The sequence below is a fragment of the Gossypium arboreum genome, chromosome 2, assembly GCF_025698485.1.
Source record: "Gossypium arboreum isolate Shixiya-1 chromosome 2, ASM2569848v2, whole genome shotgun sequence".
Taxonomy (NCBI): Eukaryota; Viridiplantae; Streptophyta; class Magnoliopsida; order Malvales; family Malvaceae; genus Gossypium; species Gossypium arboreum.
In genome coordinates this window covers 111,261,013-111,333,101 of record NC_069071.1, presented here as the reverse complement: position 1 = coordinate 111,333,101, position 72,089 = coordinate 111,261,013, and the positions used below count along the sequence as shown (strand labels likewise).

The 72,089-nt window shown below is 29.2% G+C and overlaps 6 protein-coding genes across 6 annotated transcripts; 1 reads left to right on the top strand and 5 right to left on the bottom strand.

Annotated features, from left to right (window-relative positions):
* Positions 1-7,642: 7,642 nt before the first annotated feature.
* On the bottom strand, positions 7,643-10,778 carry LOC108463350 (cytokinin riboside 5'-monophosphate phosphoribohydrolase LOG7). The gene is made up of 7 exons (XM_017763297.2): positions 10,538-10,778; positions 9,710-9,807; positions 9,327-9,357; positions 9,136-9,235; positions 8,959-9,029; positions 8,223-8,366; positions 7,643-8,024 (listed from the first exon to the last, which is right to left on the bottom strand). The coding sequence occupies exons 1-7, from the start codon at positions 10,643-10,645 to the stop codon at positions 7,929-7,931; spliced, it is 648 nt and encodes a 215-aa protein (XP_017618786.1). The 5' UTR covers positions 10,646-10,778; the 3' UTR covers positions 7,643-7,928.
* An 8,113-nt stretch (positions 10,779-18,891) lies between these two features.
* Positions 18,892-20,536, top strand: LOC108463065 (probable aspartyl protease At4g16563). The gene has a single exon (XM_017763003.2). The coding sequence runs from the start codon at positions 19,046-19,048 to the stop codon at positions 20,450-20,452; it is 1,407 nt and encodes a 468-aa protein (XP_017618492.1). The 5' UTR covers positions 18,892-19,045; the 3' UTR covers positions 20,453-20,536.
* Positions 20,537-26,648: 6,112 nt separating this feature from the next.
* On the bottom strand, positions 26,649-27,855 carry LOC108462891 (NDR1/HIN1-like protein 3). The gene has a single exon (XM_017762803.2). The coding sequence runs from the start codon at positions 27,545-27,547 to the stop codon at positions 26,867-26,869; it is 681 nt and encodes a 226-aa protein (XP_017618292.1). The 5' UTR covers positions 27,548-27,855; the 3' UTR covers positions 26,649-26,866.
* Positions 27,856-38,168: 10,313 nt separating this feature from the next.
* Positions 38,169-39,280, bottom strand: LOC108461416 (NDR1/HIN1-like protein 1). Its single transcript, XM_017761261.2, has one exon. The coding sequence runs from the start codon at positions 39,003-39,005 to the stop codon at positions 38,376-38,378; it is 630 nt and encodes a 209-aa protein (XP_017616750.1). The 5' UTR covers positions 39,006-39,280; the 3' UTR covers positions 38,169-38,375.
* A 20,275-nt stretch (positions 39,281-59,555) lies between these two features.
* Positions 59,556-60,185, bottom strand: LOC108462761 (uncharacterized). The gene has a single exon (XM_017762671.1). It carries the CDS (start codon positions 60,183-60,185, stop codon positions 59,556-59,558), a length of 630 nt encoding a protein of 209 aa, XP_017618160.1.
* A 1,840-nt stretch (positions 60,186-62,025) lies between these two features.
* LOC108463157 (uncharacterized) lies at positions 62,026-63,752 on the bottom strand. Its single transcript, XM_017763103.2, has 4 exons — positions 63,388-63,752; positions 63,153-63,293; positions 62,783-62,990; positions 62,026-62,407 (listed from the first exon to the last, which is right to left on the bottom strand). The coding sequence occupies exons 1-4, from the start codon at positions 63,745-63,747 to the stop codon at positions 62,283-62,285; spliced, it is 834 nt and encodes a 277-aa protein (XP_017618592.2). The 5' UTR covers positions 63,748-63,752; the 3' UTR covers positions 62,026-62,282.
* Positions 63,753-72,089: the final 8,337 nt, after the last annotated feature.

Sequence of the window (72,089 nt, the reverse complement as noted above, 5' to 3'; positions counted from 1 at the left end):
TCCCCAAAACACATATTAGGCAAAAAGGGAGTCCTCAAGAAGTTCGTATAGAGAAGCTAATGCTGCGATATCTGGGGCACCTATTTTCTTTTGTGATTAATCTATTCCCTTCAAATTCTGTTTCTGACAAATTTCAGTTCGGTCATTGTTATGATCTTTTTCAAGCATTTTGCATCGAAATGATGATTAATGAACTAATGACACTTTCACAAAAGAAGTTCTGCATATTACTCTGAAAGTTTCTAAATAGTACAGAAACCTGAAACAGGACTGTTATTTAGAACTAACCAAACTTAAGAATTGGAAAAATTTGAGAAAGAAGAGTTTAAATGGGGGCTACCTTTTTCGGTTTTTTGTTCAAATATTTAAGCTGAACAACAAGACAGGGTACTGTTTCAGTGATATAACCTTGATAAACAAATAGCAATGGCAACCCAAACATTAAAAAAGGATCATTCACATAACATGTTACACTCATGCATTTATAGATCATTCATATCACATCTAGTCAGGAGTATTTGATTCATTTCGATCATAGCATCCTAATCATTTGACATAATCATAGATACATAGAACCGATTCTACAGGTCAAGAATCAGTAAATTCACAGGCCTTAAACCCCTAAGCAATAAGGTAACAGGTTAAATTTACAGATCTTAACCCCCTAAGCAGTAGGGAAACAGATCGAAGGTGATGGGACTTAAACCCCTAAGCAGTAGGGTAACAGACTGAATTTACAGATCTTAACCCCTAAGCAGTAGTGGAGCAGATCAACGACAATGGGCTTCAAACCCCTAAGCAGTAGGATAACAGGCTGAATTTACAGATCTAAACCCCTAAACAATAGGGTAACAGGCTGAATTTACAGATTTTAACCCCCTAAGTAGTAGTGGAGCAGATCGACGATGAAGGGCCTTAAACCCCTAAGCAGTCGGGTAACAAGCTAAATTTACAGATCTTATCACCCTAAGCAGTAGGGAAACAGATCGAAGACGAAGGGCCTTAAACCCCTAAGCAGTAGGGTAATAGGCTAAATTTACAGATCTTATCACCCTAAGCAGTAGGGAAACAGATCGAAGGTGATGGACCTTAAATCCCTAAAATAGTAGGGTAACAGGCTACAGATCTTAACCCCCTAAGCAGTAAGGAAACAGATCGAAGGCAATGGGCCTTAAACCCCTAAGTAGTAGGGTAACAGGCTGGAAATTACAAATCTTTTCTCCCTGAAATGGCATTGAAGCGGTTCGAAGCCACAGCAGATCTCTTTGAAGTTTTAGTGGAGAAGATTGAAGTCACAAGTCTTATCTCCCTGAAGTTGCAGTGGAGTAGATTGAAAATAACGAATCTTATTTCCCTGAATTTGTAGTGGAACAGATTAAAGCTATAAATAAACAGATTTTATCTCTTTGAAGTTGTAGTAGAGCAGATCAAAACGAATCTTATCTTTATGAAGTTACAGTAGAGCAGATCAAAACAAACTCCATCTCCTTGAAGTTGCAATAGAATTGGTTAAAGCTACAAGTAGTCGCAATGGAGTAGATCAAAGCAACAGTTCCTATACCCCTGAGGATGCAGTGGATTGGAATGAAGCTACTTGAAAGAAGAGGAGCTCCGAAGAAGTCAAGACCCAGTGAGACCGGGCAAATTTGGCTCTTTTTACGTCTTTACTCCATTCTCGTTACACGACGACGAGCAAAGAAACATAAAAAAAGAAAGAAAAAAATACCTTGTGACGGCGGACGGCGGTGGTCCAGCGACCGGGGCTCCGCCGGAGGGGAAAAGCTTGAGAGGATTTGGGGGGAGAGGTTTCAATTTTTTCTGTAAAGAATAAGAAAAATGAATTTTTTTAAAAAAACTTGGCTTTTATAGTAGGGCAAAATGACACCGTTTTGTGCCTAGGGTCTGAACGCCAAAATGGCGTCGTTTTGTCTGACCGACGTGCTACCCGACCCGACGCCTGAAGATCCGCCTGTTTTGCTGCGACTGGGATAATTGCACGCACAGTCCTTCCGCTTTCTAGGGATCTTTTAATATGGTCATTTTCATTTTTATAATTTTGGCCACAGTTTGTTTATCTATTTCAATTTAACCCTCAAACTTCTTAATATGCAAAACTACGAACGGCGTCATTTTGGAAGGTGGGAATATTTCCCCTCAAGGTCCTTGTCCCTTTGTGCGCGTTACATTTGGGCCCCATATTTTCGTTTCATTTCGATTTACCCCAAAAACTTCCATTTTAACTTCAATTCTGTCCTTTTCATTGCTTTGGTTGCTTTATCACATTATTATTATTATTATTATTATTATTATTATTATTATTATTATTATTATTATTATTATTATTATTATTATTATTTTTATTAATGTATTATTATTATTATTATTATTTTGTTAATATTACTATTATAATTATATTTTATTTTTGTGTTTATTTATTTATTCATTTTATTATTAATTTATTATTATTAACAAATTCTTATTATTTTTATTAATGTATTATTATTATTTGTTGTTCTATTTTTATTACTATTATTATTACTATATTTATTATTATTATTACTACTTTTATATTATTATATTTTTCCCCATTACTCTTTAAATACACTTATTTTATTTTTATTCCTCACTCACGTTATACATTATTTATTTATTTATATATACACAAACATATATACATTTTCATACATCATTCCAAACTTTAAAATACTTATTACTTGTATTATTACTATTAATATTATTATTATCATTGTTATACTATCATTTTTAGTTTTACATAATGACTGCTTATTTATTACTAGTTCCTTTTAATTTGAATATTTCCTAGCTTATTCATTATTTCCTTTTTATTCGTTTTATTCATGTATTTTATTTTTGCTCTTACCATTATCCTTCACATCCGCATCTATGTTTATTCTGTTATGCCTATCAATACCAAAATTTGTATTTGTTTATGCATTCTTTATTATCCCATTTTATTACAACTTATGTTATACTAACTTTTACCCAACCCAAAATAATTCTTTCACAAAAGTAATGTTCCGTATTTGGTAATTCGAGACAATCGTGCCCTAACTTACTGGGTTTCGATTTTTCTCATTTAACCTAAATAATGGAATGTTCTTTTAAATCACAATACGAGTTTTGAAATAAATGCTTACTCTCGATAATACGAGGTGTTGTGTCCTAACTTACTAAATATGACATCTTGTTACCTCGAGATAAGAGCTTTTGCAAATAAAGGCAATATTGGTTATTAAGAAATTCGAGAAAATGTGCCCTAACTTACTGGGTTTCGACTTTTCTCGTTTACCCTAAATAACCGAACATCCTTTTTAAAAAAGTTAAAATACATGAATTTTAAATAAAGGCAAGCTCATTCTCAAAGTTTGAGATGCCGTGTCCTAACTTACTGGGCGTGACATTTTATTACTTCGAGATGAGAGGGTCTTTAACATCCGTTTTAATTTATTCGATCATTTTTAAATCAGCATTAATACAAAGAGGGATCGTATTTTAAATTCTTTCAAGTCTTTAAATCCTCGACACTAAGACACTGATTACTCTACTAGGTACCAGTTTTGGGCGTATCGAGGGTGCTAATCCTTCCTCGTGCGTAACCAACTCCCGAACCTATTTTCTTGATTTGCGTGGACCAAAATCGTTATTTAAATAAATCAAACCATTTATTAAAAACAACCACTTTTATGAGGTGACCCGATCACACCTTATCAAAAAAGATTGGTGGCGACTCCTCTATTCGTTTTGATTTTCCAAATGAAAGTCGATTTCTGTTTTTTTTTTTAAAAATGGTTTCGACACCTATGAACTTACTAAGTATCGTATATGCTTACCTGTTTTTTTTTCCTAAAGATCACATTGCGGAACAAGTCAAGCAGGATTGATATTGAAGCTTGCACTATCCTACCATTGAATCAATAGATTTTTGAACATTTGAATCCTAAATTGTGGCATGTATATAGGTGTTTTAATGTATATGAATTGTCTTATAGATATGAGTCTTTATAAGTCAAATATGGTGTTAAGCTTGATTTATGTGGTTTGGATGTTGATTTTTGTAATGTTAATGCTTGAATGAAATATCATGGTTTGGTATAAGTATGAGGCATCAGAGAGGGCATTTTTGGTTGTGAATTGATCAAGTTAGTATTTGATTAATGGTTTGACATGTATACTTAGATAAGGAATGATATGCCTAATGGTTGATTGGAGGTTATAAGTTGTTATTAATATGAATGTGATTGTTTGTACATGTTTTGGTATGTATTAGAAGTGTTTTGATGCAGGTAATGTTAACCATTTATGTGCAATTTGGTGAAATGTAAGGTAACATTGAAATAGGTACCAAACGGCTCAAAATTTACCAAAAACAAAGTCTATGTCCTGACGAGCAATCTTACTCATTGCAACGTTGGCTGATTGTGATTCACGTTGTGACGTTAAGTTGCCTAAGGTCACAATATGACAAACTGTTTGGTGACGTTAGTCTTGAGATTTTGAAACTTTACAATTTGGTTCTATTTCAAACTTAGGTCAACAAAAGAGCTTTCGTGAGCTCGATTAAGACTCAAATTTGTTTATGTATCATAATATAAATGTGCTTAATAGATAATTTTATGTTTGAATGATTATGTTACTGTATAATTGATTGTAGTTGTTCCGATAACGAATATGGTATCCTATAACTCAGACCTAGCGATCGGGTTGGTGAAAGGTGTTACATGGTGTCATGATTTCATTGGTTTTGTAGAACAAGTTCATGCTAAAAAATTAATAAATATTATTATTGGGCATTTTTGCCTTTTTATACTTTAATGCTCCTCAATCTTGGTTGTTGGATTTGTCAAATTTTAGAGTTTTAATTAATGATTTTGATTTTGAAATCTCAATTTTAGAATATATCTTTCTAAGTTAGATTTATCAGAATATTAATAAGCAACCCGTCAACAATTTAGTGTTATTGCTTCTTATTTATTTGCCTTAATGTTATTGCTTCTTATTTATTTGCCTTACTCTTCTACCAATGTAGAAAGGGGTTTCAAGACAAGAAACACAGGATGAGCTGGCTGACTCAAGTTTAGATTGTATCCCTTTCTCTATGGCATTTTATCTTATTTCTTCTTTATTAATGGCTTTTCACTTTTTTTTCTTTTGAAAAAAAGATTCATATGATGGGATTTAAATTTAAAAGATTAAATTGTCCAAATCATTAATTTTGTCATTTCAACTTAAACTTCATCATTATTTTATGTAAAGTTTATACATAAAATTTGTTCAGTGTGTGTGCAGATTTTCATAGTAAATATCAAATAATCTTGTAATGACTTAAAATTCACGGGTATCGAAAAATGCGTTGTCGGGCTTCTGTCTTAGTAAAACAAATTCATAAATATTTATTGAAAATATTTACGAAGCTAGTTGTGTGTTTAATTAGGTTCTAGTTAGGTGAAGTTGATTTAATTAGGAGTGCTTAAGAAAAAAGATTAAATTGTAATAGAGATAAAATTTTAATTATGATCCTAGAACAAAAATACTACTAGATATATGTTGAAATTTTGGAAGTTATTAGATTTTTATATACTAATTTTGTTGAGTAAAAGTGTGAATTAGGGATTGAATTAATAGAATTTCAAGTTAGAAGTGGGAGAAGGATTAAATTGTAGAATAGGCTATAAATTTTGTGTAATAGGGACTAAATTGTAAGAAATTTAAAATTAGGTATTTATGATGAAAATTAGAGAGTTAAGTTTAAGTTTGGTTGAAAATTGAATATAAATAAGGTATGAATTGGGATGGAAAAATAGATGATTTTAATTAAGGATTAAATTAAGGTAGAAGTTAAATAGGAAATTCAAGTATCGATGTGAATAATTGATGTATTAATAATTGTAAATTATTTTAATTTTAATTTTCGTAACTAACATCGAATCGGAGACATCGGCTCAGAAGGGAAAGGAAAAGATTATCAGAGAGTAATTCGGGAGAAATTCGGTTTGTATTAATATAATTCAAATTTAGTTATTATTTATTTTGAATTTTAATTAATTTGTGTGGTAAGTGGAGTTGAGGTAAGAAATTATATTGAATTATGAATTACGTGAATATTTGAATATATATTAATTGAAAATTGAAAGTAATTTGAATTGAATTAAATAAGTTATTGTGATATTGAATTGAAAATATGAGAATTAGTGATTGGTATGAATTTGATTGAAATTGAATTGAGAAAGTGAATTGAAAACCCTATTAATTAGTCGGGCTAAGTCGGATATAGTTGGCATGCCATAAGATTGGAAGTGTTCAAGGTTATTTCACTTTGAGTCGATGAGACACTGAGTGTCATTATATTACTTTGGATAGATTCGATGAGGTATTAGGTACCAATTTACTTCGGCATGGCCGATGAGACACTGGGTGTCATATTGGTGTGTTTGCTTGGATCCGTGTATCCGTCAAAGACCGAATCACGTTAATAGGGGAAAATGAATAAATTTTGATAATATAAATTCTATTGAATGATTTTATATATGAAATGAAAGAAATATTGATAGGAGATGTGGGAATGGAATGAATTTTGAGATAGTGAAATATTGTATGAATTCAATTGGATACGAGTTTGAAAAGTTACTATTATTATTAAATAAATTAATTTAATATGTATCGTTATTAAAAGGATAAAAGTATAAATTGAATAAGTATACTTATTTGCATGATTTACAAAATTGAATTATAGTAATACCATTGAGTATAATATACTCAACAGACGGTTGTTTTTCGTATGCTTGAGTTAGTAGAAGTCAAACGATCCAGTCCAACACCCAGAGTCGATCCCGACCTCAGAAACTTGGTGATGTATATATTTCTTTTTGGTAAAGGTGGCATGTACCTAGGTTATGTATATGTGTCATGATCGATTTTGGTTGTAATAGATGACATATGTTTTTTGAATAGACATATGAAAGAATAAGAAGATAAAATGGCACATATGATATATTAAAATTTGAAATGGAAATAAAATGAAATTTCTAAACTAATCTTACTATTGCTTGTGAATGTTTAGTGAATAGATTATCAGGTTGGTGTCTTGATATGCTTTAAATGTAATTGTATATAAAATTGTAATGGTTATGATATTGGTTTGAATTGGGTATGTTTTAAGCTTGCAAGGTTGGTTAGATGATTATGAAGGGGTTATATTGAACTCACACGGTCTAGTTTATACGGTGTGAGCCCTGTATTTGTTAAATAAATAAATAAATAAAAATAAAAAATTAGAATTTTATGTAAAATTTCTCGAGCACTCGAATTAGTCCCGATTCACTTCTAACACATATTTTGGGCCTCGAAGGTCTATAAAAGGGACATTATGAATGTTTTACAATATGTATGTTATTTATTTGTGTAAGGTTTGTAATATGTCTGAAAGGTTCGGTAATGCTCCGTAACCCTGTTTCGGTAACGGTTTAGGGTTAGAGAGTGTTACAAATCTAGTATATATTTATGGCCAACTTAACCAATGTCCATCATTTCTTTACTCATTTTATTTTGGGGTCTATGGTTTGTATCCATTTCCAAGAGAAAGCTCAAACAATCAATTGCTAGAAACAAAATAATAAGAAGTTTTTGGATTATGATTTCTTCACAGTTTAACAAAGAGGTAAAGGGAAAGGAACATTGCATCTATTCTCTACCAACATGTATTATATTATATATAACAATTTTTTTCTTTGTGTGACACCGCCTAGTCTTGCCCATGTTCCAAAATTTCACCCAAAAGAGAAACTCCATGTACGATCTCCTTACATGATTATACGGTATAACAACCGTATATACCTCTATATATACATACATACTTAGTAGGTAAAACTCTTCAAAATTTAAGATAATATTAATTGAGCCGAAATGATACATCAGATGGCAATTTCGGATTCCGGCACGTAACTAAATATATCCACCTCTTCCCATACTAACTTTGATGTTATTTCATCTTGCTGAGGTACATATTCCTGGCAACCAAAAAAAAAAGTCAATGTGGCGAAGAAAAGAAACATCATTGCTTGAAGTATGGGTAATTAAAAGGAGACTAAGTTGTTTAATTATGGCACTAAATGGGGGGCATTAGCGAACCTTCAAACATGTGAATTTGCTATTCATATATACATACATATATATATATATAAAAGGAATTTTAATTAATTAATTACCTCTAATTGTCTAACTAATTGTTTCGCAGTTGGGGCAGACACGATAATGCGTCGTGCAATAGGTGAAATAAAACCTTCATCAACCGCCTTGTCGATGAAACACAACAATGAATTATAAAATCCATCGACATTCAACAGCCCCACCTGTCAAAATAATATGTAAATATAAATACGAATATAATATGAATATACGAGAGCTTTCGATCCTTCAATTCATCAACATTTATATTTTATTTTTCTCCCACTCAAATGGAGATGTTGCAAATCAATTCTCCCAAACCATGAAACACGAGCTTCATTATTTTATTGAACCATATGCTATGATTCCATGTGAATTCCATTATTGTAAACATCACATGCTTTGATTCTCTTAGTTTTTTCTTCCTAACCCATCATTAAGTTACTGATTTATCAAAAGCGTGTCAACTTTGCTTTCGAAGTATATATATGGAGCCTTAAAATAACATTAATGTACTCAAAAGACACAACAGGTCAAACACATACCATAAAAAACATTCCTTAATCCCAAACTTAAAAACAAACAAACTGAATTCTACAACACGGAAACATGATGTCTCGTGAAAGTTGTCAAAGGGGAAGGCGACATGTTTTCTCTGTAATAAGAAACCATTTGCCTTGATTTGATATTTTACCACCATTATTAATCGAACAAATCATTTTCAAGACCAAGTTATAACTATTAAACTCAATGATTGACATTAACAAATTTTCTTACAGGTTTATGATGGATTCCAAGTTGAGCCCAAGTTATAACTTCCAACAGTTCCTCAAGGGTGCCATAGCCACCTGATATATATATATATATATATAAACATCAACATCAACATCAACATCAACATATTACATGTAAGAACATAATATTAGAATAAGAGAGTTGGTGTAGGACTTGTACCGGGGAGTGCGATGAAGGCATCGGCCTGTCGTGCCATTTCGGCTTTCCTTTGATGCATATCCGATACAGCTCTCACTTCTCCGACGGTCACGCCGGTAATCTGTGAGGCATTAAACTTTGTATCATTATTAATAGGCCAGATAAATTGACGGCTACGCATTATCCATTTCAAGGGTCTAAAATAATTTTACCTCTCTAGGCATCAAGGTCCTTGGAATGACACTGCAATATATGTCCGAACCATAAATTAGAATCATTGTAAAGCAAGGACCAAAAAAGTGATTTACCTTTCTCAATCGACCAAAGCTAGCTTTTTTAAAAAAGAAAACTTTACAATATGTTGCTTTATAGAGAAATCCAATTTGACCACTTAAAACATAGAAGAAATCATTTTGCACGTGAAATTTTTTTAAACAACAAAACAAAGGGAACAAATCAATTATTTTGTTTAGACAAGCAGTTGATCCCATGATGTCTGCCTTTGTTGATAAACTCACTGCCACAGACAATTTGGAAAAAAAAAAGAATTTGCATGGTTCAAGGGGAAAAAAAGGGAGAAAGAGAAAGAACAAACCCTAGAACATGGCGCCCACCATCATGAACTGCCTGAGAAATAAGACCCATTAACCCCACGCTTCCACCTCCATAGACCAAATCAATCCTTCTCTCCACCTTCAAGAAACACGACACCATTTTTTTATTACATACAATGCATTGAAAACCAAACCCCATTAACATGCACGTGCCACAATGAACATAAACAAATTGTGTAAGGTTGAGTGGGAAGAGAATGATTTAAAAAAAAAAAAAAAAAACCCTACAAAATAGAAATGCCAAAGGGAAGAACACGCTGAAAGGGGACATGAGATCAAGGGGAGCACGTTTGTTTCCCTTGGGAATAGCAGGTGATTATTGATTATGATGATGATTATTATTATTTGTTTATATTACTGTACTAATTTTCAAAGGGTTCTTAAGAAAGAAAACAAACAAACAAACCAAATGAAACAAAAGATCATGCAAGAAAGCTGCTCAACTGACAGGCAGGTTACAGCTAGCAAAGTCCCTCTCTCTCTCTCTCTCTCTCACACACACACACACACACACACACACGGAGACACATGCCTAACATAAACCCTAACCCTTCTCTCCTACCATTATACAGCTAATTCCCTTCTACAATCATAACCCCACGTCCATGGCTTCATTGTTTCAAGTTTCAATACAAATTGAAAACAATTCAAAAGAAAGACTCAATGTTGAAAGACTGTAATGACTGTGATAACATCCATAATCGCGATAAATGCATAAAAGGGTATGAATTGAAACCGATTTAATTTTCCGGAAAACTAGAAATGAAAGGAAAAAAAAAAAGATGATTTGATTGTTTGAATGGATTTACCAGTTCTTTGCCCAACTCCACAGCAGCTTCTTGGTAACTAGCTTTCTTCCCAGAACTGCTCCCGCAAAACACACAAATCCTTTTAAACCTAGACTTTGTCTCTTCCATTTCCCTTGCTCTTTGTGTTTTTTTTTCCTCTCTCACTTTTGTGGCCAACAATTATGATGTTGAAGAAAGATGAGAAATGAGAACAAGGTGAGTACTTTTTCTAGCCTTTTCAAGTTGTTTATATACACAGCGCAAAGGCAAAAAAACATTCAAGCTTTATTTATTTCTTATTAATATTGGGAAGTGGTAAAATATTGTTTTTATTTATTTATTTATCTATTTGGCTACATCGACTATTATTATTTGATTAATTTAATGTAACCAAAACAAAAACAGAAGGTGGGAACTTTAATAGAAAAAATTAATAATAATAATAATGAGTCAGATAATGTGTTTTGCATTATATCTCAGTTTCACATTGTCAACCACTAGTTTTCTTCCACGTGGACTCATAGCATGCCTTTTCTAATATTTTAATCATTGTCATTGCTTTGGACTTGGCTTTGGTTAATTAATCTAACATGGAAACTGTTTTTATAGAGTGAAAATGTGACGTGTAATAAATTATCATTTATGTCTAATTGAAGTTTCTAAAAATTTCATTTAAAATTATTGAGAAATTAAGGGTTGGCTACGGGTTGTTCGGGAAGTCTACATAGTATTGAGAGTTGGTGGATCTCTTAATAGTGATTGGTATCATGAATAAAGTATTTACGTTTTTATCGTTAGGTTTTGTATCTTAGTTCTGCGAATAGTCTCGAGGGATTCATAGAGTGAGAATGTTTCACTCATTAAAAATATGTGAATATTTGTTCTTGGTGAAATTTGAATTTATGCCATTATAGATAAAATGAGTATTTTCGAGGCTCTTCGCTAAGTCAAAAGATAATCTTGAGCATAGTACCGACTATTTTTGAGGGGTTGTCAACTCTTAACAAATAGTACTTCCCATAATTTTCTTAGAACGAGACTAACTTCTTCTCAACAAAGTTAATTTAATGATAAAAATATATTTTGATCTATAAAAATTTTAAAAATTTAATTTAATTCTTTTAAAATTCTAAAATCATAAACATATAAAAAAAATCTTTTTAATTTTTTAATTTTATAATTAAAACTCTTGGGGTTAAAAATTACTAATAAAAATGTATATGACACGATGAATCACGCGTTAAAGATTCAGAGCTCATAACAAATAAAATAAGAACACCCTCAGCTCTCATATCTATTTAATTAAAATATTATATTGTTTTTAAATAAATAAGAAGCTTAATTATTTTAATTCTTTTTCTTTTTCCAAAATAATGGATTTGTCTCACTTTATAATTAGAAAAAGAAGCATGCAGGTCACATGTAAACCCCAAAATTTTGGGTGCGCCTGCTGTTGCAGGTGATGCCTGAGGGGCTTTCTAGTAGAAATTCCTTAATATATATATTTAATCAAACATTCCAAATTAATTGGACAACTGTAATTAAGTATTAATAAACTTGTTAATCAAGTGTTTTCGTCATCTAATTAGGTGCACAGGAAAAGGGTTATCCATGCCATGCATGAGCCCCAATTACAAATTTATTCCCCTAGAAATCTGTTTGGTCAAAGGGGAAGAGCATATTTCATTGAATGTTTAAATAATACTAATGTTGCCCACAAGAATTTTTTGGCCATATTTTGTTTGAGCAAAACATTTTATTTGAATATTTGAGGATTTGAATTACAACTCAGATGGTAAGGAAGTTATATTAATCTCGAATTCAATCTTAAATAATGATTTTAGTATAAATTTAAAATGGTATATTCTAAATTGTTGTATGTATGCGAGATATTAGTTTGGTGATCAACTTTCATAATCTATATGTAGATATTTTAGTAACTAATTTTTGAGTTATAATGGGTTGATTAGAAATTAATATTAATGTATAAAAGTTATATATATTAAGGCGATGATCGCTGACATCTCATCTTCAGGAGAGAGAGAGAGAGAGAGAAAGCCACCTTCTTTAAGATATTTGTATGTTAATTTGGAAGATCAAAACCATAATACTTGAAATTTTCAAGATATCAATAGATTTAGGTATGATTCTCTATTTAGTTTTTATTCTTGATGATCTAACATAACAAATCCTGATTTATTAAATTTTATATCAAACTTATATTGTTCTAACATCTAATCCTTCCATTAACATAACTATCGGTTTAGATGTTAAATGTTGATTCAAATATTAAGTAGAACAATTTCAAAATATGCAAATCAAATTGTAAAAATGCATGAAATTATAATATGGAACTTAGATTTAACATGTTAAAAAAAAAAAAGAGAACTGTTTTTCTTTCACACATGAGATTCAAATAGTTCATGTGATAAATACATACATTTACAATTTAACCCATATATTTTAAATATGCTTTGTACTGATTATAATAATAAAATTAATAAAAAAATATTATTAATATAATAATGATACACTAAAGACTCAATTCAAACAGTTTAAAGTTAGGGACTAATTTCAAATCTGGACCAATATTTAAAAATATAATATATGATAAATAGGTAGCCCACTCTACATGATTAATCATAAATACCCAATAATTTAAATTAAAATTAAAATTTTATATATATATTTTAAATTATAATCAAAATTTTATTTATATAATTACACAAAATCAAAATTATTTTGATATTTATCTCTACATAGTTTGAAATAACAATCAAAGAATGAATTGGTGATGAGTCAATCCATGAAAAAAGAAATTGCTGCCTTCACACTCAACATGATGAAGCTGTATGATCCAAAGTTCCGGTCTATAATCCGCACATGTAATTATAATCAAACAAAAAATCAGAACAGTCGGTAATCGGCAACTTAAAATCTTCTGTTTCGTAATAAAGAAAGTGTATGAATTATTTCATTTATGTAATTATTTTTGCCGACAAATGGTGTGTGAATTTGTCAAGTAAGGACGTGGATTTAGTTTCCACCGGTAATATCGATTTCCCGACTACAGTGAAGATTTTAACGGCGTCCCATAAACGCGAAGGGAATGCGCCAGCCAACTCCCTTGCTTGGCCCCAACCAGATTCAGTGACAGCGACAAGACATGTAGTGTGTTCAGTCTGAGAGTGAGAGAGATGAAACACGTGTGGGACAAACCGCCGGAAACTAATAACCGACGCTAGCTGATGCAGAAGATAACAGATAAGAACCGGGCAGCTTTTGTTGATCGCTACCATATTTGACAAATCAAAATGTGATCTTTTAAACTTTTTAATGTAAATTTAAATGGATATAACAAAACTGTTTTTCTATTAGTATTATAATCTTATATTATATTCTTATTAGTAAGTTTTAAACGATGACTTGATAATTAATAAGGTGAATTAATATCTATTAATAAAAAGAAACATATTTTAAATTCAAGTTGATCGATAGTTAATGTTACAGATTAAAAAGAAAGTTATTTGAATTTTGGTTTGTGAATTCACGTATTCAAAGTTATTTAATGAAAAAATACCAAACTATATAAAAGAAGTGGAATGAAAACTTTTAATTAGTACAAACATTGCGAACAAAAAAGATCATATAACAATGATTTTAATAGCCCAATAACATAAATGAAAATTTTCATACGTGATGCTTATGTGAATTAACTTTTTCTATTAAAATCCTAATTTTTATCACTCCTCCGTGTACTTAATAAAATGCTGATTAGAAATTATTTTCATATATGGATGCTTACCTGGATTAACTTTTTTCACCTATTTTTTTCTTTTAAAATTTTAAAATCTTTTTAAACTCCATAAAATGGGATTAAGAAATTACTATGTGTTATTGTCCTATCCAAGTTTAAAAGCTTGTCAAATATTTAAAAGAATTTAGATAAAAATATTAAGGTGAAAAATGAGTTTAAGAAAAAATAAAGAAAAAGAATCTATTTAAAATATAGGCGAACTAGGCACTATTATAGACCTAAGCCTAGGTCTACTTGTTATTTAAGGTTAGAATATGGTTTTTTTTATATATATATTATGTAAATAGTATCATATGAACATTAAATATATAATAATATAATATATATTCAAAAATATTTAAGTTGGTTATTTTGTAATTTTAATAAAAGAAATTATGTAAAATTAGTAAAATATTATATAAAAATGTGTTATGTTTTATAAAAAAACTAAAGGGTAAATTCTACTATTAGTCCCTGACTTTTGCAAAAGTTGTAGATTAATTTCTGTATTTTTATTTGGTCATTTTTAGTCAGTGTACTTTTCCAATTTTAAAATTCCAATCATCAAATAGTAATTGTTAAATTCATTAAGTTTTGTTTTGTTGTTTTCAAATTTTGATGCATCAAACATTTTATCATATTGTAATGACATATTAATTTATTATTTCCACGTATCACTCACTAAAATCCAGTTAATGGATTAGCAACTATCATCCGCGTCATGACTAGAATTTCAAAATCCAAAAAGCATAGGGACTCAGAATGATTCAATTGGAAAATATGAATCAAATCAACAACGAAATGCATGGTAAAAGACTAATAATTAAATTCAACCAAACAAATTTAACTGTTACTGTTTGGGCTAGCACTCAAAATTTCAAATTTTAAAAAGTACAATGACTAAAATTGATCAATTCAAAAAGTATAATGACTAAAATTGATCAAATAAAAGTATAGAGACTAAACCCACAACTTTCGCATAATACAAGGACAAACTAAAACAATATAAGAGACCTAAACGGATTTGAGTTAATCATTTACAAATATAGATGGATTTCAAAAAAAACTTGGAACTACATTTTAGGCCTGATTGAGCTTGGACAATTATGTAAGATGTTGATACCATCCTTAAACCTAACTAAACCCGACCTTGCTTTTAAATATCTATACATAGCAGGTTTTTAATTTTATTTATGGAGTTTGAAAATAAAAAAATAAATAAATAAACGATAGGTTTTCCTATTAGACCCTAAGTAACTTGTAAATAAAAATTAATATTATCATAATTTTCTTTTAATCTCACCCTTAATCTACTTGTGACTATCTAGATAATTTCAAATTAAGAGGAATCCTCAATCCTTTAAATAAAAAATAAGCTCAAAGAATTAGATTTATTAATTGTCAAAATTATATAAAAGTATAAAGAATAATTTTATATATATACATATAGATAGATAGATTTAAGCATGCCCTTAGCCTTATTCTTCTGGCAAAAATGATCTTAATTCTTATGCTATGCTTATCTCGATTAATGAAATCACGTGACAGTAACCATAATTTTTTATCCTGACATTTGTGTAAATAAGAAATTGAGTAAAATTTGATAAAAATTTTAAATTTTGAATTAAATTATTCGAGTTATTCAGATCAATTATACAATTTAGGTAATCCCAAAATCCGAATAAAAATGGGTAAAACTACGTCGTTTTAATAAATATTTATCCATTAAGTTAAAAGCAAAATCATTATATTATTTATGCAGTTAAATAATTTTGTACTTTGTCTATTAGTTAAATAATCTATTCATGTAAACGGAATATTGAGTATAAATAATAGAATTCGTTAACTCAACTTGACTTGACTTGACTTGAAATTTTTTGACTCGATTTGAAAAAATTTCAAATTAAATTCAGTTGTTAAAATAAGATTCGTCAACTTGATTTTGACTCGATGGAATTCTCCCTATGTATGTTTAATTAACGTTTTTCAAATTGTATTTAGTTTGTTGTGATGATGTTGAAAGAATAAAATGGTGGTTGGTCCATTCATCTAAAAAGAATCTTTGAATGCCAAATAAAATTTCTAAAGAAAAACCCAATAGAAAATTTTACATATCTCCTACATTGAAGGATCTAAATTTATAATCTTATCGAAAATAATGTCAACAACACATCAAGTAAGGCTGAACAACCAGCTTAATTAAAATTCATGAAAAATCCACAAATATTATGCTATTTAGTATTTTCTTAATCAAAGATATGATTAAGTTGACATTGACTTTAAAGTTTTCTACTTAGATTCCCACCAAATAATTTATTGTAAAACACGATTCTGGAAATATTTTTCAGGATTTGATTTTGTACCTCTTTGATATTCCAAATCTTCCTGACCTGCAAACTTCAGTTGACAAATTCATTCTCGAATCAAAGAAATTGAGGTCTACTGGGTGATTATCTTACTTGTTAATTTTAGATTATTTAAGCTATTTGTAGTTTAAAATGTTCAAATTATCCAATTTTTTTATTTAATTAATTTATATCAATTTCCTCTACTTAATTTAATGTACTCAACATAAACTTGAAAATGGTTTGGCCCGAAAATGAACTCAAACTCGGCATGTCTACCTAAGTAACTTGAAAGAGGAGAGTAGTTTTTATGCACATTTGATACATGCAATATTCGATTTGTTTCTTGCAAATTCAAATATTGTAAAATCAAATAATATTTATTCATTACTAATTCAACGGAGATGCAAATAGATATTGCGGATATTTATTATCTAAATCCACATTATTTATTAAGATAACAAATTTGGCTATTCATATTCAAGATCCAAATCTTATTTATTGGATAATTTTGTGCATCAACTAGACCTGTTCATGGGTCAAGTTATCCGCTCAGGCCCGAAGGCTCGCCCGAAATTTGAGAGTGTTTGAGCAAAAATATTAGACCCGAAAAATAGGTTTGGGTAAAAAAAATTAAGCATGTTTAAAATATGGGTTAGACTCGAGCTTCAACATTCAAGGCCCAAGCCTAGGTCGGCCTGTTTTAAGTTTATGATATTTTATATTATGTAATTTAGAACATATTAAAAAAATAAACTTACAATAAATATATAATACTACTCTAATGTATACATTAAAATGATGTTAAGATGACTATAAAAATTTCAATAAATTGAAAATGTATAAAATTATTAAATATTAAATTAAAATAAAATAAATATTTTTAAGAAAATTTAAAATAATATGGACGAACTTAAAATGAACTTAGTTTAGCCTTTTGCAAATATAGGCAGTTTAAAATATTTTAGGCCCAAATTTCGAGTTGGGCTTAAACAAATATAAAGTATGTTAATATCATATTAAGACTCAATTTGACTCATGAACACCTTTAGTGAAAAATAAAACTTCTTTAAAATAAGTAAAATATATATATATTTTATTTTAGTTAAAACAAGTTGTATGAATAATTAAAATAATCAAATGAAAGTATATTGCTAACTGTTATATTAAAACAGTGGTGAAAAATTATTACTCTCATTAAATATATCATTAATATATTTAAATAAATTAAATGAGCCAATGTCTCCACTTGAAAATAGAGGTGGAAATTTAAAGGCAGTAGAAGTCCAGCAAACAAAAACACAAGCTGAGGCAATAATCCCAAACTTGAAGGCTTGGAACCCAAGATTTTGGGCTTTTCTTCAGCACTATAAAGAGACATCGTTTCCCAGTAGTTCAAAATATGGGCTTCTCCCTCAGCAATTTATGTGAAGCTACAAATACTGGACACGAAATAAAATTATACTAAAATTTTTAAATCCGTATCAAAAGAATATTTAATAAGATTTCGTATAAATTAAAATGTATAAATTTTAAATTTTATTAATTAATTATGTATGTACATTGATGTATTTTTGTTGTATTCAAGTTATTTTTGAATTTGGTGCCATGCTCATATTAGTTTTAATTATTTTATTTGTATATGCTATGTCTCAACTCATCCCATATTTAATATAACTTTGTGATGTAACTCATGTCCATGTTTTTTGTATTATATATAATTTTCACCTGTATGTATATTTTGACACATTGTACATATTTTTCATGCAAATAATATTTTAAATAAATAACATTTTATAAATCAAAGAAGTTGGGATCATAATTTAGGCAATGGTACAATATTATTAAAATTAATTGGTGCAATATAAATCAATTATGCATTATATATGTATTATAACTGAAAATATTTAGTTATGCACCTTACAACTTTGATCAATTATAGCTTTTAAGATAACTTGTGGAGCTTGAGTAAACTTTGATGATAATGGTAAAATAATTCAAATAGTAAAATAAATCAACCCTAAATAGGTTAGATTTGCTCGAAAATAGGATTAAATTTGAATTTTTTTTTAGAATTAAGTTATGGTTCTGTTTGATCCACGAACAACTTTAATCTACCGTTCCTATGTTAATATAGGTTAATGTAAAATTCGTATGAAAAAAAAAGCTGAAATAAAATTTTTTTATTAATTTTTAATTTACATGATTTATTTGAACCGTTGATATCAATGTAAAATAGAAAATTTTTTTTATTAGATTACTACATTTGTTAACAGATGGATTTAGCATTTATACTTAACCCTAAATTGAACAAGATTCCTTTCCAGGTGTCCACCATTGCTATTGTCTTCTTTTATCTGTAAACAAACACGATCAAAAGCAAAGAAAATGGATTCTTCTCTTCCTTTCTTCTCCTTCGTCTCGTTTCTTATCATCTCCGCCACATTACTATTCACCGCGACTTCCGACACCATCAAAGTCTCCCTGTCTCCTTCACACCACCACCACTCTTCCTCCTCCGACCCTTACCAAATTCTCAACAACTTGGCCACTTCTTCAGTCGCCAGAGCCCATCACCTCAAACACCACAACCCCAAAACCAACATTACATCTTCTTTTCTCAAGACTCCGCTTTTTCCTCACGGTTATGGCGGCTATACTGTCTCTCTCAGCTTCGGAACTCCGCCACAAACCCTTTCTTTCATCATGGACACTGGTAGCAGTCTCTCTTGGTTCCCTTGCACCTCTCGTTACCTTTGTTCCCAATGTGCTTTCCCTAATGTCGATCCATCAAAAATCCTTACTTTTTCACCAAACCTTTCGTCTTCCGGTAAGCTCGTAGGTTGTCGAAACCCGAAGTGCAATTGGCTGTTTGGTCCCAATGTTGAGTCTCGTTGCCAAGACTGTGATGATCCTACGTCGAAAAACTGTAATCAAACTTGCCCTCCTTACTTAATTCAATACGGCTTAGGTTCCACCGGTGGACTTTTATTACTAGAAAACCTTGTCTTTCCTCCTCACAAAACTTTCCAAGATTTCCTTGTCGGGTGCTCCATTGTTTCCAACCGGCAACCCGCTGGAATAGTCGGGTTTGGTCGGAGCCCTGAATCTTTACCATCCCAATTACACCTCAACAAATTCTCTTACTGCCTCGTTTCCCGCCGGTTCGATGACACCAAAGTCAGCAGCAACATGTTGTTAGAAACCGGGTCGGGTTCAAATGATACCAAGATCCCAGGTCTTGGCTACACACCGTTTTACAAGAACCCCAACCCAGCTTTCCATGAGTTCTACTACGTAACCATAGGTAAAATCCTTGTCGGCAACAAGCAGGTCAAAGTTCCGAGCATTACATTTGTCCCAGGACCGGACGGTAACGGAGGCACCATCATCGATTCAGGGTCAACATTCACTTTCATGGAGAGACCTGTTTTTGAGTTGGTATCGAAGGAGTTTGAGAAACAAATGGGAAACTATAGCAGAGCTCGTGAAGTTGAAAACATTTCTGGGTTAGCTCCATGTTTCAATGTTTCAGGCCATAGATTAACGGACGTCCCTGAAATGAGTTTTTATTTCAATGGAGGAGCCAAAATGGGGTTGCCTTTGGCTAATTATTTCTCAATCGTCGGTGATGATAATGTCGTTTGTTTGATGATTGTTACTGATAAAGGCGTCAGTGAAGGTGCCCGTGGCGGTCCGGCGATAATATTAGGAAACTTTCAGCAGCAAAATTATTATATTGAATTTGATTTGGCAAACAATAGGTTTGGGTTTGCTAAACGAAACTGTATATGAAATGCAAGTTTTCTTAAAGTATATTTGTATTAAATTATGTTAAACAGTATATTTTATAATGAAATAAAAGTTTGTTTAAGAGAAGTTTAAATGTGTGATTTTATTGATTTTATATTAAAAATGTTTTTAAATAATAATATAATTTATTTTATATAAATAATAATTATTTTTTATTAAATTAATGTTTAATTAACTTTTCACACTATTTCTATCTAAAATTAAATAATGAAACTGATATAATAATGATTTATAATGATTTATAATAATGAAAAGTTTGAGAATGTAATGGCATGATGGTCGAAGGTGTTTACGGTCTCATATGTGATCTAGGTTTGAATTGCGTTAGTCAAATTTATTATTCAGGTTTTACCCTAATATTGTAATTCACCAAAAATAAAATAAAAACTATTTATGATTGTACTTCTAACAAGGTCATTTTTAAAATTTAAATCTAAAATATTGTCTTATTACATCAACACTTATTAGTATTTATATTATTATTCCTTGACTAAAGTGGTGTTATAAGTTAATTAGACACAATTTAGTTAGAGAAAAATTTAAACGATCTTTTAAAAGTAATATTATACAATATTAAATGTGGGAGATAACGGTCATATTGTTTGGACCCCTATTTGACACGAGTTTTAACTATCACTCTATACAAATCAAGATAATAAATATTATAATGAGTGTACTTTTGTCTTTTAAATAAAATTTATAAAAACAATTTAAACCCAAAAATTAATCTAGAAAAAAACTTCTCACTTAATGCAATTTGAAGTTAAGACTTTAAAATTTCAATTTTATCATTTCAATACAATCTCATTAATTTTCACATATCTTTTAAACATAATTTTATATAAACATTTTCAATGTGGTATAATTAAAAAGAATAACAATTTATATTATGATTAATAATGATTTTTTATCAGAAATAATAGTAATTCTTTTAAAAAGTGGAAAAAAGAATGTGTATAGTAACAAAAAGGAGGGAATGGAATGCTTTTCTTAGGAAGTTCAATCAACTCATTGCTTTCTAGCTGTTTAATTGGGATGTTTTTTTTATTGCTTTAGCAATTGCAATTCCTGGCTGCTGCTAATTTCTTCCTAACTAAGCATTCCTTTGCCTTTGCCTTTGCCTTTGCCTTTTCCTTTCTCTTTATTCACTTTTTTTTTTCCTATCTTTCATATTCGTTTTATGAAATTTTATTTATTTTTAAACTCAAGATTTTCAAATCAATATTTTACTTAATTAATTTATATAATTACCTTTTAAAATGTATAAAATTTAAAGTTAGATTCATAAAAAAATCTTAAGCATTAAAATTCAAGTATGACATCTTGAAAATCATACGTGCAATGCATTAATTTGAGTTGAGCTAACTTGTTAAACTAATTATCCTAATAGTAATTGTTATCGATTAAGTTTTAGTTCAATTAGCATGAATATTATTGTCAATGCAGGAGGATATGAGTTTGAATATGTGAAGAGCATTATCTTTCTATTTATGAGTTAGAGAGAGACTATAAATAGTTCTAAGTTTTATGATCAAAGCCTATAATAAAATTGTTTTAAAAATAATAATTGTTGATATACTTATAAGTTATAATTTTAATAAAAAATTAGAATATACCCTTCACTACATTTTTCAAATTTAAATTATTAAAATAATTTTATATTCCTTCAAAAGGATAATTTTTATATTAATTATATTAGTCCAAAGTTGATATAATAGTATAATTTTAAGTAATCAAATTTAAAATTGAACCATCATCTGTATTAATCTATAATAAATTATATAAGTAAAATATGGGATAATAGAGAAACATTAATTAGGTATAAAACATGAGAAAATAATTAAGTAGTATATTTGCATTAAAATATTTTTATTGAATATAATGTAAATATTTTTATTAATAATAAAATTGTTGAGTTTTAAAAAATCGTGTACCAAAAATAATTAAAAATCAATTTCATTAAAAAATTGTTACTTAAATGGATGTAAATTTGATAATAAACAAAAAAAAGCTAATGTTAATTTAAATGAATTTTTCATAATTTTAATTACTTAATTTTATTTACATATCATTTAAATATTAATATAAATATAAAAGATATTTACCTCTCATAATTTCAAAAATATTTACTTATCTTCAAGTTTAAAGAAAATCGTTTTAAAATCTATTTGCAATATAAATTTTATATAAAGAAAATTATACTTTTTTATAATGTTTACTTTGACTTTTTATTTGTAATTATAAAATAATAAAATTTAATTATTTTAAAATTTGATTGAAGTATTGTATAATATTAAATTTCTAATTAAATTATATGTGTTTTTTTTAAAGTTAATAAACATATCATTAATCCAAGATAGAGAAGGACTCCCCACTTCAAGTTTCTTAATAGCTAAGAAATATTATCACTCAGATGTTTTAACCTATTAATAAACTTAACCTTCAAGAAATCTCTGAACAATAAAATTACCCCAGAATACAATGTTACAAACCCAATTAGAATCTAGGTTTAATCTAATAAAAAGTCTTTGTAAAATAATCAATAATTAATTGAATTCTCAATTAAAATAACATTAAATTCACTCTTTAATCAAATATAAATATTAATTAAGTTTTAGAAAAATTAATTTTACGTAAGCTTTTATAGTAATTATGTTTGTCATATGGTATATTAAGATTATACTACGTGGAAGAAATTTATAAATTATTTTTAAAATGTTTAAAATTCATAAAAATTATAAAACTGCAATATATATGATAAAAATTAATAGAAATGAAAAACGTAACATACTATAAAATTACAAAAAAATTTGATACTATAAAATTATTAAAATATTTGAAAAATATTAAAAATCATAAAAATTTATAGAAAAATTATAAAACAAATTTAACCCTTAATTTAAATCATAAACTTAACTTGATGTGACCCATAAACATTTTCATATTGTGACTTAGTAGTAGACCTCTTCATGGGTCGGCCCTTGACAAACTTTTAGGCTTGTTTGATAGACCTGAGCTTAGCCCAAAAAATGAATTTTAAATTTTGCTCAAAATCAACCCAATTAAAAATGATAAAGCCCAAGCTTGACCTAACCGTATTAAAACTTTAAAACATATATTATAAATAAAAATATTAAAAATATTAAAATAAATGTTTTCTCAATAAATTGGAAATAAATTTTAAAAATTTTTATACTTAAATAGCACTAACATGGGTGTAACTTAACAAGCAAATACCTATAAAATAGTAGCAAAATTAACAATACAGTAAGAGTTATACAATATCCAAATGATAACAACAAAATAATATAATAGTGAAATAACAGCAAAACAGTGAAAAAATAACAAAAAAAAGTAAGAAAACAACAGACTTTTTTTTTTCTTTTTGCAAATTTGGGTTGAGCTTAGGCCAAAACATCTTACTTAAAGTTTGACTCATTTTCTAAATGAACCTTATTTTTTTACCAAATTTATTTTTTAGGTATATATTTTTATTCAAACTCTTCTATTTTTCGAGTAGGCATTCGAACAGGCCAAATAACCTATTAACAGGTCTGCTTACGGGTTAGCAACATTTGAGATGAAAACTTTGTCACTTTCCAAGAGGCTTCTTCCAAACCGCATTGGGATCGACACCTTGCAGTCAATATTTTTATGTCTTGATCACATATTTTTCTTTTCTAAGTTATCCTAATTCAATCAAAAGATTAAATATAACTTGTAGGAAAATTTTGGATTTTATATTTGTCTTTATATATTTTAATTTACTAAATATTTTTTTATTTTTATGATGTATTATAATATTTTGTAATTTTAATAGCTTTTATTGTTTTTAAATATTTTTATAGTTTGTTATGCTTTCATAATTTTTAAATAATTTTTTATTTTTATATTTTTATAATTTTAAAAATTCTAAAATTTTAAGTTTTTTAGTTTTTATATATTTTTAAATATTTTTATAATTTTTATGTTTTTAAAAATTTAAAAGAATTTACCAACTTTCGCCACGTGACCAAATCTTGACATGCCACTTTATGAATGTAGCAACTATCAAGGGATTACATTGAAGTTGGGCTTTTTTATTTATTTACTTCATTTTATATGAGTGTAGCATCACGATTCCTAGTCTTTGTTTTTTAATACAATGTTTAGAATTATTCGTAGCCTGTCATCAACTTCCTATATTAGCAACAAGGCCGATGTCAATTGAGCTAAGACTCAATCGGCACACTAAAATTGACTTTTTGATAACCTAATTGATTGCTTATATTCGATTAAAAACTCAATTCTATATATTTTTTTTAACAAGTATAATTTAGAGTGCTTAATCAATTAAATGAAATAGTTATCAATAAACTTCTTAAATACAATACATCATTCAATAAATTCAAACTAAACAAGCAAAGAAAAAACATTACATACAATAAACAGCGAATTCGTTTCATGCAAAGCATATGACAATCTAACATTAATTAAATCCAAAATTATGTCTCAATGCGTAAATCGCATTCTAGGCATTACATGATTAATATAAAATAAATATCATAATAGGATAAAAGGAATAATATTGACGAAATTAAGCAAAATGTACAGTGAATATTTGGTGCCGCCTGATCAATCTACGACACCTCTTTAATTTTAAACAAATATTTTTTTGGGTGCAGCTAACCAATTGGCGGTATCGGACTGAAATGTGATAACCTAAAATATTTAGGGAGTTGATATGACATTTACCATTTTGATTGAAAAGCTTTTAAAGGTGCCAAGTTTAAAAGGGTAAATTTCTTCATAAGCGCTTCTTGTTTATTTTTCTTTTTATTTCTCTTAAACACAAAAAATAGAGAGGCCTATTACCAATTAGTCCAAAATATTTATTTTATTAAAATTATTTTTGTAAAAATTTGATTTGAAATAAATTTTATTTATTTTACAAAAATATTTTTGTAAAATTATTGAATAAAATAATTTGAAAAAATTATTTTCAAAAATAAATGAAATTTATTTCCAGTTGAAATCAGTTTTTACAAAAAAAAATTTAGTAGAAAATTTTTTGGACTAATTCGTAATATGCTTCTCTATTTTTGGTGTTAAAGGAGATAAAAGAGAATAAATAAAAGGGCTTATGAAGGAATTTACCCTTTTGAACTTTGGTATTTATTTATTTATTTTACATTATTCATGGAACCTAAACTATTGTGTTTTGATTAATTGTCGAAATGAGAGTACCACTTGATATGGGATTCATTCTTATGCTCCAAGTCATTTTCTATTTTCATTTAATAAACAACCAATCAGAGTGGCGCAGCGGAAGCGTGGTGGGCCCATAACCCACAGGTCCCAGGATCGAAACCTGGCTCTGATAAATATTTTATAATTTTCGCTTTTGGTTGATATGGTTGCTTTGGGCCGAGTGCAAGTACAATGGTTTTCTATTGCTATGTCATGACATGTGGGCTATATGTTTTGGGCCGACAGCAATGGTCCCTTTTTTTACTCAATTTCTTTCTTTTTTAAGAACTAAAAATAGAAGCTATTAGATTAAAAATGAATAAATAATATAAGGAAATAAGAATTACCCAATTAACGATTACTGAAAAAGAACATCATCATTCACAAAAAATAATAATAAAGGTGAAATTGGAGCCTGTTCCTTAACAACACAATCGGCTCTTAAATACCTTATCTCTCACTGCTCTACTTATACTATGCCCCATATGTTCCATCGCAAGAACAAGTACTGGATCCCTTGATGGATTCCATGAAATGGGTATAACTCTTATGATGGTAAGCCAACTTTTCATTGAAAGAGTCTTAAATGATGTTTTACCAACAACGATCATACAATTTCTGGATATCTAATCATATATTGTCAGTTATATTTATCACTAATAAAATTTTACTTGATTTGTAGCAAAATGGGTAAGGCATAGTATCCTTCTCTCGATCACTAATAAGCTTACCTGAGTCAAAGTTTCTCCAAAAACAAGCTGCCAACAACTATTTTCAATTATAGCTCCACATTTATTTTCTAATACAATATGCTTTGATTACGAACGCCATTAGACATTTACAATGGTTGAAACGATCATCTACTTGTATTCTTAAATTGGAAGAAATAAACATCCCTTAACCAGTACAAAATTGAATGTCATAATCAAACAGGAAAACCAAAACCAACTTTACTAAAAAAGAATCATTATTATTTATTCAACAAACCTAACCCAAGAACACAAAAAATACTCAAATACATAAATAGTAATAAAAAACAGGGTCCATCTCCAAAAGTCAACATATATTCACATACCTATAGCAAAAACAAAAAAATAAAATAAAATGTATACATCCCTGAATGAAGATGGAATCACAGACTGGACCAAAGCATGAATCAGGTTCATACTAGAAATCCAAATCACATCTAGTGGTTTTAAACGTACCACCAAAGCTACCATTCCCAGTGTTCAAAGGAACCTTCAAATCACATGAAATTCTAGGCTTAAACCTACCAGTTTTGACCCTCCCAAGCTTAAACCTAATCCTCAAATACAACTTCACATCGATATCATAAACCCCGTTAACCCTGTCTTCATTAAACTCCGATGTCTCATCAGCACCAAGCCTAACAAATTGCTGCCCTACGAAAACAGGGTTTAAGTAACTAGTGTTCTTATGTCCTTGATAAAACGGGGTCAACGTTACGGTATCGAATCTTTGATCCTCGTAGTAAGCTTTAGCCTCGATACGATCGTAGTATATGCCGATCCTACGGTTGGGATTACGTATTGTCATGTTAAGAGCAAGGTTGTAATGCAAAGTGTTGTTGGAAGTGAGGTTGAATTGGGTGAGTTGGACGTCGGTGACATGGAATTTGACCTTGTTGGGACGGAAGATGAGCCAAAAGATGAAAACGGCTAGGCCGATGATGACGATGGCGGTGATGATGATGTTGAAAAGGCATTTGAGAAGACAGCAGCCACAGCCACAGCCGGAGCCACGGCCGGGACGGTGGTAGTTTCTTGTAGGTGGTGGGATTGAAGGGCCGTAGTAGGCCCCATTAAGGTGAGCTTGTTTGTCAGACATGGAAAAAGAAAAACAAGGACGACAACCCAACAATAGAGGGAATTTGTTTGGTTTTAGAGAATGAATTGATGAAAGAATAAGATAGGATGGAGAAGAAGAAAGGAAGCGTATATATATAGGGAATTAGTGAGGTGGTGGCCGCGTACGTCGTCAAATTAACGCGGTTGCTTTGGGCATTTGCTTCTCCATGTGGTGGAAATGTACCTAGCAGCTTGTCTTCATTCATATTATTTTCTTATTTACTTTTTTGCCGCCTTATTATTTTCTTGTCTTATAATTATATTTTTAAAAGTATTATATTTGTACTTAGTATCTGTACTCGAGTTTGATATTTTTTCTAATATGATACATATGTTTTTTTAATCTAATCTAGTATCTGTAATTGACAAAAATTATATATGTTGGTAACTCTTAATATTATTAATTTTAAATTTTCATGATTTTATTAATAGAATAAATTTAGTATTAATTATAAATTTGTCTAATTTTGTTTTTAATTTGTCAAATATGGTCCAATTGATGTGATTTAATTCAGGTTTTAGAGTTGATTTTATGAAAGTTAATTGCTAATGTTAATTATTAGCTAATTATGAAATTTCATCAACTCAATCCTAAAACCTGAATTAAGCATTAAAAAGTTAACACGTTACTTTTGGGTACGAAAATATATAGTTTATGTCAAATATAAATATTAGATTGGACAAAAATAACACGATACCACGTTAAAAATAAAATCAAACTCAAATACTAAATAATATATTAAACCTAAAAAAGTGAAATATTTTATCATTTCAAATTTAAATTTTGGATTCAAAACACCATAATATTCTAGGTGTTTATCATTTCAACTAATCCTTAAATCAATTTTTCATAAATATTTTTGTTATATAAATATTTTACCCTCATCATGACTGTGTGATAATTTTGTGTATATAAATGACTTTGGCTTTCAAAAAAAATGTATTATCTATTTATACTAATATAATTTTTTTATTGAATTAGTAGTACAAATTAACCAAACATAATTCAATTGTAAAATTTTTAAAATTATTATTTTAAAAATAATAAATATTATTAAACAAAAAAAACACTATTCTAACTCAATGGTAGCATTTATAATCTTATAAATAAATATATCTATTTTGCATTAAAAAATCACCTCATTTAATTTAATATATACATATAAATTTAATATTCATTCTTTAATTATCCTTCTTGTATCATGTAGATTGTTGCTTTCAAAGTTACTAATCTACCCAAAGTTTTATGAGGTAAGAAAATAGAGAAAGGATTGTATGAAACTGTGATTCCACGTCATCTATGTTCCTTTTCAATATGAGGATGATAAATCAGATTTTTCCTCTTGAAAAAAATCCAACTAAAAGTGTTGAATATCTGGAGAAAAAAAATATGAGTTGTCATTCTCCTATTAAAAAGGAATAGAATTGACCTGGAATTATGGTTTCATACAATCTTTTCTCTAAAAAAATGAAGGTGCCCAATATCTACTTATTCAATGTTTTTAGCTTATTATGAACTAAAAATAATTTATATTTAATTTAAAAATACATATTTGATGTACATAATACTTTATACACAACAAGGAAATTTAATAATAAAAGCTACTAGTGATGTAGGTGCTGAGAAGCTTCCAAAGTTTGCTTTCATTGACTTCAATATTGCTTTATTATTGGTTTAGAGGGAGGTAATTGTATTGTTGGATTAATATGAAGTTTTGAGAATGATATGTGACTATATTAGTTTGAATGAATGTCACTACATTATTTTATTAATGTGTTTGAGGATTTGTCTTAAATAAATTATATGCATGGATTTGTGAATTTTATTATGTGCAGTTGTCATGTGTGTTTTAATTTAGTTCGTCGTTTTACTTTAAATTGTAATAGTTCTTAATCTATTTATGTTATAATAATTTAATTTTACTTTATGATTACTCGAACAATTTATTTATACTGTGATTACATTTATATTGCATGTTGATTATATTGTACTTATAACAATTTTTAAGAAAAATAAAATATTGAAGAAAGAAAAAGTATTTCTTTCATTTATTATTTGTAAAGATGAACAATTTTATAAATGTGTAAAATTTAAAGGTTTCTTCATTTTGGTCTCTCCTTTTCTTTTAAATTTAGGATTATTTTTTTCCTCGTTAATAATCATAAAAATATTAATCTTTGCTCTCATTTTTCACTAATCAAACAAATTTAAAATTTATTTTCTTTCTAATTTTCACCTAACACACCTTGAAACATAAAATAAAATAAAATGTTATGTCACTTTATGACGAAAATGTTAGAAATTTGAGTTGGAAAATTTCAACCAAAAACGTGTACTTGATATTTCATAAGACTTTAATGATCAATAATATATCTCTAGTTCATTAGTTTTTATAACTGAATAATTAAAATTTTATTAGTATAGAAAATGACATTTCTTATTAAAACACAATAATTTTAAAGTCAAGATTTTCACCCACTTTATTTTTTATTTTTACTTATATGTAATTTTTCTGATAGGCTTAATATAATAAAAAATCTTTGTAAAATAATTCAATAATCAATAAAACTCTCAGTCGAAAACAACGTTAAATTCAACCCTTAATAAAATATAATAATCGATCAAGCTCTTGAAAAACTAACTTCTATATAAACCTCTGACAACCGTTGAGTCTATGTTGATGTGGCAAATTTGATGTGGGAAATTACTAACATAAGGGATTAATTGTTTTAAAATTATTTAAATCTAGAATTATTAAAATATTATAATAAATTTAGAAAATTATAAAATTTAATTATTTATTTATATTTAATTAATTTCGACTAAAAATTTAATTGATTTTAAATTATTTTATAGAGATTTTTCATTATATTAAGCAAAAAGTAAACCATGAATTAAATCTATTTTACACAATTATGGGATGTACCCAAAAATTAAAAATATGGATTTGGGGTTGAATATACAATTGTATGGCCCGCGTTTATCTTACCCATATAATTGTTGGTTTATCAACCTCGAGTAAGGCTAATTGTGGTAGACAGCTGACCTAGCCCAATTCATAATTTTTGGTAGAGAGTGAGGGACATGAATTTTAATCTTTATGTATCTTAAAATGAATATAAAAAACATAACAGAATATACGACAAAAAAAAATCATCATGCTTAATAATTGATGGTATAATTTATAGGGTTAATGCATTATTTGAAATTTGAATTTAGTAAGTGTTTTTAAATTAGGGTTTGAACTTTTTTGCCCAGGTTAGTCCCTAAATTTGACAATTGTTTTTTCATTGTGAACTGAACTTTTCTTTGTCTAAGTTAATTTCTAAACTTGAAAATTATTCGCGTATTGGGTGTAACACCCCAAAATTGTTGCAAGTCACGAAATTCCACATCAAGCTGACCCCTAATTACATACGATTAAGAAACACACATTAAACGATCTTCCAAGCACCAAGAAAGCACCTCCTCTAAACCGATCTAAAACTTAATACAAGAGCACACAAAACTTATAAGGATTTGATCGAAATCATACCTAACAGAATCAAAAAGGCTAACGTAAAACTTATCATAACTTACACTCACCCGACAAAAGTTGTTAAACAATAATATGAAAGAACAGATGAAACTCTAACGAAGCAATAGTAACCAAAATTCAAGCACAAGGATGGAATGGAACAAAACCAATAGATTTCGAGGCACTTTAATGGAAAAGAGAAGAACAAATTTTCAAAAGAAAGAATAAACAAGTGTAGAACATAAAAAAACGAATTTCAATGACAGAGAAAGAAAAGAAAATTGTAAACCAAAGAGTGGGGGATAAAGGATGTTACTAGGAGGAATTTTAAGGATTCAAATTCTCAAAAAAAATAAAAAAAAACATATAAAAAAATAGATTTAGCTAAAACCCAAATATGATAAGTTGAAACCAAAAATGAAAATAATTCCCACTTAACGCACACACGGATTTGAACACAAGACCAAAAGGTAAGCTAACAGACACCTTACGACTAAACCAATTGGCTCATTCTTATCTATCAAACGTAAAAGAAAACACTAAAATCAATCGGCAACCAACAACTCACTCGCAAACCTTAATTCTTCCAAGCCTAATTTCGAGGTGTGATGACTCACCCCTCCTTATAGAAATTTTGTCCTCAAAATTTTCCACTAACCTCACGACTCGCCACGACACTTCCGTTGCGCACTCTGATCCCACACACTACAAAACAATACTTACTCTAACAATCTTTTACGAACAGTTTTAAAATACCTAATTTACTAACACACACAATACCACATCCGCATAATCATAAGACCAAACAAAACCAAAACACGAATCACAATAACTTACAACCATACATGTCTCGACATTGATTCCAGCTCCCTGATTTTGAGTCTTCTTCTGGGCTTGCCTCTAAGCAGGTAGTCGACAAGGGCAATTATTAATTTGATGCTCTGTGGACCCACATCTGAAACATGCTCCAAACTTCTTCCGACAATCACCCTAATGGCGCTTCTTACAGAACTTACAAATCAACATGTCTGTGCCACTACTAGAACCTCTCGCAGTACCTTTCTGAAATCTGGCTCGTTTTGTAGAACATAGCTCCAAACTAAAGGAACTATAACCTCTCTTATTACAGCTCTTACACTTGCACTCAACATACATACCTTTTTCTTCCATTTTAGACCTCTCTAGCATGGTCTCGAAGACCCTCTCCAGAACTCCTAACACTAATTGGGTCAATGTGTCCACACTAACCCCAGAATTATCGTCACCAGTAGCTGGCGTAACCACGACGACTTTTAGCTCATGTGCAAACGCATGCCCTAGCAAGACAGAAAACTCATCTAAAGTCTCACTAGGCTGATTCTCACAAATCTTGCTTACCGTCAAAATCTATAACAGTTATTGAGTCTAATATATTAAGGTATCTATAATTCCACGACAGCATAGTTAGAGATATTAATCTAAAACCTTACGTTTCTAATCTTACAGTTTCAAAGTTCTTATGGACCAACACTAGAGTTTCAGACACTTTGTTTGAAAAAAATAATTTTGAAACAATGTGGTATGTTTTTATCGAAAACTCCCCTTTAAATCCAAGCATACATACACATTAAAAACACAGATCGAGTTTTGACAAACTTGACTCTGATACCACTAAATGTAACACCCTAAAATTTTTGCAAATCACGAGATTCCACAGCAAACTGATCCCTAATTACATATGATTAAGAAACACATCTTAAACGGTATTCCAAGCACCAAGAAAGCACCTCCTCTAAATCAATCTGAAACTTAATACTAGAGCACATAAAACTTATAAGGATTTCGATCAAAATCATACCTAAAAGAATCGAAAAGACTAATGTAAAACTTATCATAACTTACACTCATCCGATAAAAGTTATCAAACAATAATATGAAAAAATATATGAAACTCTAACAAAGCAACAATAACTAAAATTTGAGCACAAAGACAAAATGGAACCAAACCAATAGATTTCGAGGCGCTTTAATGGGAAAAAAAAAAGAAAAGATCAAATTTTCAAACGAAAGAATAAACAAAGGAAGAACAGAAAAAAATGAATTCAATGACATATAGAAAAAAAAACTGTTAGCCAAAAGAGTGGGAGAGAAAGGACATTGAGGAATTTTAGGGATTCACATTCTAAAATATAGATAAATAAAATAGATTTAACTACAATCCTAATCTGACGAGTTGAAACCAAAAATAAAAATAATTTTCATTTGATGCACACGAGGATTCAAACACAAGACCAAAAGGTAAGCTAACAAACACCTTACCACCGAACCAATAGACTTATTCTTGTCTCAAAAAAAAAAACCTTAAGAATTTATCAACAACTAATGACTCACTTGCAAACCTTAATTCTTCCAAGCCCAATTTTGGGTTGTGACAACTTAAATATTTTCTCATTGGCTTCGTAGAGACTCGAACCCAAGACCTCAAACACAAATCCAAGGCTCTCAACCACTAAAGCAAATACTTAATTATTTTGTAAGGGAAAAGATTCGAACTTTGGATCTTAATTTAATTTTCGTACTTTCTCATATTTCTTTTAACCACTGAGCTATTTCCTCATTCTTGTTTCTCAAACGCAAAAGAAAACATAAGAATCTATTGGCAACCAATGACTCACTTGCAAATCTTAATTCTTTCAAACCCAATTTTGGGGTGTGACATTGGGACTTAAACTTTTTTTATGGTTCAAGTTAATACATGAACTTGACAATTATTCCTGCATTTAGACCTGAATGAAAAAATTTTGGACAAAAAAAGTCCAAGCTTTATTGTGGTAATAATTGCCAAGTTCAACAACTAACTTGGAAAAAAAATTTCTATCCCAATATGGGAACAATTTCCTAGTTCAGACCCAATGTGGGAATAATTATCAAGTTCATGAACTAACTTAGACAAAAAAAATTATGCTTCACTATAATAACCATTACTAAGGGTGAGTTTGGATGAGCGGTGCGTTTACCTGCGGTTAGTGTAAAAATAGCTGTGGCGGTGAGATTAGATACTGTAGTGATACTGTAGCGTGAGACAAAAAGTAAGCTAAATACACCGCACCGCCGTCCCAAACCCACCCTAAATTCAAACCCCAAAAGGGTTAACTCTAACTTATACAACAAGCTCAAAAATTGTCATAAATGCAAGTAACTATTTTGTAACGTCAGAAAAGTTGTGACAAATTTTCATGGTCACCAACATAAAGTTTTACTAAAGAAATTTTTTATTATATCACTATTATTTATAGTTTTATTGATGACAAATTGATTCATTGTATTTACAATACATAAAAGTTACATGTTATTTTTGTTACAAAATAGGTTTAACGTGAAAACACAATAATTTGTCACTCTTTTTATATACATACTTATATATATAACTATTATAACAAACATCATGAAACTGTGTTAATTTTTTGCATTAAGAATTATCAAACAAAAGTTGTTGAAAGATCTTTTAGGGATATTTTGAATTTTATTTGACGTTTTGTTTGTGTTACTTATTCTAAATTTATTAATGGCAAATTTCCAAATGTTATGTTTTATGAAGAATTTTTTAATTTCATGCTAGTAAATATATTTTATGAAAGACAGGTTTAGCTTGTCATTATAGTAAATATTTTGAATTTTAAAAAGAAATTAGCTAATTTTTATTTTATATATTTTCTTTAAAAAATTTCTTTAATTTTTCAAAAGTTGATTTTTATAATTTTTATTTTAAAAAAAATATTTATTGATATAATTTAGCTAATGACAAGACATGCAATAATTTCATAGGTGGTTTAAATTTTTGGAAAAAGTGTTAAATTGTGTGACAAAATTAAATTTGAATGCTAATTTCAACCAAAAATTTAAGTTTCTAACTTGAAATCAAAATCAACTACTACATATTATATTTATTCTTTTACAAATTACATGAAATTTTAGGTCTCCAACCTAATTTTAAAGGAATTTTGGTTCACCAAATGTAACATTATGGTTTATAATTTTATCGTAATATAAGATTTAATCTTATTACGGTCGCTTCCTTAAATAATTTAAAATTACGGACAAAATCTGAATTTTAAGATAAAATTATCATCTATTTTATTATATTTATCAATATAATCCTTTTATTATATTTTAAGACAAAAATAAAAATATCTCCTTTTTTTTCTTTCTTTTTTTTCTCTCGTAAGTTTGAAAATCAAAACCTTTAACATTCTCTTTCTAATTTTAACTCCACACTTTCCTAGACATTCACCCTTGTCTCCAGATAGGTAAGTCTAGTATTTTCAATTTCTAGTTGTGTCTTCATATTACTTTGTGGTTTATTGCATTGAGATTTTTTTTTTCATTTTTCAATATATGCTATAGATTTCATGTTTGTTGAGTTCTTGTGTTGTTAATTGTCATGTGTTTTTTTTGTTTGTTTATTTTTTTAGGAAAGTTCTCTCAATTGTTATGAATTCTTATTTAATTAATTAAAGAGAGTATGTAGAGAGAAAGGTAGAAAGAGGAGACACAATGGCCACCATTGTCATCTCTTCCTCTATGTTGTATCATTTTTTCAATTTTTAAATCCCAAACTTCTTTTTTGTTGAGCCATTTATTTTATAAAGAACAATTGCTGACACTTTTTTCATTAATATAATATTACTATTATAGATTGAAGTTTGAACCTTATTTGCTTTATTGTTTGTGATTTAAATTATTGTTTCGATAAAAAATTTCACTGAAATTACAGCTTGCAATCAAAATATCAAATTCATTTTTTATTGATAGGATTTTAGGTTTTCTTTTTTCCAATTATTAAGATTTTAGAATGATTGACAATTTGGTGGATTAATTTGCTCTTTTAACATCCTCTTAGTAGCCGACTTAATTATTTGCTTAATGGGTTCATATTTTATAATAAAGATAATATAATTAAATTTGTTTTCAAATAATCTTGCATTTCATCAACCAAACTCTTGGATTTTACATTCTAACTAAGTGAACTAAACAAAGTAATATCATATTTCACATATAATCTTACATTCTCTTAAATTTATTATGAAACGTAATCTAAGATTCAACGAATCTAGTAAGGTGGGATGTTCCAAATCCAAGGAGATGCCAACTCTGCAAAATGATTTTGCATGAACATGAACTCTATCCCATGTGAATTTGTGATTCACCTTAAATATTCTCAAATGAAATTGGTCTTTGATTCCATGATATATATATATATATATATATAGGCATTAATTAAAGAACTGAATTCCGTCATTATCTCAGCTCACACATGCCTAATTACCCGCACAAATGGGCATCACATCACATCACATATCCTACCAACATGCAAACTAGAAACCAGCACCCCCTTTTGGTTTAAACAAGCCACGGGTTGAGTAGTCAACGCAATTTACAGCCCTTTTCTTACATCGAGCTAGTGGAAAGGAATGACTTAAAACACATTTAAACATTTTGCTCATAAATTTAACTATATTTTGAAATTATGATTTATTTAATAAATTATAGGTAAGAAATTGTAGTTTTCTTTATTATCAAACCCTAAAATAATGAAATCACATGGTTATAACAAGTAGCTTTGATGGATTTGACAAATTAACACAAGCAAAATAGGAAAAAAGGTGTGAAAATGTTGTTAAAAGAACAAAAGGTTTATTGCCTACATTGGAATGAGTTGTCAATATATTCACACTATCCCTTCCCATCATTAATATATAAAATATATAAGTGGAGACACTAAAAACGTTATCATGTTGTGTTGGGTGGGATGAAAATTTTGATTAAATTTAAAAGCTTTAGGGATTGATAATCTATTGAGAGTAGGCATTTAAAAAAGTCCCTTTCTAACACGTAAGTGTATATATATGAATTAAATTATTAGGTAGAGAGAGCTTGTGTTGAAAGAAAAGGACCACCACTACAATTCCATGTGACAAAGACCCATTCCATCCCCTCATAGGCTCAAACATATTGCTAACACACAAAATTCTCAAATATTTCAAGTCTTATTGAGTTTAATTACATCTATTCGTACATTAATTGGAACATTTTTATCACTAATTTTTAATTTATTAGTAAATAAATAAATATGGGTGATTATAATTAAGTTAAATTTTTATCAAGTTAAATTGATATAGCTTTATTTTATATTTATATATTAAATATAAAAATAATTATATTTATCTAATATAAAAATAAATTAATGTTTTTATATTTTATAATGTGTTTGATTGAATCAAAATTAAAGTTTCATATATATATTAAAATCATAATTAAAATTTCATATATATAATTACATCAAATTAAAATTTATATATCAAATTATATATTAAATTAAAATTCATGTACAATTTTAAAATTTAAACCGATATTTTTAACCTAAATCAGGTGAATATAATAATTAGTATTAAAATTAAGTTAAATTACGGAGTTAAAAGTAAAGAAATGAAAAGAAAAGAAATAGTATCCATTTAATTCTGATATATGACAAACAACAAATACGACGGCTGTGTTTTAAAGCTTCCCTCCTTTAACTGATGACTAAGGTTAAGTTTAGATAGAAAGTGAGAGATAGTGTAGTATATTTAGTTTATTTTTTATATTATAATATTATTATAATATTTAATTTATCGTTATTATTATTATTTTTATATTAATTATAGGTAAACACATCGTTGATCTAAATCCGCTTAAAATTTAATTATAAACTTTTTCTACAATGAAATAAAATAAATTTCAAAGATAAAAAATAAATTCAAGTTAAAATGTATATGTAGGCACTGAATAATGCGAAATTTATAAAATATATTATTTTTTACTAATGTATGATTAAATAATCATTAATCAAAATATAGACATCAATAATCAAGATATATATTATTAAATATAACTTACATCCTAATTAAGGTTGAAAATATTCCCTTTTTAAAGAAAATCAAAATTTAAAGATCCAAGAAATGAAGAGTAAAGAACAAGTAAAGCAATATTTTAAAAAAAATTATTAATTGCTCAATTATTCATTGAAAAATATTTCTTATTATTGATTTTTTAGAAAATAAAATATTTAATTGTAAATTTTGCTAATTTTTTCCTCCATTTTATTCTAGAGCAAAATGTACAATTTATCCTCCACCTATATATAATAAAAAGAAAAATAAAAATTTAACGGCGTGAAATAACAATCGAGGGAATTTGTCTTAATATCAAGATAAAACAAACGATATACTTAACGGCGTTATCTTTCATCATCTTCTTCCTCAGCTAGCCACCTTACACGCTAACACTGCATCTAGTCACGAACTGGTACTTAATAGCGTTTTCTCCGACTGAAACGCCGTTACTTTTGCTGCCGAAGGTAATAAAAGCCGGGCACCTAACGTAAAGATGATACCTCCCAGAAATAAAAGTCCCAACTTTCCATCTAACCCGTCCATCAATCTTGATCATCAAGAAAACCGACCCAGCACTCTGATCGGATCCTAAACTGGCGGAATATTCCGGTGCGATAGGCACTGAATTCCCATTGACGAAGGGTGACCAAACGTTGATCTCTTTGTGACCCTGGTACGTTGGAGGGATGGCTGTTCGGAGGGTGATTTGTTGATTCTGGTAGGTGGCGTAAACGTCGAGCCGGTCGTAGTAAATGCCGATTCTGTCGTTGGGGTTTCGAGAAGATAGAGTGACTTGGAAATTGGAGGTGAGGAGGTTAGGGGTGGAGGCGTTGAAAGCGTAGACGGTGGTGTCTTGGAGGATGAACCTGGGTTTGCTGGGACGGAGGATGGCCCATATGAGAAGAATTGTTATCAGCACGATTAGAATGAAAATTAGGATGCCGGCGATGATTCGACGGAAGATTTTCCGGCGGTACTTCCCGTGATTGCCGCACTCTTTTACCGACATCGTTGATATAAAGTATATATGAAGTGAGAATTAAGGGGGAGAAAGAAAGATGATGAGAGAAAACAGAGCAAGTTAGCTCTCTGTTTTATGGCTGTGTAATTAAAATAAACCGTGTGGGAACTTGAATGTGCTTGTACATCATATAAAAGAAGAGGAGAGAGAAAATAAATTCGAATTTTCGATAAGAGGAAAAATTACAAACCCGAACATAAACTATTAATGTGATTAAAAATAATAATCAAATGATTGAACTTAATTATACTATAGCACTTAGGAGAGTGGTAAGAGAAAGTGTAAGCTTTTTTTTTAATGTACATGAATTGATAGTGGAAAAGTACAAGTCTAATGAAGACTCATGGATGATACAAAAATTCAATGTGGAAAATTAAAATTCATAATGTTTTGATTTTGATTAAAAGCTTGCCAAATTACTAATTATGCAAGAAACCAATTATATTTATCTACTTTTTGTATGATGGAGAAATTAGTTCATCCAATTGATTTTCATTTGATAAAAGAATAGGTAAAAATAATAATTTATTCTTTTTAATTTTAAAAGCTAGTAATTAAAGATAATTAATTATAACGTTAATTGTACATAATTTTAATTGATATAATAAAAATATAGTCATTGATGTTTATATATTTTATTAATATAGTTTTGATTCTAAAAATTCTACAATTTTAACCTCAATATTTACGCATTTACACAAATATTGTAGGTTAAATTTGTTAAATCATGACCAATTTGATAGAATGTGCAAATTATAAAAGATAAATTTGTTATTATACCAGCTAAATTTATGTAAAATGAAAAATTAACGTTGTGATTAATTATCATTATTTATTTACTTTTGAAATTAATGAGGATTAAATTACTCGATTCTTTTAAAAAACAATTCACTCAATATCGAAATTGAGAGATACTAATAAATATTTTTATACAAATTTGAATTAAAAGAAACATCTTTCTATAATTTCTCTATCATTGTATTTGTATTTATTGATAAACAATAGCTCAGTATTTAAAAAGAAGGATTATAAAATTGGAATCAATTATTTTAAATGTTGTGAAGAGAATATATATGTAGTTGTTTAAAAGGAAAATGTTGTTTCAATGATTTAGTGGTTAAATTTTATGAAGATATTAATAAATAACCCTTAATACAAGAAAAGAGGAATCACTTTTTTATTATAATTAATTACCAAAACCAAAAATAATAAGAAAGGTAAAATATAAAAAGAAAAAGGGTGACTTTATGAATTATAGACCTTTTTCGCTTAAATCAAAACCTAATTTGGACGTATTCAAATATTGATTAAAATCAAATTCATAAATAAATTTAAAATTTAACTTAGAATAAAATGCGTATATAAATAAATAATTAAAAGTGCAGTGGATAGACACGTTTTGATTTTTAGAATCGTAGACCCACTTTATGATGAGAGGGAAGTTTCCAGCTCTACTCCCACCGACTTTATTTGAGGTTCCAGAATATACACTCTACCTTTCACACACCTCACCCTAATCTTTTCAATTTTATTTTATTATTTTTATGGGTTCTAAGTTTTGATTGTTATGGATATTATTATAATATAAGAGAACGTGAGTTAAAGTGTGCTAAAATACATTAATCTTTTATTTATGAAATGATTATAAGTAATTCTAAGAATGATTAAAAAAAATCTAAGCCAAACGTGATGGATAGGGGAATTAAGGAATCAATGAATTAAAAGGACATTACATTACATATATGTATTGGTCGAATAATTATAATTATTCAAATAATTTTAATCATTATAAAATATTATTATATTGATAATTGAAATATGTTTGAGCAACGTTCATATATGTATTGGTTCGCTACTGAAGAGAAGATGTATTAAATTCAATACAGATGAAGTGTTGCCTTCATATAGATAAGGAGCTTCTATTGGAGAAATGTTGAGAGATACTCATGTAAATTGGTTGTGTGACTTTTCATTATAGATAGGCAAGGACACAATTTTTAATGTTGAAGTAAGAGTTGTGTTACAAGATCTTCAAATAGCATGGGAAAATGGATACAAAAACTTGAGCTGGTACAACAGCCAATAGCAAATTGGGGGCTTACGCTTAGTACATATTTTGCTCAAGCGAGAATGAAAAGTAAGATTTCATCATATTCCGAGATCTCAAAATAAGGTTGTCGATCATATGAGCAAAATAGCTTCAAATGAATTAGATAACGTATAATTATTTGGGGAGCCTCCAAATTTAGTATAAAATATGTTGATAGCTAAGCGTAATACTGTTTCTCTACGTCATTAGTACTTTAAGACTGTAATCGCTTTCAAAGTCAAAATTTTAACAACTCAATAATAACATTAAGCTAAAGTTTGGTTGAATAAAATTAAATTAGAAAAATATGATTTTTTAAAGATTATCACAAAAGAGAAAAAGAAAAATCAAGTTGGAATGTCAAAGTTCACACTTTACCTTCGCCTTTCTCTTTTCCATGAATGCTAATGTTTTAAAAGTGTATTGCCTTTATGAAAATCCGAATTTTGTTTCAGTATATTTATTTAGTTGTGCTACACTTTATCTTTTGCTTGGGACAATGTAATACTACATTCTAATTTTTATTTTCTTGAAACAATAATATTTTAGTGTTACGTATTGAAGATTTTCATAAATAATAAGAATACAATAACATTATATATTATAAATGCTAATTAAGATACTAGGAATTAATGTACAAATATCATATTCGTAGAAGGATTTTAAAAGAGGAGAAAGACAAATTTATGTATAATTTTTGAGGAAATCATTGAAAATTGTATTAAAATCATGTTATCATCAGATCATCCTGATAATGACCTCCAATCAATTAAGAAATAACTGTCAAGAGGTCCATTGTATCAACTATGCACTAAAGGTTAAGTTTCAAATGACCTATCATGTTCCTCGTCATTTCGAATTTCAATTTTGTAAACACCATTATTGCACTCTAATATAATAAGCCTCTTCAAGAATGATTCTTAATAGATCTAATAATACCCTTACTTTGACAAATTTCATATATATGTCATAACATGATTAGAAATTAAAAATTAAAACCATCATCACTTTTACAGAAAATAGTGTGTAAAGAGCAAAAATCATGATAATATAAATTGAAATTAAAAATAAAATAGAAATAACATAACATTATTGAAGAAATTACGATTAGCAATCAACTTAAAGGTGAATGTTGTCCCCAACAAAACAAATATTTAATTTGAAAAAATTGAGCGAATGTATAAAAAAAGTTGGAATTAATTTGAAATTAAAAACTAGAAACTACCTTAAGTAAGTAAATTACTAAAAATCTTATAGAAAAATTAAGGGTAAATTACACCAACAGTCACCAAACTTTGAGGTAACTGACAAAGCAGTCACCTAGGTTTCATTTCAGTCACTTAACTTTTAAAAAGTGACAAAACGGTCCTTTTTGCTGTTTTTCGTCACAGTAAAGTGACGTGGCAGTTGACGGAGTCCTTGCTGTCAACCTTAAGTCTAGTTCACCGGTTACTAACACTTTAATAATAGTACCAGCACCATTTTAGGGTTTGAGAAAAAGAAAAAGAAGAAAAAGAAAAGGAGGAAGAAAAGAAGAAGAAGAAAGAGAAGAGGAAAAATGGATATGCCTGAAGTGATTCCGGTGTGCTATTGTGGAAACCCAGCCAAATTAAACACGTCTTGGTCCAATGACAACCCAGGTAGGAGGTTTTTTAGGTGGAAGAAATTCGGCAATGCATTTCGAAAACCATGTTGGTTAAGAAATTCGGCAGTGCATTTCGAAAACCATGTTGGTTTTTCAGCTGGTTTGATCCACCATTGATGCCCCATTTAAGAGTTGTGTTGTTGGGTCTGCTGAAAAAAGTGAAGGCATTAGAGGATGCAAGGAAGAGGAAGAGAAGAACCTGGTTTTGGTGCTTGTAATTGTTGTTGTTTTGCTTTTTTCAAAACTTTAAAAATCATTTTATGTTAATTGAAAACCAGCTTATGTTTTGTAATTTTGTTGCTGGTAAATTGTTGCTTATGTTGGTATAGATGGCTACTGTTATACATGGCTAACCATCTCATGTTGTTTACAAACACTTGAATGAAATGGAAAATTTTTGTTGATTACAAATTGTGTTGGAATATTTTTGTTGCTTAACATGTGTTAAAAATGGTTGCTGGTATACATAGTAACCATCTCACGTTGTTGTTTACAAATTGCTTAACACTTGGTATACATGGCTGCTGGTTAGAAAAGATAACAATTGATATACAAATTGCTTAATAGATGATATACAAATTGCTTAACAGTTGGATAACAAATAGCATGGATAAATTGCTCATATATTAAGGCCAAAATGCCAAACTGTTTACAAAAGGAATAAGGGGCAAAATATTGCTAAATTTTCCTACAATTCATTACAATTGGACAAATATGAATTATAGGGAAATTTACAAAAAAATTCAGTGACTATGCCTAAGTTTATCAACAGTAGCAATCATAGGCAAATTTCCCAAAAAATTATCTGCCTAAGTTAATAATCAGTAGCAGACAAAATTACACAGTTTTAAAAGGTTAACAAAATGCAATCTGTTCACATCATCATCAATGGTCTGTCATGGATGACTATTAAGTAGAAGGCATCCATCTAACAGTGGTTGTGGTTGATTTTCTCTTTAATGGGAGCTTTTGTCTTAGGGCAGCTTCTTGATGAGTTAGGACAGTAGGTATCTGAGTTGGGGCAGTAGGTAACTGACTTGGGGCACCTTGTTGAGTTGGGGTACCCTCTTGCTGACTTAGGGTAGCCTGTTGCTAGGTTCAAACACCAACTTGATGTCTTTTAACCTACAAGAATAAAAGAAATGTGAAAAACAAACAAATTCATAGATAGAAGTATACTATAATTTAAGGCAAATTACTTACCGGAATGTTTTGGCCAACTTCCCCTTTGCAACTCCTCTTATTGTGGCCTATTATTTTGCATTTACTGCACCTCATCTCCACCCCTCTCTTGCTCAACCTTTCTGTTGTTTGTGGTTCATTAGGTTCTTTCCTTCTCACTTTAGTAGGTCTGCCAGGTGGCCTTCTTAGTGGAGGAGGTAGTATTGGTAGCATGTTTGACAAAGGGGTCCATTGTTTAAGACCCCTTACTGAACTTACAAAGTTGGAGTAAATTTGAAGCTGAGTTTGTTTAGTGTACCAGGTTTGTACATAGGTCTCTGGGAACTCATTTTTTACATGAATGACAGCTAATGCATAAATGCAAAGGATGCCAGTGAGATCCCAATTCCTGCAGGAGCAGGAATTCTGAACTAAGTCCACCACATGCTGGCTGCCTAGACCACATTCAACCTGATACTTGTCCCCACCAGCATGTAATGGAACACACCTAAAAAATAGTGAGCATGCTTGGTTAAAACATACAATGACACACACACCCCTAAAAAATAAGTCACTACATGCATATTATAAAAAAACTCATTGTATGCATATTAAAAAATAGGCAACACACCAACAATCATTGCATGCATATTGAAAATAGACAACAGCTTTCCAACAATCATTGCATACATATTAAAAAAAGTCAATAGCTTTCCAACAATCAGTGCATGTGATCAACAACATTAAATCAGAATATAGGTATTAGAATGAATCTTTACCTTAATGAATCTTTTATATTTACATCCAGCTTTTTCTTGATCTTTGGACACAAAATTCCTTTCCATTTGTCAGCTTCTTTTTTCTTCTTGACAATAAGTAACATAATCTTGGTCCTTATTGTTTCCATCATGGTCAAAATAGGTTTACCTCTTGCTTCTAGTATCATCTGTCCATAAACCACATAAATGATTAGTGAATTGCTAATGATCAGTAAAAAACATAAAACATAGGGATTTACCTTGTTAAATGATTCAGATAGATTATTCACCCACATGTCAGAATGGCTCCTAATTGAGAAGTGAGACCTTGACCAGTGAGTAGGGTTCTTCTTCTTCAACCAGTCATAAGCATGCTGATTGGTTTTTCTCAGTTCATCCATGGCATCATCGAACTCCCTTGTAGTACTTGCTTTGGCAGCTTTCCAAAGCAAATCTTTCAACTCCTTTGTTCGGAAACCAATATTCTTGAAATTGGAATGTAGGTGTCTAACACAGTGTCTTGTTTCTGCATTAGGAAACAACATACATATTGCTTCCAAAAGTCCCTACAATTAGGAAAAAAATAGTTTAATTCTTTGACAAACCCTAAATAGAAACAACATAAAAATATATATAAATAGAGTTTTACCTTTTGTTTGTCAGACATGAAAGTTATCTGGTACGAGCTCACAATTTCTAAGTTTATTGCAAGCAACTCCAAGAACCAAAGCCATGATGCTTGGTTTTCACTTTTGAAAGTAGCATATGCAAGTGGATAGATGCCATTATTTGCATCTATCCCAATAGCTACAAGCAAGTAGCCACCATAGTAGCCCTTTAAGAAACATCTATCTAAACCTACTATCCTCCTACAACCAGCCCTATAGCCATCTTTGTATGCCTGCAAATAGACATACATCCTTTGAACAATCTGTTATCCAAATAACAGATTGTTGTTGTTCCCTCATTTTGGGTCCTAACCTCCAACAAGTACTCATAAATCTTCTCATTTTGAGCCTTATGAGCTCCTTCAATTAATTTCAATGCCCTAATTTTATCCTTCTTACATTTGGTTAGTGAGACCAAGCAACAAAAATCTCTTTTGACATCTTGCTATAGTAATTTTAGAGAATAATCAAGATCAACAATGAATTTTTCTTTATTCAGTTCACTTATCCAAACTGAGGTTACATTCCTATTTTAATAGACTTTAGAACAAGTATGGTTAGGGTTTGAACTCCTAATTTGCTAAGTCTGGTCAGTAGGGTCATTAGGGTTTAGCCTAGAAGCCCATATGAACTAAGAACATTTTTCATTGCAGACTGCCTTTAACCTTCTTAAATCATTTTTTGGAAACTTAATAAAATAACTATTTAACCTACCATACTGCTTGTCAGCTTCTTTTAGACTATCTTTAGACTTAAATAACATTCCAACCTTAAGTCTAGGATTACTCATGTCATTTTCTAAGTTAAACTCAGGCCAATTTTGGCCATCTGAGTTAGATTTATGTGCACTATCTAACCTTACAAAATCATCACTATCACACAGTTCATCTACTTCTATACCATCCATGTCTAAATCATCTAAACTAACTCTTTCAGATGCATCACTATCACTACCAGACACATCACTACCAGGCACATCATTACCAGACATGTTTTCTTCATTCTCATTAAAATTTTCATCAATTAAACCTGCCAAACAAAGTACTCATCAATAAAGGCAAACAATATAGGCAAACACTTTAACAATTTTATGTCAGACAATAACCAATACAAAATGCCCAATAATTTAATACAAACACTTCTGTCATGCACATGGCAGACAACAACCAATATAAAAAATAATTTAATAATGGCAGACAACAAACACAACCATTTTTGTCATGCACATGGCAGGCAATAACAGGCAATAACCAGTTTGATAATGGTAGATATACACAATAAACATCATGGCAGATATACACAATAAACATGATCAGTTTGATAATGCATTCATACAATGGTAGATATACACAATACACATCAGTTTGATAATGTATTCATACAATGGCAGATATACACAATACACATCAATTTGATAATGGCATTCATACAATGGCAGAAACAAACAGTAAACATCATGCACATGGCATACAAAACAAAATCGAAATAACCCTAAATTGAAATCCAGATCGAAATCAAAATCAAATTCTAAATCTAAATCGAGATCAAAATTGGAATCAAAATCAAAATCAGTTAGTGTTTTAAAATTGTAATCAAAATCGAAATCTAAATCTAAATCAGAATCAAAATTAAAATTGAAATTGAAATAACCCTAAATCGAAATAACAGCATTGAAATCCAAAAAAATTAAAACTAAATGCAACAACTTACCCGTTAAAGTGGATGTAACATCATTGGTAGCTTCTTTTCTATTACCCATTGTCGCTGGCAATAAAAAAATTGAATGGTTTCTGGTTCGTCTTCTTTTCTCCTCAAACAAAACAGATAATTGTTAACCCTAAACCTTATACCCTGTTAATGGATTGTTGAACGAATTTCTAGCCCTAAACCCTCCTTAATCGATTCCCAATTCAGTTTAAACCTTCAAAAATCCTAAATCGGGATCGGAATTTTCCAAATTGATTTTCCTTTTTCTCTCCCCCAAATCCCCTTCCTTAATCTGTTTCTAACCCTAAAACATTACCCTTACCCATTTTTTCCTTAAACTAGCCCCAATCAACCGTTTCGCCAACATGGCAAGTTAACTTGCCACATCTGCTGGTTAACTTGCCACGTCAGCAATCCCGTTAAAACACTAACGACAATCGTTAACTGGTGACTATTTTGTCACTTTTTAATAACGTTGGTGACCATTTTGTTATTTTTTGAAAGTTAAGTGACTGAAAGGAAACCTAGGTGACTGTTTTGTCAGTTACACCAAAGTTGGGTGACTGTTGGTGTAATTTACCCAAAAATTAATCTGCCCATAATTTTCATCTTTTATTTAATTAAACATTACCTAACCACTTTATCTCTGCAAATTTGACAACAAAATACATGCTATTAATAGTAATATTTTATCTAATTATATCTGGCTTTTTTTTAGACAGTATTTAGAATTATTTATAGTCTTTTCTCAACTCATAAATAAGATAATAATGCGTTTTAGTGCACTTAAACCTAAGTTCTCTTACATGGACAACAATTTTCATATCAATCGAACTAAGACTGAATCTAATTACTAATAATTTAAATTATGGAAAATTATGTCTCAATAAAAATACATATCTTCAAGCCCCCTAAGGCATGCATGTTAGTGTTTGTACCTGTGATCAAACAAATTTTAATTATTTTTTTAAATATCATAAAATTATACAAACCATGAAAATAAAATTTCATATTAATAATTTTAAATTGACTTGATTAGTATGTTTTGGTTGAAAGGAATAAACATTTTGTAGTCCACAAACACAATTATACCATTCCCTTATGGCACCTACACTACTTATCATCAAAAAAATCATAATTTGATCATAATTAATATTTTAATATCTCTAACAACTTAAGACACAGTTAATTAGAATGAAAATTTTTCCTTCTTGGAAAAGAAATAATGATTTGATGGGTGGCTCATCCCCACCAGCAAATCTTAAATTCTAAAGTACCTAATATTTATTTTTATTTTAGATTTTTTTATTAAAAAAAAAAAGCCAAGATTTTCATGCCCTTCATGATGTCTTAGCAAGAAAGAGTTTGTAATCTATTTCTAAAGCTAAATTATTATTATATTTTTCTTTACATGACATTTCACCGACCAAAGTAAGCTAATTGAAAGTGATTAATTACTTTTTTTATTATGGTTTACGTCACTACCTCTCAAACCATATTCATTTCTTTTAATTTTGTCACTAATTTTTTTATATTGGTATTTAAATTATTTTGTGATTTTTATTTTTATTCTAGAAAATTAATCATGTTTATAAAATAGATAATACATTCAATCGATGAGAATACATCACATATCTATTTTTTTCCTTTTTCATGTCATCGATGAAGTGTTCATATATTAATGGCATGATTATTGGCTGAAATTGGTTAGTGTTAATTGAAATTTTATTATTTTAATATATATTTTAAAATTTAGAATTTTAGAATTTGTATATTTTTATTTTATATAATTTATACATTATTAGATTACGGCATATGATGGGGTGAAATGTAAAATTCTGTAACAAATATATTTATAAAAATTTTAGATAAATAATGAATGAATTTTTAGTTGTATGGTAAAGTATAAATGCTAAAATTATAGAGGTTTGATTCAAATATTGTTATATGTGTACATTTTTTATATAAAATTATAAAATGATAAAAAACACTCTCAACATCATAAAACTTATTTTGTAAAATAATGATATTTTCATCCTTATCTAACTGAATTGATGTCCGATTAACTCATGAATTCAATTCAATAAAATACTTAATAATATATATACTTTGATCCTTTTAAATTTAACAAACCTCCACATCTTCTATTATTTTTATTATATATATATATATTAAATATTTATATGTTTTTTGAATTTTGAGGCTTTCTTAATGAATGACGCATCATCAATTGCCATGCATAAGGGAACACCACATGGTATGTTCTCATTAGTTAAATGTGTCACGTTTTTTTAACACTATTATTTTTTTAGACCAAAAACTATAATCAAGTGATAGAAAGTTTAAATACTAAAATGAGAAAATATGTATAATTTTCGGGCTAAATCGTGACATAAGCGTTTTATTGTTTTTATGTTACAAGTATAATCCCAAATAATAGATTTACAAAAAATTACAAAGTACCAACAGAATAAAAGTCAAAATATATCTAAATCTAGATAACAAAATTAAATCAAAATAAAATCTAAATTAAGAATTACTATAATTTAGGAGCAATGGAACTTAACCTCTCAAAATTTACAAAATATCAAAGTCTTCATTTAGGGTAGTCGGCCAGCCAAATAGTTGTAACTAAATGAATGGAAGTCAAAAAATCAATGTTGCTTAGAAAATCTTTCACATTTGAACCTACCATGTGAAGAAAATCCAATTAAACTTGGGTCTCCAAGTTCATATTTATTGAACCCTTTTTACTATTTCTAAGGGAAATTATATATAAATTTGTCTTCAAAGTGGTGAATAATGTGAAACCATAAAATGGAGTCGTATGTATGAATTTTCAATTAATATTAATATTAAATTAAATGCTAAATCAAACCCAAACCCTTACCTTTTAGTAAACCAAAGTAATTAACAAATACAAAATACCAAATAATTAGAAAGCAACGAAAAAGCATCTTCCCATGGAACACGAAATGAAAAGCAAGGGAAGCACTACATGATTAAAATTATTGAAAATGTAAGTACCACTTAGAAAAAGTAGAAAGGTGAAAGTGTTTTCTTAGGCAGACTTGTCAATGCTTGAAATCATGATATCTTAACAACCTCCAATATATATATTTATATCCCAACTTATCTTTACACATGTATATATTTTGTAATTTCAATTTCATCAAGTTGTTCCCATCTATCAACGTTGACCTATTTAGTATTAATTCAATTATCAACAATAGAATAGACGTAAATATACGATACTTTTTTCAAATAAGTATATTAGTTAAATATTTAAGAGGTTAAAATAGTACTGTAAGAATTTAGTAAAAATTGAAAGTATTTCTCGGACTCCTTTATTAGAAAGATTGATTCATATTAATCCTCTATTATTAGATACTTTCATATAGATACTTTAATATGAATAAAAGCATGTGAAATCCTTTTTAATATGAAAGGTTAGAAAGGGTTCTTAGAAACACTAAAAGGTCTACAAAGATTGAAATAAAAAATAAATAAATAAACAATTTATAGGAAATTGAGTGGTAGAAGCAAAGGGTATATCCCCCTTTTAAGAGGATGACAATTTGTGGTGGATTCAATGTACAATAGTTTATAGGGGGTAGCAGGATCCCCCAATGTCAGCTTTTGGGCACTGACATTTAAGCTGATTCTCATCTTCACGTTTGTTTCTGCAAAGTCCCCACCATAAATCTTCTTTGAACCTCTAAAACCCCATTTCTCCTTTGATTTTTGAAGTATATATATCTCAAACTTTTATCCTAATTGAATTCAATTTTGAGGGTTCATTTCACAAATTCACGTTATAGATTTGACTGGCAGGAATTACTGGTCGGATTATTAATTATTTATAGGATGATAATATTAACATTTGAACTATGAATATATAATAGGACTTCAATCACTACTAGCTTAAAAGGGAGTATTAGCTTTTTATTTTTTATCAATTTAAAAGTTAATAATGAGTGAACTTTATCTATTCAGAGAAAAGGAACAAACATTTGTTCCATCAAGTTTAGTATAAAAGGTTTTGCAATTCGAGAATAATACTTTTATATGAGTCTATTGTTTTGATGTAATCATTTAATTTTTTTAAAATTTAACAAATTTAAAATTTATATACAATGTATTAAATGCAAAAGAACTTTTTATTTATAAACATTCATTAATTTATTATTTTATATATATATATATATATGTTCCTGTTACAATTTCATAGCGCGTAGTAGACTTGAAATTAGAGCGTTAAATTTCAAGGAAATTAATTGCTTGGCTAATAAAGAAGGAAGAACGGTTCCAAGTCTTCGATTGACAGAGAAATTTGTTGCCACAAAACTCCAAACTGGAAAAAGAATAGCGAAAATGATGGAAAATGAAAGGAAGAGATTTTACAACCAATCTTATCAACCCACATACATCGATTGAATTAGGAATCAATTATAATATCGATTTAAAATAAGGAACTGGACTAATTGAACTAATTGAATTGATTTTCTCTATTTTAATAGTCTATTCAATTGAACCGATCAGATCAAGTAAATAAGAAATTAACGATATAACTGATTCGATCGTAAGTTTAATTCTAAAATCTTAACAGAGACACGCATATATAATATTATAAATTAATTATTTTTCCATCTAAACTCTAAAGTAAAGAAATTAATCATACAATAAATTAAGCTTTAAATCAATTAATATTATTATTATTGCAATAATTAAAATACGTAAACTCAAGTATATTTAAGTACATATTTTTTCTGATTTAATTTAAGAATTTAACATATAGTAGTACGGATTGTTGAAAAATGAAATTAAGCAAAGTGGAAAGGCATGAGCTTGAGTGAAAATGGAGATAACAAGTATTAAATAATGTTCACGTTGAGGATTGCTATTTCCTAAGAGGGGGTTTGTTCATCGAAGATATGTATTGATACGAAGCAATACTGTAAAGAGTGTTTTGATAGATCCTATAATTTTGAATGTAACATAATTTATACAGGATAAACATCATACAACATAAAAAAAAAAGGTTTAATTTCTTTATAATCTTCAGATTTTGGTTTTTTTTACTTTTTTATTTTAGGAATTTAATTCATCTATTTGTTTAATCTAAAATTAAGGTTTACTTAATAGTATCAATTGATAAAGCATATTCAAATTTAACGACGTTAACAATTGAATTCGAATTTTAATAATTAGATTATATATAATTAAGGGGTAGGTATCTTCAACATTGTTTTTAGAAATAGGCTAGACCGACTGGATCAATAATCATTTGAGGTATTGATCAAAAATAAAGAGTTAGATCAATTGATCTACAAGCCGATTGAATTGGTTTGATCTATTTTTTAAAAGAACATTATAATTTTTTAATAATTAATTCAATTGAACCAGATAAATCGATTGAATTGGTCAGATGGGTTGAACTGATTCAACCATCAATCTGATCTTGAAAAGTTTCGTGTTCAAAGATCAAACTCAAGATTTGATATTGTTGCTACCTCAAGTTGCTTATCTGCTGAAATGCAAAACTATAATAGAAGTTCCAAATTGCAGTGACCACTACGGACTAGCACTGTGAAAAATTGTGCAAACAAAGCAAAAGTAGCACAGAGGTTTGTTTATGTAGTTCGGTTTCCTTAAGTCTATGGAGCCTAGCTTAGTGAGTAATTTCATTATCTTAATCATGAATGGAACAAGTGGTTCACACTCTATCACTCTCCAAGTATAGAGATATCATCTTTGTACTTAAATATTAGAACACTTACCTCCAAATCCTCCCTCTAAGAACTAGGGCAGTAAACACTTAAAAATGTTTACACTCTCTCGCAAAACAATTCATTAATGAATAGATTAGAATGCATTGAATAAACTCTCATACAAAACCTATACCAACCTTAAAGCAAGTATTCTATTTGGCTTGCTACCATAGAATCTATGTGAATACAAATATAACTCCTTGAAAATAGCTATTACAATCTCAAAAATCTTATTTCTAAAGCAACTACATAATCTTCATCGATCCTCCATGTTTAGGTAACTAATTTAGTTATTGCATATTCATGATATACTACATTATACAACAAAATTAGAGAAAATAACAAAATAAATAAACCCTATTTTAAACAATAAAATGACTTTCAGTATTGAACTTAACTAAATTAAATCTAGACAAATAATTTCTTTTATAGATTTTTTAGAATTCAACTCAACCCATTTATAAATAAGGATTATTTCACTTATAATTCTTTTTACTATAATGTAAAAGTTATTAAATGGTTAATAAATTTTGTGCGTTTACGTTATATAAATTATGTGTAGGTTTTATAAATTATTTTTTCAATTTAAATTGTCATGTGTAATGTTATCCAATTTTAATAATATTTTAATTGATTTTACGTAACATTAAATTTAAATTAATTAAATATAGTCCAATTATTATTAATGAAATACTCCTAAATAAGATGAGGTTTTGAAGGTCGAGGTCAAGCCATCAAAAATGAGAAAATTTTCACATGGTGCCACTACCGAATTCGAGAAAACTACACATTAATTTGTGGACACCATGCCAATTACTTGGATTTTGTGCTCAAAAACCAAAGACAAAAGTTCCACAATTTATGTGAGGAAGCTGTGTGTACATGTGTTTTAGTAGAATACGATGAATTAATCTGTTAATTAATTTCTTGGGCAAATTTTATGGTCAAATGGAACGTTTTCATGTGTCATATGCTACAACAATATTTGGGCCCCTCCCACGACTTCATATTCAATGCCTATTCAACCGCAAGCAAGAATCCAACACTATTACTGTTATTACAACGAAGTTACGTCTATGAGGGAGACAAGGCCGTTGGAAATTTAATTTGTTAGGGTAAATTATACTAAGGGCATTCAATTATTAGTAATTCTACATTTTTTGCATTTAATTTTAAAAAGTTATAATTGGTCATTAAACTATTAGTAAATTTATAAGTTTAACGTTATAGTCACTCAATCTTTGTATCATTACTCCCTAACTCGATAATCTAAATAGTATTAACAACTCAAACCCTAAACCTTAGCAAAGTCAACAATCAATCTTATTCCTCACTTTTAACCCAACAATCTTAAGAATCATTCATTCTTAATCCCCTCACCATTTCTCGTTTGCTCAAAACCACAATCCAAGAAAATCCACAAGCTAGCTATTCTCACACCCTTACCTCGAACCAGCAACCAAATATCACCACAACCCCAATCAAAGCTAACAAAAATAACAAAAAACAAAACAAATAAAAAAAAAGGGAAAAAAAGTATCTTGTTTCAGAGAGCCCTAAACAAGATTTACAAAGGCAAAGGAATTGAATAAAATAAGATAAAAGAGTATCAAAATATAAATAAAAAAAAAGAGACTCAAACATGTAAGATTTAGTCAACAGTAAATCGAAGAGTTTCAAGTGGTGGCGGCACAATCTAGAAGGTCAAGGAGAAAGTCTTGGTAAGAAGAGCAACATATTGGAGTCAGATAGTCATCCAATGACAATGGGCAAAGATCAGGGAGCTTCTTTTGTTAAGGCTTCAAGTTTAAATTAATAGACTTTCATGCTATTTTAAGAAAAACTAAACCATAAGTTAAAAGAGAGGAAGTTGGAAACTGAAGATTTTACTAAAATACAATTGTAAAGGAGGTTTCTAAAATTTTAAAACTTCCAAATAACTTAAATTTATTGATTAATTTGTAACTTATTTTAAATTAAATGACCAAAACATAAATTCGTTAATAATTGTGACAACTTCGAGTGTAACTTATGGTATGAGAAAGCTTTTGATAATCTGTTAAAATCCATTTCTTTTGACAGATAATTACGTGGTTTTTTACGAGTTTTTTTTTTAAGATAAAATTAATCAATTGGATTGGATTGGGATATTTTATATTAGGTATTTAATTTGATATTTAGATTAAATTAATTAAGTAAATGAATTGGGTTGGGAGTTGTCAAACAGCTGAATAGTCTACCTGAACTTGAGAAGGACTTTTACACAATAATAAAAAATATTTTTAATTTTAAATTTAATTATAAAAATATATAAATTAAAACTTAAAAATTAAAAATATATTTTTATTATTTTATTATTTTCTAAATAGTGAAATAAATGTTTTAGGTGAGTTAGACCAACCCAAAAACAAGTTTGGGTTTGAAACTTTTTGTGGAACCGAGCATCAACCGATCTAGCCCATACACACTTCTAAACTGGATTGGACTGGATTGGGTTTTATTAGGTTTTTTTTGGTTGATTTACATGGATATTGAGTATTTGACTATTAGTTCCCTATGGATAGGGTTGAATTTATATAATACTTAATAGTTTATTTGACTTAGATACCCAAAACTTGTAACACTACCTAACCTTTATCCGTCCCCAGAATAGGATTATGGGGTATTACCAGTCAATATAGTTCAGTTACGGACATTAATTAAAATAATTGTTTACACTTATCCTAAATTTAATATAACGTCCCTTTAATGGGCCCTTGAAGTCCAATATAAATAGTAAAATTAATTCGGGACTAATTTAAAATTACTACGAATTTTTCTCAAAATTTCAAAATTTTCCTATCGAATAGTACCCACAAGCCCGTGTGGTCTAAGGGACACGCCCGTGTCCTTTACCCGTGTAACTCTCTGACTTATTACTTATGAACAAATAAGTTTCACACGGCCAAGACACACACCCGTGTGCCAGGCCGTGTAGTTTCAAAATGAGTCTTACAATTCAAGTTTACCAACCTTACAAATCATAAACCACAAGCAATTCAATTTTTAAACTTTTAACATGTTATATAATCAACTATAATTATTTGTAACAATATTTATAATAATATCCCAAAATGACCACTTTTAACATCCAAGGTACATGCCATTTACCAAAAGAAGGTACTTTACCACTTTGAGTTCGGGATCGGCTTGGATGATGAGTCGTTAATCACTTTCGTATCTAACCTGTGCACGGAAACAAACCATACGCTGAGTATGCAATTAGTGGTATTTCTATAAACCAACACTTAAATAATTATAAATACATATATAACACTACTCAAATTCAATAACTATTCAAATATTCACCTTTCAATTCAATGCTCTATTTTATTTCAAACTCAGTATCAATCATTATTTTTCAATAACGATTATTTGTTTATTGTTATTCAATAACAATCAATTATTCAGTATCAAACAATCAATAACAATCAGTTATTCAGTCCAGTAATACAGTCATTCAGTGCAATAGTTTACCCCTATTAACATAACTCGGACATTGACGGATACACGGATCCAACCAACACACCAGTATGGCACTCAGTGCCTCATCGGCTTTGCCGAAGTAAACAGTAACAGTACGGTACTTAGTACCTCATCAAATTAAACCGAAGTAACAGTAACAGTATGACACACAAGGTGCCTCATCGACTCGAAGTCGAAGTAACAATACGACACTTATAGTGCCTCATCGACTCAAGGTCGAAGTATCCCTGAACACTTCCAATCCTATGGCATGCCAATTATATTCGACTCAGTCCGATATAGTTAATAGGGTATTCAATTTCACTTTCAATTTTTTCAACCAATACACATTTCAATTAATCACATATATTCTCAAATCAATACAATTCACTTTACTTTTCAATAACAAATATTTAAATTTCACAATAATCACATATTAATAATTAATTTTATCACATTCCCAATCAATATATTTTTAAATATAACATACATCCAATATTCAATTTTATATCAACCACATATATCCATAAAAATTCAATTCAATAATAATTACTAATACTTACCTTAATTACTTACAATAACATATAAACCGAATATAACAGTTAATAATTAAAATTCAAATTAATTACCAATTCAATTTAAATTCAATATCAATGCTCAAATATCATATAAATTATGATTTCACAAATACTCAATTCAATATCAAATATACTACACTTACCTTAATTTTCTTACCATAAACATTTAAATTAAAATATAACAATTAATAATTAAATTCGGATTATAGAAATACAAACTGTAATTTCTCAAATTATTCTTCATCTACCTTTTTCTTTCCTTTCTTCGTAAATACTTCGGATGCGATGTTAACTATTTAAATTTCAAACTTTCAAATCTTAGTTTCTCCTTTTCTTTTCTTTCTTATTCTTTCTTTCCCACTTCTGGCCAAGCTTCTGTTCTTTTTTTCTTCTTTTGTTTCTTTCTTTCTTTATATATTTATTCTTTTATTTTATTCACTTTATATATATATATATAAACTAAATATCTATTATACAATTAACTACACATATACAATTGTACACATATTTTTCACTACATTTTGTACATCATCAATATCATACACTTGTCATTCATCTTACTTATTTATCAAATAAAAATCTTATAAAATAAATAATTAACAAATATCAAATAATAAATATCTATTTAATAATCAATATATATATGACAAATGTACATTATATACATTGTTACATTTGTATATTATCATCACCTTACATTTGTCTTTAATTTAATTTAATAATAATAAATAATAAATATCTATTTACTTAAATAATTAAATAAAATATTACAATTGTATGTACATGATTTATCACACTTGTATTTTACTATCACCTTACATTTGTCAACTTATTAATTTATTTATCATATAAAATCTTTTAATATGATTAATAATCATAAAATATCTTTATATTTAAATTATAAGTAAATTATATATTTAAATTACAATTGTACAAATATAATTTTTACACATTTATATTTTTATTACCATATATTTGTATTTATTTAAATTGTTTCATAATATAGTATAATTATAATATAATCAATTAATAATATATAATATATATACCTAAGAAAATATCAGACCGCCTCAACTATATCAAATGGCATATATGTCATTTTGGTCCCCTTACTTTTTATTAATCTATCATTAAACTTTTACCCTTTATTCAATTTAGCCCTTTTACTAATTACTCTAAATTAAGCTAAATTCATTTAATAAAAACTTAATTAACCACTCAATTAACTTCGTAAATATTTTTAATAAATATTTACCAATTTATTTTCTAAAACGGAGACTCAATAATACACTTTTCCGATAACCGTAAAATTCGTGTCATTACAAAACTGATAATTGATCAAATAAACGTTTAAACCAATTAAGTAAATCAAATAAACTAATTTATTTCAGTTAAATCAATTCAATTATCTTTATTTATTTGGTTTAACGACTTTTTTCCCACCCTCGAGCATAGAACAATTAAGGCTTCGTTTGTTTCACTGAAAATAACTTCCGGAAAATGACTTCTAGAAAATGATTTACTTTTCTGGAAAAGCTAATATTTTTCTGGTGTTTGAATGAATCTGTGTAAAATATTTTCTGTTATTTGGTAGATTTCTTTAAAATATTTCATAAAAGTTGTTTTCAATTAAACAAACATACATTTGAGATTTTCTTATTTTTCATTGTTTAATTGAATTTGTTTTTATCTATAATTTTATATTTTACATTTTTTGCATATATTAAATATTATGTTAAATTGATTCATTACAACATCATTTTTAATTACATGACTACTAAGTGAGTATTTTTATTTAAAAATGTGACACCAACAAAATTGACAAAAAATTTAACGATATCAACAATTGGACTTGATTTTTAAATTTGAAAAGTAAAGGAGTAAATTCTTAAAAATAAAAGTACAAAGACTAAATTACAAATCTGTGAAGTGTACATAGACTTATGATATATTTTAACATTTATGCTACAAAACATTTATTATTAATATATTTATAATTGTAATAAATATTTATTACTAAAATATTAATATTGAATATTTTCAATAATATGTAAATAATATTATTTAAAATTATTATTTTTAAAATTTATTATTAAAATAAAATTAAAATAATTTTAATAAATTATATAATAATTTATTATATGACTAAATATAAATAATTAAATATGTATGTTTAATAATATTGAAAATATAACATTTTCAATATTTTTAAAATAAAATAAATTTTATTATCAATATAATAATATTAAACTTGATTTAAATTAATTTTTATAAAATAAAATAAAATTATCTATAGATGAATTATTTTCCGGAAAATGACTTACGTTTTTCAAAAAGGTTGGTCATTTTATAAGAAAAAAAGAAAAAGGGCTTATTTTACCTTGACATATAAAACACAAAAAAAAATACGAAAACATTTCTGTAAAACTTTTACATGTAAACAAACGGACACTAAAAAAAAACTAACACAAAGCAATTGTTTATACTATTCATTAATCATAACCTATATTTACAAGTTCTTAGATAATGGAATATATAAACACCAAAATAATTTCTTAGGTGGTTAAATTGGAAATAAATTCTTTCTAAATTTGTTTGAATAAAAATAATCGACCTATACATGTAAAAAAAATCAATGATAGAATCAACTATGAATTTCATAATGGGACTAAGCATATCTTAGGGTGATCAAAGATGATTCCACCATTACCAGTACTTGGTACAAGCTGCATATCAAGCTTAGGACAATGAGGATTCAAATCATAATCCCATCCCAGTATACCTGTTCGATACGAAACCCTCAATTTCATCCCTACAACAAAGCTCATTTCCCCTTTAATTTCATCTTTCCTTATCCTTTCCAATACCCAATCATCAACATATGGTTGTTCTTCCCCACATTGAGCCCTGTTGAACTGCATTTCCACTAGCCTTTGCTTCTTTGGCCCAAGGTGCATTGCTTCCACAACAGCACACGAAATTGGGTTACTGTAATTGTAATACAACGAGCTCTCGAAACTGTGTATGGACATCTCTAACATGCTGTTCCGGTTAGCGAACAACACCGTTACGTTCCATCTTGTCTCGGTTAAGAAACAGGATACATTAAGGCCTGACATGGTGATTGAATGGATTTTGAGTATCAATGGTTGCTGTTGTGGTTTTGGTGCATATCTTGACGCCATGGTGATTCCAATTATTAAAATGATCATGCCAGTGACTGTGCCAAGTATTGTAAGTGCCAATTGTAAGTTGCTTGAATATGACTTTGGTTCCCCATTCGCCATAACCCTTTCCTGCACACTTTTCAACCACACTAATGCTAACTTAATATATATATTGGAAAACTAATTAAACCCCATTTCTAGAAACTTTGAAAAGGGAATCAAAGTCTAAATTTGATCTCATCTTTTAATTGAAGAAGAAGAAGAAGAAACATAGAGGGACAGTAATTACCTTGGAAAACAGTTGAGTTGGTCCCTTGTTTGTATGATGATGGTTTGGCAATGTTGTTGAATTTTTAAGTGAGAAGTGGGAATGGTTTTTACTAACAGATAGTTTTAATGGTGATGCAGTGATTTAGAAAATACAGTGGAGAAATATGGAATGGCGGTTTCACTGCTTATTTTGATTCAAATCCAGCAGTTTTTCTTTAAGAAACGTCGCCAGTTTTTGGAAAAGATTTCTACAACTATCAATGGGACTTGGGTGAATTCCACTAATAGTCACCCAATTATTAGTAAAGTTATAAAATGGTCACACAAGTATTCAATTTTTTTTATTTTGGTCACCAACCGTTAAATTACTAATGGAAAGATAACATGGTAGCTTTTAAAATAGGTATAATACTAACTTTAACCCTCAATATTTATAAATTGTGTCAATATTTTGGTCACACGTAGCATTTACAAATTGTGTAATTTGATTTTTTTTTGCAGTTTTATTTTTTTATGATATTGAGAGTTAATTTTAAAAGAATAAGAAAAAAAATTATTACTTTGAATTTTTTATGTTTCCATTTCGATATATTCTTTATCAAATTTAGTTGATAAAATCATTTATTTAGGTTTTTAGGTGAAATGATCACAAAATAAGAAGTAAAACTACAAAAAGAATCAAATTATACAATGTATAAATATTGAGGGTTAAAATTACTATTATGCTAATTATAAAAGTTCTCACTAATCCCGGCTCTCCTTTTCTCCTTCCCCAACTTAGTGGTAACTTTCTTATTCTTTCCCCAGACCCTGCTAGTAATAAAGATGTTAATTTCTTAAAATATATCATATACGTAGGTAAAAACAGGGGAAAGGGCCAAATTTATTCCGACGGGAACAAAAGTAACAATAATATTTATAATGCTACGACAACAGGTATAGTAAGCAAAATCATATAAAAAGAAAAAGGGAGTACGAAATAACCAGAACGGATGTTTTAGATGGACATCAAGTGGTTGATATTATTCCCTCATGACCAAAACTTCTTGTTTTAAAGGGTGAATCTATCAAACTCGACCATCCATTAACAATTAACCCTAATACGTGTAAATTTAATCAAGAGATGCAAAAATAGTACTTCAAAACCCACTTCGATCTTCTTCTTGACATCTATTGTTTTTCCACAAATCTTTTTTGTCTTCAAAGAGAGTCCTCCAATTCATAATACTATTTTGAATTTATAAATTTTTTTTCCAAATATTTAATATATGTACCAACCAATGTAATATATGTACCAACCAACATAAAAAGTTTTTATTGATTTCATTTGGGCTTAGCCCTTGGCCTTATTATTGTATCCATTTGGGCTTTTAGTCCTTTATGTTGCAATTGATTTTTTTAGGAATGAGTTATTATCATCAAACAAAAATAATAAGAAAATAAAAAAGGATAATTAACGCCACCTATTCAACCACAAGTCCACATCACATTGACCCAAAGCACTTCTGATTTCTTTTATCAATTTATTTAAAATATTTTTATATATTTGAACATTTTAGGTTAAAATCAGATACCCATGACAGTACTATTTCTCTGCAAAAGGAAGCCATTAAATGCTCTCACTGCTTTGTCTTTTCATCAACAATAGGAAACCCCAACCCCAACCCAAAAACATAAAAAGCAAAAATGCTTTTAACATGCAAAGCCAATATCAATTTGTCTTTCTCAAGTAAAAGAGCTTTAAATATTCCTACCATTGCTACATCAAAACATATTACAAAAAAAGATACCCAGAATACCTAAGTCAACTCAATTCTCCCACAGGACCATTTATTTATCTCTACAAAACCTAAATCATACCCTACATTTTCCTACAAAGATTTGATTGAAAACCTAAAAGCTTATTTCACCTTCTATCTTCATCCTCTCTTATTCAATCATAGCAAATCACCAAGTCCAGTCCCTGTGAAACCCCATCTCTGGTGGAAGATGATAATAGCAATCCTCTTGTTTCACAACACCTACTCTTTTCATGGATTTCATCATCTCTTGGGGTTGTCTAGTTCTCATGCCTGTCAAAGATTAAATATATATATTTTTCAATGTAAGGTCCATGTTAGAGATGGTAGAAAATTTGCAGGTACACTATAAGCATAATGATTATTCCAAAGTCCTAGTTACATGAATAGTAAGTTCACTGACTAAACTATACAATATGGAACTTTATACAAAACATTTCCATGAATACACAACAATGATATTTGTATTTGTACTGATCATTATCATAATCATAATCTTTTACCTTTGTTTTTAATAGCCTGAAAATTTTGTCAGACCTGGAAAAACCGTATCAAGAGACAGACACACCACCATTTGTTCTTAACAATAATTCCTTTTACCTTTCATACAAAGACCATATATTTACAAAAACGAAAAAAGGAACTTACTTTGTTTCTTTGTGGAATCAAAAGGGGTGTTCACAATACGAGGATGAAACACACCAGTGCCACCAGATTCTCTCACCAAACCACCACCTAACCCCAATTTATAATTATTAAAACCATTAGCTTCAAATGGCAAACCCCGGTTTTGAAAAAGCCGGTTTTGTTGTTGCCTTTGCAGAGACCTAACCCTGGCTTCAACGTAGCTCTCAACCTACAAAACATAAATAGTGACAAGTGACAACCCATTGTTTAGCTTTAATACATCCATCATTACTGTACAAGTGAACAAAAAAAAAGGCACTGAAAAGTGAAAGGACGGTTCATAACTTGATAAAAGCACTATACCCCAAAAAATTAGAACCTTTAAATGTACCTGAGCTTGAGTTGGTTTCAAGAACTGGAACTCATAAACCGGTTTAGTTCCAGCAAGAAATGGACCGTTTCTGAACCCGCATGAGTTTTGAACCAAGCCAGCCCCATGAACTGAACCGTAGCGAACCGGTTCTTTAAGCCTCTGCAAAGTGGGGGAACAAGAAGAAGAACAAATGAGAAACAAACAAAGGGAATGTTACAAAAGCATAAAGCCATGCAAGGGTTAAGAAATGAACCTGAAAGTTGGTGACTTTGGGTAGTTTCTGGTGATGCTTAGGAAGCGAAAGGGCGGCAAAACGAGGAGCTAAGTCATCCATGCAAGTGAAAGGGAGATGATGGTGGTGAAGGTGGGGGTTGAATTTGGAAGGGGGGTCGTGGAGGAAGATATCGGAAGGGAGCCAAAGTTCACCGTCATCCAAATTTGGAGGAGAGTTAGAGAAGTGATTCGCCATTGTTATGGGAAGTGGAGAAGCAGGGTTTTCGAGGAGGAAACGAGGCTTACGGGAGATGAAGGGGCGCTTTGCTCTCAAAGTGACGTTACCCCTCTCACACTCACTTCTTAAACAAGGACAGAGGGTGAGCGAAAGTATATACATTGAATTACCCTATGTTTGGATGACTACTAATAAAGGAAAGGAAAGGGCAGTAGAGTGAAGAAGGTCAAATTACATTCTAAGTCCCTATATTATTAAATTATTTAATCAAATCCTTTTTACTATTAAAAAAAGAAGGGTAAACTGTAATCAAGTTCACCAAAACTATTAGTAAGTTTATGCTTTCAATTAAGCTTTTGGGATGTTAAAATTATTATTGTATGTATAACATTATTTGCATTGCCTATATCAATCGAAAGTTTTCTTTTCACCTTTTTTTTTTCATAGTTTAGTTTTTTTTCATAAAACAGTTTTGAACGTTATAAATCAGCAAATAAATATCTAAACAAATTTTTTTTCTCTAATATCTGACACTGACTGTTAGATATCAGATAGCTTTAAACTTAAGATATGTTCTTCTACTCATCGATAAATATTAACGTTGAATTGTCATTTTGAGCTTGCTAGTTGGACTTAAAAAAGCTAACAACATGTTAACTTAAATAAAAACTTTTGAATAGTTTATTGACTTAAATAAAAAATTTTAAATACTTTAATGACTATTTTATTACTTTTTGAAATTAAGTAACAAAACATAAACTTACTAATAGTTCAAATGACAATGGGTGTAGATTCCTCTTGAAAAATAATTAAATTGTGACATTTTTAATACTCACTATTTAAAAGATTATATGATTTTTTTTAATTACCGTTCAACCCCAAATAAAAAATTTTATTTGCAGAATCAAAAGAGCTTTCAAAATATTAATTTTGTTAAATGGTATATGATACTTTCTTTTAAACGGTAAATGTTAACTCTTGTAAAATAAGAAAAACTACCCAAATAGTTACCCTAGAATTATCACGTTCCTGTTTTGGTCACTCTACATTTTTTTTGTCGATTTTAGAACTATTGTTAAGAATTGTTCTTGTTTTGGTCACTCTTCCATTAAAACCAATTGGAATGCTGACTGTATCTATAACACCCCCTACCCGTATTCCGAGCCTAGAATAGGGTACGAGGCATTACCGAACTTAATACGATCAATCATGTAAAAATCAGCCATAAAATTTCTTCTAAATTAAAAACTTCCGTACATATGTTTAACGTCCCTTATATGGGCCTACGAGGCCCAAAACATACATTCGGGGTGGTTTGGGACCAAACTGTAAACATATGAAACTTTTGTAACACTTAGAAATTTTTCACACTTTGGAGAGTCACACACCCGTGTTTTCAACCCGTGTAACTCTCTGTTTATAACTTCATCACCCTTGTCAATCGTACACTTCATATAAATAACAAGAAACATGTATGGGCTCAATTCTCATTAAATTTCTAATATATATATACACAATTTCACGTTAAGTAATCATACAACATATATCAGCCATATCTCTGTCATCTAAATATATTTTCATAACAACTTATCTTGATTTCATACTATTTCATATTTAAGCTTAAATAACCAAAGTATTTGAAATATCATCTTTATGCAAATAGTACACGTGAGGCATATAACTCCATAATTATGAACGAACACATTTATCAAACATTTTCCATATTCATATATCAATGTCTCATGTCTCCATATATCAATAACCGTCATTTTCATGAATTTCGAGTTCAATTTCATAATTATTTATCTCGTGTTTAATTTATTCCATGTCGGAACTTTATTCATTATGTAACACTCCTTACCCGAGACTGTTGCCAGAATCGAGCACGAGGCATTACTAAACTTATTCTATCCCTTAAATAGGTTTAAATTATTTATTTAAGCATTTCAGAATGTGCTGCCATTCTGCGTCGTAGTCGCCTAAAAATTCATATCTTGAGTTCCGAAACTCGAAATTAAGATCCGTAAATTTTTCCTAAAACTAGACTCATATATCTATCTACTAATTTTTTTCATAGATTTTTGACTTGGCCAATTAGTACAGTTTATTAGTTAAAGTTTCCCCTGTTTCAAAACTCGACTGCACTAACCTCTTGTTACTACGAACCATGTTTCTTCCTGTACAAAATTCATATCACTAAGCCATTTGTTTCTATTAAAACTAGACTCAACAAGGATTATAACCATATAAAGTATACCTTCTAATTAGTTTTGTACAATTTATGGTGAATTTCCAAAGTTGAAATAGGGGTTCTAGAAATCGCTCTGACCCTGTTTCACTAAAACTCAGATATATCATGAAATATAATACCTTTACCTATTTTTCTTATTCCATAAGAAAATAGACATAATAAGATTTAATTTCATATATTATTCATCTTCAAAATATGTTTATACAATTTTTAGTGATTTTTCAAAGTTACGTCATTGCTGTTACTTGAATCTGTTTTTAGGTTACTTTCACATTTTTCATAATTTTCATGTGATAATCACCATTCAATCATACATATTAATAAACATGCATATCATCGGCCATTTTTATTAGCTAATCACTAGCAAGTATTTACACATCATTCATTGTTCATATTATACCAAAAGGGCTAAGTTTCTATACATGCCATACACAAAACAAAACGCCTAATTGTACCGAGTTATTTCTTTGATAGTGTGATCGGCCTCCGACGCTTCCTTCGATCCCCGAGTGGCTAGATAAGTACTATAAGAAGAAGAAAATAAAGAGATTAAGCACTAGGCTTAGTAAGCTTACAAGCAAATAAATCACAACATTCAACATAATGGATAATTATGCATAATATCATCTAACATCATAAATTTCTTTACTTCTCAATTTCTATCTTCTTCTTTATTCCCTTACCTTCTTTCTTACCTGACCTTTCCTTCTTCATAAGTATAATCTACTTTTCCTTTGCTGTTAATTCACTGTAATTTAACTCGTATCCTGACCCGTTAAACCACTCGGAATACTAAGGATACTAGGGTCGTTCGCTCTATCAATATCTCGCCAATGCCATGTCTTTGACATGGACTTACATGAATTATTCTGTCTCCAATGCCATATATAATATGGACTTACATGGCTCAATCTGTCTCCAAAGCCATATTTCTAATATGGACTTACATGGCTCATTTCGTTCGTCTCATCAACCCTAATATCCTAACATTCCTAGGGTTCAACCGGCTTTCTAACACTTTTCCTCTGTCACTTCACCTTAAATTCGACTTTAAATATTTTCATAACATAAATATATAAATGCTGAAATTGACAATAATAATGTAAAATAAAAGAATATTGCATTTATTTATGTAAACTTACCTCGATACAAAATGTGACTAAACTTTACAATTTAGTCCTTTACTTTTCTTTTCCCAGATCTACTCTCAATTTCACTCTTCTTGATCTATAATAGCAAATTTAGCTTATTTAATATCAACATTTATCAAAACAACCCTTTACTCAAACTTTGGCAAAATTACATTTTTGCCCGTAAACTTTCACATATTTGCACTTTTTCCCCAAGGCTCGTAAATTAAACTTCATCCTATTTTCTTATGTTTTATGACATGTTGATCATTTTTCCCTTCTATGGCAACATCAAATTCACACACTAACATGTACTTATGACTATTAGGTATTTTTACCGATTAAGCCTTTTTACTCGTTTTCACTTAAAACCAAGTAGCACAAGTTGTCTAACATAATTTAAAACCTCATATTCCATCATAAAACATCAAAATACACAAATTTCACCTATGGGTATTTTTCCAAATTTGATTCCTAACTTAAATTATTGCTAGCATAAACTTTATCGAGCTACGGACTTCAAAACGTAAAGATCATTAAAAACGGGGCTTGGAATCACTTACTATGAAGCTTGAAAGTTGAAGAAACCCCAGCTATGGAGAGAGGTAAGGTTCTGCTGGTAACTTGAAGAAGATTATACAATTTTATCATCTTTTTCACCTTTTTATTAATGTTAATAACCAAATGACCAAAATGCCCTCCTTACTAAACTTTCAAAAATTCCTTCCATGTCCTAATTTTGTCCATGAACTTAAAATTGGTCAAATTACCATTTAAGATCTCCTAATTAATATTCCAAAATAATTTCATACTAAAACTTCTAGAATGCAAGTTTTGCAAATTATTCGATTTAGTCCCTAACCTCAATTTAAGCACTTTATGCATAGAATTTTATCACGAAATTTTCACACAATCATGTAATCATACCATGAACCTCAAAATAATAATAAAATATTTTTTTTTTACCCTGAATTTGTGGTTTCGCAACCACTGTTCCGTTTAGGCCCTATTTCGGAATGTTACACATTAAAACATTTGAATTATCAATACATATAGACAGTACATTCAAGATGAACAATTATATAATCACAAATGAATTCATTTATCAACCAAGTTCTATACCCATGTCTTATCAACTCGTACTTCCTTATATCACATAATTCCATGTAACTCTTACCAAACTTTATCAAATTAGTGAACGTCTTACGGAATTGGTCTACATCGATATGCACTGAATTTCACTGAAAATCACTGATACGGTAGTAGAGCTATGGTCTTTTCACTAGAATACCATAGCTTAGCTATGGTCTTACCCCTTCACTTTCATTATGCCATGGTGAAACCATGGACTTATCCGTCAATTCGTCACTTTTTTTACTAAAATGCCATAGCCCAGCTATGGTCTTACATCTTATACACATATCATACTGATGTCATATCCCAGATATGATTTTGCACAAAAATCACTTGTCACTTGTAGCCTAAGATACCACTATTCACTGATCAGGTAGCCGGAGCTACCACTTTTCACTGGTCAGATAGCCGAAGCTACCACTTTTCACTAGTCGCAGCAGGCTACCACTTTTCATCGATCGTAGTAGCCGGCTACCACTTTTCACTTGTCATTTGTCCTTGATCAGATAAGTGTAGCCGAAACTATCATTTATCACTTTCACTTGTTCTTGATCAGATAAGTGTAGCCGAAGCTATCACTTATCACTTGTTGTCATGGTCCAACCATGGTCTTTTCCGTCAATTCATCTTGTCACTGAACTAAAGTGCTCAAATTGATCATTTATTCAAATTTCATACTTTTACATTATTCACGATTTTATCATCAATACATATGAAATAACACATTATGAAATTCATAAAATTAACAAATGATCACTAAAATTTATAAACTCACAAGTTCGATTTTTATACTAAAACGATAATCATAATTTCATAATAAATGTTCCAAATAAAATATTATGCCATTTCTAATTCAACATTTATCGATTATAATCGGGCATGTGACCAATTTATACACGAGTCATTCATATATTATTCCTCCTCCTCCTCATCCTTGTTATAAATAATACACTTGTAAGTAACATTATCTATAATTTTTACTCTTATATGAATATTCAAGCTGTCCATATGTGTCATAGTCACTAAATTATTTTTATCTTGAGCTACAGAACTCGAAATTAAGATTCGATAATTTTCCTTGAAACTAGGCTCATGTATCTTCTTACCATAAAATTTTCAGAATTTTTATCTCCTCATACAGGATTCGAATGATGTTCTCGTTTGTTTCTCTTGAAAATAGACTCATTTAGGATTCTAAACATATAAATTTAAGCCTCTAATTATTTTTCTCCAATTTTTTTATGATTTTATAAAGTCAAAACAGGAGAACCCGAAATCATTCTGACATTGTCTCACAAAATTTATTATATCTCATGATTTACAATTCCATTGCTTACATCGTTTTTTCTATAAGAAAATAGACTCAATAAGCTTTAATTTCATATTTTATTCATCCTTTAATTCGATTTATATAATTTTTGGCGATTTTTCAAATTTAGACTACTGCTGCTGTCCAAAACAGTTTTAGTGCAAGATGTTGATTTCCATTTTGCCCCAAATTTCACAGTTCATACAATTCAGTCCTTACTCAATTAACCCCTCAATTGAGATAATTTTTCTCAATTAATACTTTATTATATCATTTTAAACTACTTCATAACCCTTGAAAATTATAATTTTAGCACTAGACCTTATTTCCAAACTCTTTCACAATTAGGTCCTAAAATCAATTTTCATCAATTGTACTTAAGAAAATCATCATATATCAAAATTAAAGCTTCAATTATATGTTTATTCATCATATAATTCCAGCACTCATCCATAAAAACTTTAAAAATTAGCCATGGAATAAAAAACTAATGAAATAGTAAGTTGGACCCAATTGTAAAAGTCCAAAAACAAAAAAATTTCAAGGAGAAAACAAGAATTAAACTTACATGAAGATAAGTATGAAAACCAGCTTGAACCCTCCTTCATGTCTGTTTTTCAGCTGATGAATATGAAGAGAAATGAAGAGAACTCTAGATATTCCAATTTAGTCTCATTTTTATTTAGCTAATTTTGGCAATTTTTCAATTTTGCCCTTAGTTAACCCATTTCTAGATTTTTCTCAGCTATTGCAGCCCAAAATATCTCTTTTGGGCTTATTTGCAATTTAGGTCCTTCCTCATTTGACAATTGAGCTATTTAATCCTTTTAGCAACTTTTACACATTTTCCAATTTAGTCCTTTTATTTAATTAACCATCCAAACGTCAAAATTTTCTAATGAAATTTTAATACTACATTACTGACACTCCGTAATAATTCATAAAAATATTTATGGCTCGGTTTATAACACCAAGATCTCGATACCTCTTTTTCTCAATTTCTTGACCAAATAAATCTTTATAAAACCCAATTTACTATTTCAAAAATCTTTTAAAAATTACATTTGGCTCATAAATATTAAATAATATAATCTACAAGTTCATTTGTCAAATTTTATGGTCTTGAACCACTATTTTCGACATTGCTGAAATTCGGGCTATTACAGTACCGCCATATAATGTTGTATGTTTTGCCACGTAATATCTTTAGTGAAAAAGAAATAATCCATGTCGAGTCTTCCTCATGGACTATAAACAATAAGGAATCTAAGTTCGGTGAGAGAAAGGCCTTAGATATGGTTACAAGTATTGGTCATTTCCTCATTGGCTTTTTTCGTGGTGGCGTAAAGACTTGTCGGGTGTTTGATTCTGTCACATTCAGAGAATGGGCTTTCAGTGTCGAGTCCATAAATGGAGCTCGATGAAGCCCAAACAATTGACGATTGAGTCCATCAAGGGAAATGTATGGATATGGTTATAAGTATGAGCAATTTCCTTATTGACCTTTTTTGTGGCGACGTAAATACTCATTGGATTATCAATTTTGTCATGTTCAAACAGTGGGTTTTCAATGTTGAGTCTATAAAACAGAGATTAAAGAAGCCCAAACGGTTGATGGTTGAGTCTAGTGAGGGAAAGGCCTTGGATATGGTCATAAGTAATAAGCGATTTCCTCACTGGCTTTCTTTGTGGCGGTGTAAAGACTCGTTGAATGATCAGTTTTGCCATGTTAGGAGAATGGTTTTCAGTGTTGAGTCCATAAACAGAGCTCAATGAAGCCTAAACGATCAACGATTGTGGATTCACTACTTTGGCTACTTCGAGTAAGTTAACAATCCTAACAATGTTTGACCTAACATACAATTGTGGGTTTTGCATGACGTACCGTACACCATCATGTGTCGCTAAGTGAAACACGCGAGTGAACGACACAATGTTGAACAAATTTGTCAACAAAGGAAGGTTGTTTAAATCTCCTTCAACGATGAAAACCTGATGTTTGATCAATAGACTCTACCTCGATATTTTTAATGAAAGATTGTATCAATCGTTCAAATTATCCAATCCTAAAACTTCAACATTGCTTTTTTCCAAAACAAGTAAACAATGAGAACCGATGAACCCAGCAACGTCAATGACCAAAATGGAAACCCCAATAAGCTTATGTGGAGTAGAAGAGTGATAGACTTGTTTCTCCCATGTCACACCAAAAGTATATGTACACATAGTGACACAGTTAGCACTCCATTTGATTTTTAATGGATGAGTGAGTGAAATAAGAACAATCTTTAATAACAATGCTAAAATTGCAAAAAAAAAAAATAAACAAACAAACAATAGAGTGACCAAAATAGGAATACAATAAATTTAGAGTGACTATCAGGGTAGTTTACCCTTTAAAATATTATCTTATTTTATTCTTTTTAATAGTGTATAGACTAAATTGATCCATTTAACAAAAACAGGACTAATTTGATCTTATTCTTATAATAGAGAAAATGATAAATAATTTGTAATTACAAATTCCTTATTAAATTTCAAAAGGAAAGAGATATATTTTATAATTTAAAAAATTTTACTTTTTTTGTTTTTTTGGAGTTATTAAAAATTATTATTTATAGGAAAAATAATGGATTATTGTCTTCCTTTACTATCTTTTTGAAAAATAAGGTGAAAATAT

What these genes read in the sequence shown, in the direction of transcription:
- LOC108463350 (XM_017763297.2), bottom strand. Translation starts at nt 10,645, where the DNA reads ATGGAAGAGACAAAGTCTAGGTTTAAAAGGATTTGTGTGTTTTGCGGG. An exon ending in GGTGGGCGCCATGTTCTAGG is followed by an intron (nt 9,358 to 9,709) that starts GTTTGTTCTTTC and finishes CATATATTGCAG; the next exon opens with TGTCATTCCAAGGACCTTGA. An exon ending in TGCCTTCATCGCACTCCCCG is followed by an intron (nt 9,030 to 9,135) that starts GTACAAGTCCTA and finishes TATATATATCAG; the next exon opens with GTGGCTATGGCACCCTTGAG.
- LOC108463065 (XM_017763003.2), top strand. Translation starts at nt 19,046, where the DNA reads ATGGATTCTTCTCTTCCTTTCTTCTCCTTCGTCTCGTTTCTTATCATC.
- LOC108462891 (XM_017762803.2), bottom strand. Translation starts at nt 27,547, where the DNA reads ATGTCTGACAAACAAGCTCACCTTAATGGGGCCTACTACGGCCCTTCA.
- LOC108461416 (XM_017761261.2), bottom strand. Translation starts at nt 39,005, where the DNA reads ATGTCGGTAAAAGAGTGCGGCAATCACGGGAAGTACCGCCGGAAAATC.
- LOC108462761 (XM_017762671.1), bottom strand. Translation starts at nt 60,185, where the DNA reads ATGGCGAATGGGGAACCAAAGTCATATTCAAGCAACTTACAATTGGCA.
- LOC108463157 (XM_017763103.2), bottom strand. Translation starts at nt 63,747, where the DNA reads ATGTATATACTTTCGCTCACCCTCTGTCCTTGTTTAAGAAGTGAGTGT. An exon ending in CCAAAGTCACCAACTTTCAG is followed by an intron (nt 63,294 to 63,387) that starts GTTCATTTCTTA and finishes CCCACTTTGCAG; the next exon opens with AGGCTTAAAGAACCGGTTCG. An exon ending in TGAAACCAACTCAAGCTCAG is followed by an intron (nt 62,991 to 63,152) that starts GTACATTTAAAG and finishes TATGTTTTGTAG; the next exon opens with GTTGAGAGCTACGTTGAAGC.